This window comes from Folsomia candida, unplaced genomic scaffold (genome assembly GCF_002217175.1).
Source record: "Folsomia candida strain VU population unplaced genomic scaffold, ASM221717v1 Fcan01_Sc001, whole genome shotgun sequence".
Classification (NCBI taxonomy): Eukaryota; Metazoa; Arthropoda; class Collembola; order Entomobryomorpha; family Isotomidae; genus Folsomia; species Folsomia candida.
The window spans coordinates 9,816,833-9,879,229 of record NW_019091193.1 but is presented as its reverse complement, the minus strand read 5'-3'; the positions used below and the strand labels follow the sequence as shown (position 1 = coordinate 9,879,229).

Sequence of the window (62,397 nt, the reverse complement as noted above, 5' to 3'; positions counted from 1 at the left end):
AGGAAATATAGGTCAATTTAATTCTTGACGCCAATTCGCTCCTTGTCTAATGATTTGAAAAGTTGACAAAAAATCATTGCAATTCTACATCGCACGAGGAGAATGATGAATTGCACTTTTATTTCTTCTCACTCATCCCACAATCGCACTTGGTGGGCATTAAGACGAGAGATTCACCAAAAGCCGAGGAGGAGGAGGTCCAAACTACAAATGTTTTTCCAAACGTAAACTTTATCGTCGTGATTTAAAAGACACAATTCTATTGCAGTTCCATTGTGCGTGAGACAGCTTTCTATAGTTTACTTTCAGTTTTCTCATGCATCTGCCTCATCCCATTAAAGCGAGTTCTTTCAGTCATGAGTAAACTATAATTATGTGTGTAGCTCTATCTCTCGCTATAAACAAACACAAAATATCCATCCCAAATTTGCTGTACTTTCTTCCTTCTCAAAGAAAATATATCTTTAAATTATTTTTGGTCTCGTATTACCACAATTCACAAATATTCCCAGAACAATCAAATTAGATGCAGTTAATAAGTTGATTCGATTTAATGTTATTTACATCGACTCTTGTCAAGCGTTGCTGCTGTGAGTCGTAGCACTTTGTTGGATAGAGCCATTTTGTTGGATGGCAAAAATGAAAAATGTGTAATATATGTACGTAATTATGTTTACCAAGATAATTGAAAAAGTAATACTGACTTTAAGACTCCCTTCAGGACTTTTTTAAACTTTTTAAGTGGTCAGACAGTAATTAAGGGTAATTAAAGTGGTTGGTTGACGGTACATGGCAGAAGAACAAAGATAGGCTTTATGGCATACTTTGGTTTGTTCATTTTCATCATGAAAGTAATGAGAGAGAAATTGGAACTCATAAAAACGCAGGATCACCTGTGCTTTATCGGACTACGTCTTGAGCGATTATCAGAGCGTAAAATGGACTAAGGAGGATGAACAAAGTGTAAGTCGATGTATTTATACACACATACGTACAATCTGTCAGGCCTCATTACCGAGGACGACCGACAGTAGCAACACGTGCATAACTAGATTATTATAGAATTTTGTAGAAAAATAATATGCGAACTGATATTATTACTACGTGATTATTGGAATCCAATGTGAAAAAAATTGTCACGTGTCAGCTGAGCTACTTTACAATGTTTGATACTATCACCACAATTTCTGAACATATCGACAAGCAAAATACAATATATTTATTTGCGCACATTTGCATTATTTGCGCATATATGCATTATTTGCAAATGATACAAACATTTTATGATTGTCGGAAAACGTGATTAGTTGTAATACTTGCATTTTATAATTAGTTTATTATAATTGTTTATACATAATTGCCGGCCGAAAGGAAGAGAAACCCACAAGAAATCAAGTAATTTAAGTAATTTGCCTATCGATCCCTTCCTTAATTTAGTCCTCATATGAAAATCCTTAAAACTACACGTGGCATTGCAAACTAATTATGTTTTCTAAAGAAGTCATAAATCTTGAAGGCATACAATATCGTGTCTGGTATTTCAGATTCTGGTTTTTGCGAATCAAATGAAAATGAGAGACAATTTAGTCATGAGTGGAGAGGTGTCATAGCAAAATGTAGCTAAGTCTGCTAAGTAGTAGCAAATATTCGAATATCTACGAACTAACCACAAAAACATATTTATACAATCAACGGCTCATCATCAGTTACCTTGTTTCACTCCACACTTATCATTTACAGCAGAAGTAAATGTATTTATTTACAAGTAAACATACAGACCTACATACACATAGCAAATACATGCACTTATAGATAATACGTATGCTTTTAGAGTCACTTGAAAACTTAATTGACTGAGTTTCAATCTAATATCCTCTCATCTCCGTCATGTTAACTACAACATGGGACTTATGTATGGGCCTAGCCCTAATATAATACATATGTAAGACTACGATGCAATTTTTGCTAAAGATTGCCGATATAATCAATGAAAGATTTTTATCTCTGGAATGAGTGGCGACTTGTGTCAAATGCTTAAAAAGCCATAATTTATTTCGATGAATAAGTCAGTTTTCCTACTCCCACAATCAACAACGTTTGTCTTTTGTCTTAGGACTTGCTTGCATTCCGCTCTGCCTGCCCTGGGAGAAAAGGTAGTCATTTCATGATCATGTACAAGACAAATAGTGGCACTTGAACCTTCTCTTTTGTTAAATTTTTGAAAACAGCAAGACAGGTAGGCAAGACACTACCTATTGCGCAATGATGCCTTTGCTGGTTAATTGCAATCTGAAGTGTGGAGATGGGAGAGGAAGGTAATAGCAATAAATAATGCTTCCATTGTGAATTAGATTGGAATTCCAATTACGCTGCCATCAATACAGTAATTAGCCTAAAGGTTGAACTGTATGTGCATAATACTCGCACAATGGGATTATAATTTTGTAATGTGTAATAATATTTGCTACTACGTGGCTTCCTTCCTTCCTTCCTTCCTCAAAATGCTTTTGAAACTTGAAAGAAAATATAAAGCAGGCAATAATAATGGACGTTTGTTGCCATTGTGGATACTCTATAGCGTGGCGACTATATAGCCGGTGACTTTGCAATTCACAGCATTTTTAGGCATTGGGGTTTTTGGTATACCTTGCAGTGTCCATGTACTTCCACTTCTGAAAGCGATTGATCAAATGAAATGCCACCGCATTCAGAATTATTGAATACCACACTCGGAGAGAAATACATATTTCATGTTCTTGTAGCCACATTTCATTTCAACTACGACTGCTCAGTAAGTGACCTTAAAATCATTATATGAAAAATGAAAAAAGGCATGAATCATCGTCCATCACATCATTGCTCTTCCTTTGTGGCAGAAGGTAGGACAACGGCCAAGTACAATTGATAAGAAAAGAAAATAATTACATGCACAAAGGCAAAAGATTATTTAATTTGGAGCCAAAATGACAACTTCTTCTATTTCCGGCTAATCAACTTGTAAACGATATTCTTGTTGTTATTATTATTGAGAGCTGTATGGGCAATAATGAACGCAACGATGCATTGTTTTCTAGATTTATGTGTGTACATCAATTTAACACCGACCATTTGACGGTCAAAATTTGATGGTCAAAATAAGAATAATAATAATAGTTGTGGGTTGGTGTGGTCGATGGCTCTGATTAAAAAGTCGTTCACTGATCTAACTGTCTCATCCATGTCAAGTCATCTCTATTTATTTCATGAGACAACGTTAAAATGTCAGCATTAGATTCATTTTGTAAGGAAATCTCATTTATTGCTGACACTTTATTCGAGACACAGAGCAAGGCCGCAAGACTTAAGTATATTGAATGGCAATCACTCGGTCGTCTTGTTTGCCAAATGCAAATCGTCTTCATCGTCTTCTTGGACTTTAATTTGCAAATTCATTCGAGATTCTGTTACTGATCCTCACTCCTTTTCCGCTCTCCCCATTGTTCGTCAATAAAGTAAAGTTGAGCTCAAATCAAAAATCTCCACTCGAAGGCTCATCATTCCTTGTGCTTTGATGGAACAAGATTTTGTTTTTGTTCGCTCATGCTTAAATTAGGAATTGGTATTGAATTTAAATTAGCAATTGAACCATTGGACCAAGACTGTGACATGTTCTCTACTTTGCTGAGGAGATACGTACAAGCAGCAAAATTATATATGAACCTGACCTTCGTCCCAAACTGTGAATAAAAATGAACCTTTCGGAAGTAAATGAAAATCCAGACACTATTTGGGCTACATATGCACAATACATGTGACAGGAAAAATTGTAATAATGGGTTGAGACTTTTTACAATTGTCAAATCTGTAAGATCTGTGATCGCATGTGACAATCTATATTCACTCACAAAAAGTGAACGACAAATTAATATTAAGCGCATATCACTTACTAGAACCTTTCCTAAAGGATAAAGGCTACACAGTTTAAGCTATTATGTGCATTTATAAATGATTTTATTAAGCAATAGTTAAATTTTGACTGCTCTTTCTCGTTAAAAATAAAACAATCATCATATAATGTACATAATGCATATGTAAAGTTTTAAGATGTATGATGGAGTTCATATTACAACTACAACGATGTTGGCGTCGGCATAAATTGTTTGTCAAACTCTGATTATGCAAAGCTGTATTACGTACAGGAGCAAATACGTAATTGCAGGAATAAATTCTAAACAGGATCATTTCAAATAGATTAAGTGTCAATATTCGCATCAAATTACAGGCTCTTGAAGATTTTAATGCTAAGAAAATCTTTATAAACACTAAATGTATAGTTAAATAAGAAAATCATTGTTGCGTATTTATTAGCAAACTATTGATGAGTTGTCGAATTAAATACTTTAATAAAGTCAAATCAAGATTATTATTAATAATGCTGCATAAGTAATTTCATTGCCGATTTCAATGAAAATTCTGACTTGCAGGTTTGAGCAAGTCGTATATGTATTAATCTAGCAACTTGTGCACGTCATGATTTAATACATATTGCTCGTGTCATGCATATTTTGGATTGTTTAATAAATGTAAAATGTGCCGTTGCGGGCATTTCTTCAACTGAATGTATTACACATTCCGCCATATTTGTAATTTAAACCTTGAAGATCGAGGTACATTTAATAAATGTTGCATGCATGTATCTACGTATACAAGATGAAATCCTGTTTTTGGTACCAGTGTTAATTAATGGCTGGATGAGACTTCCTATACACACATACTCTTACCAAAATATGTGAATACATGAATATGCGTAGGAACATTTTATAGGTATAATTTCAGAAGATTCCAATAAGTATCGTGAAAATGATTTACGACACTTGCCAAATAACATGAATTGATCAAATTGATAAACAAATTCATTTGATGGAAGTATGCATTTCCATTTTCCTAGTTCCCACTAAAATGGTTTACTATTGTTCGATTGGAAAAAAGATAGAATGTGTCCGTCTAATACAAAAGTAAAAAATTTACATGTATGTTGATAGTCATTGTAATGCCAAAATACAATTGCTTGCACTTCCTCGCTCGTCGCTGGTCGTTGTGTACACGTAGAAAAGAAAAATGCATTGCTACAACATTGAACTCAAACTCATCTCACACATCAACTTCAGATTAAATTAAGTTATGAATCACTAGACACAGGAACGGCTTTATGTGCAAAAACTCAATTGTTGGATTTGGAACATGACATTTATGGCAGAGTTGATAAATGCTTGGCTTGGCGGAATTTGACGTTCCCTTCAATATTTGAAAAACCTTGAACATGAATGATCAATTAAGAACACACACTTTTGGCAAAAGATGCTTCCATTTTCCGATAACTACCTCAACTATTTCACCTTTATTATTTTGTCATAAAGGTCATAAAAATTGGCGGAAGTCAACTTTTGCCAAGTTATTTTTTGGTGCCCTCCAGTCTTTGATGAAGTATTAATTATTGTTTTGACGATTCTCAATTACACGCAACGTCGGACTTACATCCATCCATCCTCCTCCTCTGTCCTACCCAAATCTGAATCTGTGTGGTCTTTCTTGCCTGACTGACTTTGGCTTTTAAGTATATTTAATAATGCTTACAGCCATAATTACGATGATGTGTGCACTTGTCGCCAACACATACTCCTTAGTTTCATTTTTTAGTATGAAAAATGACTCCAAATGATGGTGATAAGGTTTATGGGTCCTGTTTTCATTGAACTGCTGGCATGCATATTTTCATAATGACTTAATCGGTGATGGTCAGGTTTTATGATTGACATGATAGCATAGGGCTAATAGCCATCACATCTACTCTTGGTACGCTTGTTTGAAACTTTGAAGTTCAAATGAAATGCTTAATCCTGTACAGAGAACCTTGTCAGAAAATGTTTATTAAAACGTGCAGTTTAATTGGGTCTCGCGTCAATACTTTTAAATCAGAAATAAAATCTAATCCAATCTATCGCTTACGCACAAAAGATACAAAACATGATACGAAAGTGTTACACTTGATCTCGGCAATGACTTTATCAACACTTGTCATTTGTGGAGTTGCGTAATTAGCCATTGTTGTAAAATCGACGCACAATGTTGTAATCGATTGATCAGATTTAATGGAAAGTGTTGAACGCGTCAAACGATATGTATAACCTTATTTGAGCTTGTAAATTGTATTCATTTTGTCAGACTTTTCAGCAATTTTACTAAAAGATAAGCTAGCTGAGCATCCATGAGATAGAAGAGTTCATATACGTAAGTGTAACCAACTAGGTTTTTTATGTACTAAATGCTCAAGAATATTTGTGTTTGGTTGTGTTTCTTAACTTAATCCCGGTTATATAACATGCAGAGACTGTAATTATCCAAGTAAGTTGAAGTGTTTGACAAATATATTTATTTGCACGATTCGGTTTATCCATTTTGGTAAAAAGGTACTCATAGTTAATCTTAAGTTATGTAAATTGAGTACATATAATACGTACATATAATATATTTTTATTTGTGAAAGCATTATGTACTTTGTATGCATATAAAATCTTCACTCTATATAAAGTTAGTCATATATTACAGGTTAAAGCACTGAACCGATTAATTGATATGGCTATGGCCATTTCTTAGAATTATATAATAAGGTCTTACATACATACGTATTACACTCAAGATTTCATAGAATTATGTGTCTATTACATTATTCAATCATTCTGGATATCTTAAATTTTGTAACAATCTGGATTTATTAAATAGTTCAAATCAAGCAGTAGGTGCAAACTACTTTGTCATACACACATTCATTTAACTCATTCATTATGGTAAAATTTTAGGTTATGCTAAAATAACTTAGAATAGGAATCAGATCAAGAGTATACCAGAGACGTAATCTATGTAGATTCCAGCTCAATATAAAAATTGTAAATCAAGGAAATCGTTGACAAACATTACACTTCGTGACAAATTGGATCATACTGAATTAACGGTACACATACTTAACCTAATAAATCCTTCTTTTAAAAATTGGCAGATAAATTGGTGACATCCAACTTTGAAGTACTTGAGATTAGAAATCTTCGGAGGGGACAGGTCGTACGTGCTTGAACAACACGGTGTACAGGATTCCAGCAATGGCTGCCCCGAGGAAAGGACCTACGAAGTACACCTGAAAAACAAAACATATTTATCATAAATAATATGCATACGACTAAACTAATTTTTTCGTGTTTTCCAGAACTTGTATGCACCGGTCCTAACTAGATAAACCCCATTTCAGCCAGGAAAAAACGAAGTATTTACATATACGCATAATCGGTATTATTATAGGTGAAAGACAAAATGAAACCACATTATGGTTAATTGTGGGCTGAATATGGAACGTGATAACATTGAACATCAACCACTAAGAACGGCCGCTGGTCTGGATACAAATATAGAATGCTTACCCAAAGGTCGTCAAATTTTCCTGTCAAGATAGCGGGGCCTAAATATACAAATACAATAAATTATTATCCTTTAAAATAATTACAAATTAGATGAAAGCATAGTGGTAGTATATTTTTTACCCAATGTACGAGCAGGGTTTAGTCCAGCCCCAGTAAATCCAATTGAGAGCAAATGAGACAAAGTCACCTGTAATCAAAAATATTGCTGGATCAAACGAAATTTCAAAATGACTAAAATTCCTGAAAGAGCTTACGGTGAGACCAATCGCCAATGGGATGGAACCTTTCACGTCATCTCGACGGCTGTCGCAACATCCATAAACTACCAAAACCAAGATGAAGGTGACCATCGCCTCAACAATCATTCCTTGATAAGCTTGGACCTGTTTAAAGTGCCAGTTTTATCAAAATGAATGTCATGACATGTTAAAATGGCATGAAAAGTCGAATGTAAATGTCGTACCCCAGTTTGTAATCCATTAGCTCCCAAGTGGTTTTGTGGCCAGTCAGCAGCATCAGGAACAACGGCCTGTGTACAGCAACATCAAATCATTACATATTTATACTTAATTAGAAACGGCAGAAAACGGAAACGCTTAAAGCATTCGCATCTTGAAAACAATGATGATATTACTAATTGCGTGTTTCTTTCCTTTCAGCCTAAATAATTTACATGGGACTTTAAAACTACATAACTAAATATTTTCTTGAACACTTAGTCTCTTATGCCTTGGTCTCTACATAATTCAATATTACCTAAAAATAACAAATTTTGGTTATACATGGTTGTTTTTTGACACTCTACCTGATATGTGCATGTGTGTATATTATATGTGTGTATATGCATATTCTTGCGTTTTCCAGTTTTCGTTAATTCGAACCGTTATTTCGGGTTCATTAGATGACCACATCAACCATTAAGCCTCAAAAATAAATCTTTATGTAAAAAAATAATGTAGACTGAAAACGATGCCAAATAATTTAACATAACAATAGTACTGGTTAAAATGTTGTGTACATTTTTATGTTAAATGTCGCACGAGTTGCTTCAGAAATTTACATGGTCATCTGAACCACATCGACAAATTTTACTCTAAAATGCCTACAAACGCCTGAAATGTATTAAATTGGTGTTATTCTCCTCTTCCAAACAACTGCGACCACAAACGCCCCAACACGAATGTTAGGGCGCATTCATTCATGCGGTCATGGCAGGTTCACTAAATGAACGCCTACAGTACGATGACTGCATAACGCAGCAAGTACGGCACATTGCGTCCAATTTTGTATCCCTACCAGTTAATTTCTCAAATTGTTTGGGCAATTCTTGTTGCACACTAAATTGATAGGAAATTTTTAAAGTACAATACGTTTTCCATGTCTTTCTGTCAAAATCAATAGTTTTGTATGTAAACTGAATTATAAGAATGAAAGAGTCCCAAAAAAAGTCCATGCAAATCTGGTTCCGTTATGTGTAACTAACTCATGACAAGAGTTACATATTTAGACGCTCAAATTAATACATATGTGAGCTTTATAAAATCGGTCACCTTCAGCAAAGCCGCACCCACGATACCTGTTAAATGTAATAATTTATTTTAGTATGTGAAATGTCTTTATTCTGTGAGGCACAATTAAATATCCCCCAAAAAGACACTATACTTCGGGTAGATTATAAATTGGTTTTTACAATACCTCCGAGGAATTGAGCAATCTAAAATAGAAAACAAAAATGAAAACATGAGGGTGGTTTTTTTATCAATTATTTTATTTTATAAAAGCAATAGTTTACCATGTAAAGCACTCCTCGCAGTAAACTGAGTTTTCCAGAAACGAGTATCCCGAGAGTAACAGCAGGATTCTAAAATAGAAAAATGAAAAATGAGAGTGAATTTGTTTTCATTACTTATTTTATTTAAAAAAAAATAATAACTTACAATGTGACCCCCACTGATGTGTCCGATAGCCTATTGAAAGCATAAATGAAATTACAATTAGATATCATAATTCCAGTGCATGAAATCAGGATTCTGACAATCTCAACACAAATATGAGTTGGCATCACAAATGGGCTTCTTCAAAGAAAGCCTTAAAGCCTTAAGACTACCGGTCCAATGCCGGTATCCTCAGAAAAACAATGTGCATCTCATCCTGCAGCAATTAAAAGGTGCATGCATTTCATTAAGCGTCTCTCAACGCTCTGAAACCTCACGCATTTCCGGACTCGCGTTACTTTGAGATTTTTTATCACTTGATTAATCCTCTCGGGAACCCATTTCTATTTTTAGAACATCAGACTAGCACCCGGATATTTAACTTTTTCTATTCTATTTAATGTTCATTGCACTTTCCATGTCTTCCGTAAATGCGATTTGCACATGCTTCGGTAATAAAAATTACCTTAGCTGCCATCATTAAAGTTAACAAAATAAGGCAATTGAATTTCAAATGAGTTCATCTGCACAAAAATGAACGGAAAGTGCCATTACGTAACAATGCTCTCATTTTGAAAAAAATGAAAAACGAACGACTGGACCAGGAAATGAAAAATGAAGTGCAATTTATTCACGTTCTGTGTTAGTGTCTTAATGCACAATCGTCTTGACAGACATGTATCACAATTATTACAATTAACAACCATCCTGATCAACTTTTGGTCGTTTGGGAGTGTTTTAATAAGGTTCTCCGTGTGAATGAAAAAGGTTTTGTGTCCTGATGCTGTTAGCATTTAATAAATAAACGTGGCAAAATCGGCACACCCAATAATTCTCTTCACTGTCATTTATGGTGTTTTGGCACAAAATGTGTAGTGAATGATCTAATACACGAACACGTATAGCCACATTTGGTGAACCGTTTTGTTAGGATTTTACGAATAAAAAATCTATTGTTTCGTACTCAAAAACCCTCGAGGAACATAAGAGTGGTTACAAAATGACATGAGCTTCATCGTATTTCGTAATCAAGGATAATCTTGTTGCCATAAATGTTCATGAAAGTTGGCAGAATAAGAAGAGCTGAAAAAGTTCATATTTAAATTATATTCTAGCATGACTCGTGCTTTGCTAATTTGTCCATGTTTCCATCACCCACAACAGAGACAAATTTCTTGTACACAAAAAAATCAGAAGGTGAAAAGTGCTTATGATTAAGATCACTTTATTATTTTTTGCATGAGGTAAGCATTAAGATTTCTAATCAGAATCTTATCTGCAGAGTATCAAAGCAGCCAACACAAGGAATGCACATATTTTAACTAGCATTCGCTGTCTTACATATGTACATTATTTACCTCATCCGACTACCTGTTTAACCAACTCTATCATCCATAATGAGATTCTGGTTTCCAATCGATTCAATGCGTTCAATGTGCAAATTCTGCTGCATCATTCCCACTTCATCATCTCAGTGAATTGTAGGTACTTACTTAAAGGCTGCTTGAACAATCGAGGTCCAGAAAAATTCTTTTATTTCTTCTTCAACTGGTTAACAGAACTTGTTTTGGAGATTTAAAATGAAATGTTACAACAAAAATAGATGATCATTGGGTATTTCGGCTATGGAAAATTAATTATGTAAATTGATCTGGTTTGCTGGTCTCATCCCAAGTTATTTAAATATTTATTGTCACCTTGAAATATGTACATATGTTCTACTACAAATATGCATGTATTTCAATGAAACATTGTTCTTTCTTTAAATTTTTTGGACGACAAAAGAATGACACTCACAATAAATGATCGTAGAATTATCAAATTCCGATTTCGAGTCCAGCTTATGGAAATGAATAACATTGGTTTCACCATTCAGAAGAAGATCTGGGGAAATGAATACCCAATACAGACGCCATTTGTATATTGATCAGGACCCAAAAGATTCCAATGAGCTTGGAAATTAAAAATGACACAAGAAAATGCCTGGCTCGGGTTATATGTATCAAGTCTGAACTTTACGTTTTAGCTTTCTGATCAAATATTATCGAAACTGTAAATGCGTAGAAAAATCTGACATCATCCTTCCATTTTAGTCCATGTTAGGCCGTTATTGTCGTGATCTCAAGAATTGAACTCCATGTGCATAATACAGATATGCTATAATAGCGGACACCAGACAATTACAACACACCCCAAGAAAACGGTGATTCCTTTCTGGTTTTGTCTGTTCGTTAACCCACGACGACGCAACTTCACTCTCTGCCTGTTACAATGTACGACCATTATTATCAACCTACCATCTGAAAAAACGGCCATCAACAACCCGTAGATTTCCTACCCTTAAAATTTCTCTGTGCGAAGGAGGATTAAAACTTCAAATCTCAAATTAAATGCCGAAGGCAAAAGATGAAATAAAGAAGAAGAAGAAGACGAAGGAAGAGCATATCTCGTCTTTCACTCGAGAAAACACTGGTGCATTCATACTCTGCATTCTTCACCACAGTTGGAATTGAAACTTATGACCTAACCATGTAATTATGGTTCACGTACATATTTTTTATCCCAACACTAATGCATTACTACTTACACTACACACTATTTCGAACGGTGAAGATTAACAAACGACTCGAAATATGACTGTGGCAGTTTTTGGTTGTCCGTTAACATTTATATCCAAGCTCATGGAGTACGCTCGTATCCTTCAAGAGAACCTTTTTACTCGCGTCGTCTAGGGTTGGATACTTTTTTGTAGAGCGGCACATATTCATTCATATGCAATCCTCGAAAAAACTATTGTTATGAAGCATGAAGTGTTGCACTTTGTCAGTTTAACATACTGCAGTATGCGTGATGCGAATGTACATAACTTTTACTATGGGAAGTGAAGATGTTACACACAAATCTAATTATAATATGGTTTGCAAATCCATCGAATAGCCAAAAATAATAACAATTTGAGATGCAATAAGGAATGTTTTTAGATTATTATTTCGCAAACAAATGAAATTGAAATGAACTCTGCAAGCATTATTTCAAAAGGAAGACTATCCTAATTTTGTAACAAAGTATTTTATTGTTGAACATTCCTGCGACTTACTTATTTTTTTTGCAGAGTTCATAAACAATTCTTGAAATTATAGTAAGGCTTATTGTCTGTTAAAACATGAACAACAAACTGAGAACTGTCTCGAATTTCCGCTGTTGACTTAGTCAGTGTGCGTGATTTCAATAAGACGGTAAGTATTGCTGACTATGTACTAAATTGTAACATTGAATGAATCAGTTAAAATATATAACGGACATTAATGAATTGAGTTCACAAAGTAGAGCAAAATTCAGGGACTAACCAACCAGGGACTAAATATACGTACATATGCATGCTCACATTAAATATATATAACGATGCTGAGAATTTACACATGTCATCAAAAAGATTAAATTACGGTGCTGATCGGATGTATTTATCTGGGCGCTGACAAATTCAATGAGGTCCAATCTGTGTTTTACATGTAAATATGTGTGGGAAAGTTATGACCGGATGCAGATCCAATTTCGGTTTTTAGTATTTATTGACTTGTTTATGTAAAAGTTTTATCGTTTACCATGAAGATCGCTGGCGACACTTGCATAATTACTTTTCTGTCTTAACTGGACAAAATGGTTCTTAGTATTGAGAAAATCGTACAAATGTCAACAATTTACATCTCCGCTTACTACTTGTAAACGAGTTCATGCTAAATGGATTTTTGTCTAATCTGTCAGCGAAACAGAATTAATGAAGAGGCGTCACTAACTTGACAGTTGGTGGTTAATTTTCTGACAAGGGACACTCACGACCTGTCGTTTGAGTCCAGGGTACCCACTATGTTTTTTAGAATCTACTAGGACCCCAGATGAAGGATTCATTCTTATTTCCGTGTAAAACTCATATTTGGCGCCATGGCGTGGCGCCAAATTCGCCAAATTTGATGGTTTTTCATTTTAAAACCGCCATAACTTTTGAAATCCTGGACGGATTTTCAAAATTTTTGGCAAAAATCATGACAAGGAGTTCAACTTTGGTATTCTATGAAATTTTTTCCAAAATTATCACTTTTAACTTTTCACAAAATTTCGAAATTTCGGGTTCGTCGAAAAAATGCTAAAATTATCTCAAAAATTAGAAATTTTGTATTTTTATTTTTTTCTCAAAAATTTCGACTTTTCTGATCATTTTAAGCTTAAAACTTGAAAATCCGACATAAACTGCAAAAGTTATGGGGGTTTGAAATTGGTCGAAAATGCAAATTTTGAAGTTTGGCGCCACGCCATTGGGCCAAATATGAGTTTTACACGGAAATAAGAATGAATCCTTCATCAAGGGTCCCAGTAGATTCTAAAAAACATAGTGGGTACCCTGGACTCAAACGACAGGTCGTGAGTGTCCCTTGTGAGTCACACATAATAATTTGTAACTCAATACCAGAAAACCAGCTTCTCCAAGTCCCTTTCTCCATACCCTAAAGAGGTATTTCATAAATTTGTACATGACGCCATAATATGAGTCTTGTCAGACTGCGACAAATAACGGTTATCTTAAATTGGCAATCATTTGATTATGTATAAAAACTAGACGAAAAACTATTTCCTTTTTGAAAATGCCGTTCCTTTCTCAAGCGCAGAATGTTAATGAAAATAAAAATTTGGGAAACAAAGTTTCACATCCGTTGCGATATTTGAATGTACGAATGCCCAGAATCGCCTCTGGTAGTACGATTCCCATTGTTTGGTTACGAGTTGAATAATTATGTACGATGGTGTTAAACAAGTCGTTAAACATGGCAGGATGGCACATTCACAAGATTGTTTATCACTCATATTTTTCATTTAACAAGACAATTTTACACATGTTCATCCTCCTCGCTAAGCAAACTAAGCAAACATTGATTCATGCACTAAAATCCACCATCATAACGATTACACGGCCTTGCAATGGTTTATTTAAGTATTTAAAATAAAATGGATATATTCAGCCATAAATTATACATAATACTTATTTGTTATATTCATGTACTCACTCGTCTTCTGCGTCACTTGCAGGTACATACTTATTTATGTACTAACAAGTGCATATGAATATCAGATTAACTATGAGCCTGATCAAATGAATGTTCCAAAGTTGTCATAAAGACATTAACTCTACCACTAAAATACCCATGTAGTAGCCTATCTGTTGCACCTCAGTTGTTCTTTTGTAACACCAGATTCCTGAAGCAAAGTTAGTTCAGATGGTAAAAAATGAAATATTGTTATATATGTCCTGTTCTGAACATGCACATGCTTATCCTCCTTTCTACATCGTACCACACAAATGACTGGGTTATTAAATTACACTCTACTACAAACATTCTATTTTACACTGTCAAGTCAAATATTTGACTTGATTTTCATATTTGGACGTGAACGAATGAGGATTCTCATGTGGTTGTGTTGTCGCGTGAAAGACATTGAGATTTGAAACGTTTTAATTTCATAAAGCATGCCAAGACAAACCGTAATATTTATTTTGCGATTTATGGGAAAAGACCTTGACAAGGAGGAAGGAATGCGTGTTTTGGTTTATAACTTTTGTCTTAGCGTGATGGATAAGCCCCTCCTTTAGTGACAAGGATCAACCATGGTTAGGTCCTTTATGATCAAAAATTATGAGAACATAAAGTAAAATTGTGCATGCAATTGGGCTTAAACTTATTTAATGAGAAATGCCTAAAGTTGACGAGTGAGACTGACTATGTAATTCGATACCCGGGTGTTGAGATTCTCATTTTCGCTTTTATAATACAATTTCCGTAAAGCATAAAAATAAGGTTTCTTACCTGAGCAGTGCCAGCAATAGTCAGTCCTAAGAAAGCATAAAAACAATTATAGAAAAACCTAATAGCATAGCTTGTAAAGCAGCCCATGATTTTTAACCTTGGTAAATTTCAGTAAAAATTAATACTTCACTCACCGAAAGCGAGGGAGACACAGGTGATAAAATCGGGTGGGAGTGGTCGTCCGTCAATTAATCCTCTTGCACAAGCGTTTGCCGTACCACATCCAAAAAATACCAGAAGCACCAGTCCTAAGAACTCGGCTACCAATGCCTGGAATAAATAAGTAAATATATATTTTAGAATAAGAATATATGCATCATCATCAATTATTCTAAAATACTTCGATTGAAAAGCAAGTACTAATTGTTTGTCCAAAAACTTTTCTACATTAAAAAATACGCAGATTAAAAAAAACGATAATTCTTAATTCGTCCCTATTTCATGGAATGAATCTCATCACAAGTTAATCGTATGATAAGTTGTATGATATGATGCACTCACCTTAAACAAAGGCATCCTTTGTTCCCTCACTTCCTGCAACCCGAAGACTTCGTCCATTTTCTTGGGCATTTTGACTCTTTCAATTTATCACCACCACTCACTATAAACCACCGGTAGCTTTGAGACGGGGGTTGTTCGGATGATCTCTTTCTGGCGTTGAGAGAGAATTGAGACTGGGGTCCAACCCAAGCCAAGCACTCGCATTTATTTACTTGTGGTTCCGACTTCTTCCAGATACTTGCTTGCCTAGCGGTATGCGTGTAGCTGTGAGACTGGCGTTCTTCTTTCTTCCCTTGCGTAATAGGAGGTTGCACTAGCGTCACTCTCCACTCTCAGGCTTTTAGTTGGATTCACAACAATAATACTACAAAATAATGTTCAAAAGGATTTCAACGACCCAACGAATCTGGTAGGCTGGCTGACTTTACAACTGGTTAGCTCATCATCATCATATGTATCATAGCATTGCATGATAACGCCGTATTTATGTTCAAGGCACTACAAACACGAGAAACGGACAGTCCGTCGTCAGTTTGTTACCCAGTTCAGGGTTTACAAACAAAATCGTAAAGATGTGCATACGTGTGAGCTTTCTTCTTATTGGACCATTTCAATTTTAACCTCAATATATATTCATCTCTCTTGAATATTTACTGGCTTGCTAATGATGATTTCGATTCAATATCCTGGACGGACACTAATAAATATTTAATACGTCGAAGAAACGCGACTTAACATGACGCAAAAGTTCTCATGACCGAATAACTTTGAATATTTTTTTTTCAGCATAAATAATTTTAAAGCTCATGTTTAGCTCTTATTCCCATGATTCCATTTGCTGATTGCATCGTTATTTTCAATGCAGCGTGAAATGCCCCATTTGTTAATGTAGGGTGTGGGCTTAATCACATCTGCTCGTGATTGAGTATAGAATAAATGTAACGAATGCCGCAATAATTCAACAGGTATCAATTAAACCGACGATTTGATACCGGATCTCAGCATTTACCGGATAAGGTCACCCTAGGCAAGTTTCATTTTGCTGGCATGAAATTTTTGGTGGCTGTCGTGTCACATCCTTCCGCAAGCACAAACGCACTACGCATTATTAATTGTGGCAAACACGAGGCGTTGCCCGTTGGCTTTATTTTGAATATGTAGGCATTATTTTCATGTGTGAGTCGGAAAATCGTATATATTTCTGTGTGATAAAGATATACTGCATGACTTTCATTTTCATTACTCAGCCCTAAGGAAATTATTTTAATGATAATCATCTAGACGAACAAAACCAGCACCGATCCTGCGTTTTTATTCGATTGTATGTGATTCGCACGCCACAATTTCTGAATTTTTCGTCAACATAAATAAATATGTTTTGTTCCAAAACATATTTATTTATGGCTCTGTATCGATAAAACTTTTGTCGATACATGGCCCTAAGAATTTGTCTAAAATATGCAAAGTTCCAAATTCCTTACCTAACTGCGCCTATTTTTCATGCAAACCTACCAGTCAATAAAGTTACTCATCCCAAAGTGTATTTACGGGAAATTCAGAAGGCCAAACCTCAACTGACTAAGGTGTCGATGTTGACTTTGTAGTAGAAAAACAATTCACGGAATTAACGAACTCTCCCAAATATTAGTCAGTAATCAATCTACAATTACAATAATGTTTTACAACTGTGTTTTGCAATTTTTTGCAAATGAGAATATCTTACAATTGGGATTCCACCTTAGACATCAATGAACATAGTTCTTAAAACATTGAAATCCTTCATTGAAATTCTGGTTTTACATGCACACATCCTCAAATTCAGTGTGTGTACTGCATACGTACATTCATAAAGTAGAAGCTAAACCATATTCAACTCAGACCTTTTTGAGACCAACTTATTTACTTTTCATAAGAAACAATTAGTGCACCACTTGGACCAAGTGCCAAAGAGTACACATAGGGTGGCTCAAAAATATCGAGTTGAACATGGCTTGCGCTCCCATTGATAGTTAGTTGGAACCGCATGATAAATGGTACTTCGCATAATACATGTGTATAATCAAATGAGTAACACACTGACCAAACCGGGTCAGGTGACCTGACTCAGGTCTGATGAATATTCGTATTTAATTGGAAATAGTTTTAGGTGACGTCACATTGACCACTTTCATTGTTTCTGAGAGTATTTCTTATTAGAAAATATAGTAAAATAGCTAGAGGGTCAATTCCTCGTATTAATTAATTAATTATTTAATACTTGGTCAATGAAGCTGTGAAATTTGCAAGGCTAATAAATTATTTTGCGGTTGTACGATGATGTTACATGGTTAAATTAATACACAAAGGAAAATTCGATCAAATTTTGCTTTCGTATTATTACTTTCTATGTACTTCCTTTTATGCGAAAACAAAGATGGTAAAGTGCGAAAGTCTGAGACACATGTAAAGAAAATATGGTGAATTTGCATAGAATGATCACGTAGCCTCTAGCTCTTTATCGATGTGAAAAATATTTTTGATAACATTTTTATTTAAATATGTAATCTGTCATGATTCAGTTTAATCGCTGGTTGACTTTTCATACTGCCGAACAACAACCAAGAAATTTCTTGTGCCTTAATTGCAGTCATCATTGACTCACAATTAAATCTGCATACATTAGGTACGACTGACCGTCGATCATTTTCATACAAGTTATTAACCTGCTGTTTTCATATGTATGTAGTTCAGGCCAAAGTTTTGTGGTCATGTGTATTATAACATTGACAGGATTGATACGATAGTTGGATAATCATTTTTAAGAAACCATTATCTAGTTCAACTTCTTATGTATAACATATTACTTTAATTTGCATTGCATATGTTTAAGTTCAAATTGAAAACAGCACAATGCAAACGAAGTACATGATACGAAGTAGCCAATGTTTTGGGACATCGTGCAATTTGTTCCATCCACTTTTATGAATTTTTAATCACTCGAAACGATAAGAAGATTATTGCAGTTTCTGAATTAAAAAAGGCCTTAATCGTACGTGCATTCCTGTTCACGATGCGAATGCATTTCTCATTTCGTGCTAAAGAAGTCAAGTGTTGTCTGTGATCATGAAAATATCTAGTTCGATGGTGGGTACTAAATATACTTGGCATTGACTGCGGTATATGTATTTGTACATAAATAAGTACATACAAATCCGGATGGTTAATTAATAAAGCAGATAATAAATTGTGATTGAGTTAACCGATCGAATGTTACACTTTTATTGACAGTAAAGTAACTCTTATTAGTCCTAAATAAATTGGCGTTTGTCTTGTCCACTGCATATTTAGTTTGCACATTTAATTTCAAATAACAAGAATATAATAATATATTTGATAAATATTAATTTTTTTGTTGGTGTGTAGTAAGTTGAAGGCATCTGTAGCTGAAATTCCAAAAGTTTTATCATTTTTCGGGGCGTTCCTTGAAACTAATTTGATAAATGAATCCAGCAAAAAATCCCCCCAACAATGGGCCTGCCCAGTACACCTGAAATTAAATAATATTCTTTACAATGCATCTTAAATTTCCAAGAAATCTAGTCGTAAATTCGTGATTGACAAGAGGAGAGGACAGTTTGAATTGTAACTACATAATAAATTTCGTTTAATATAACGAAATTTGGCTGCATATGTAAAGTATTATGTCGTCTCGATCAGCTTCTTAAATTGATAAGTTATGTTCTGATAACCTTTCCAGACTCATTTTGGATTTGTTCACTTAATCTCATCATTCATTTTATGTTTCCTCAGATGTCTCACTGCTGGTCTACAGAATAAGCTGGCATAATCATCCATCAAAACACGCTACATAATCATCTACACAGAATAAACTTATCATTGCTATAGGGCAAGTGAGTACAAAAATGGTGCAGCTTGTGAGTGGATAGCTTTTTACTTGTTCAGCCCATTACATGAGCACTTTGGATTATCGGCAGTCTTCAAAATGAACTAGTGAATATGTACGTGCAACCCAAAATATTCTTGTTAACGTGGTGTAACTAATTGAAAGTATAGTATAAAGAAATGTATACATAGATATATACATATGTACATACGTATAGTAATCATTATAAGTGTGTATTTATTTTGGGAACTATATAAGATCTCAAGTTTTATCTTCTTGTTCCGTAACAAAATGTCAAGCATAACAAATCTCTAATGTGTAGGGCTCGAATGATTGTGCTTCCAACAGTAAGCAAAACTCAATCACGTCAAAACATTATCGATTGGGGGCTGAAAGCTTGTCGACAATCTCCGCATTTTCCTCCCTCCTGATGCCAACATAAAAGTCTAATTCAATTAACAAGCGAAACTAATGGTGCAGTAACTCACCCAATGAAATGTCCAAATATTACTCAAAATAGCAGGGCCTATATATACGAAATACAATAATTATCTGGTAAAATAATTACAAATTCAATAAAAAATATAATGCCATTAAAACAATACCCAATGTACGCGCCGGATTCATGCTAAATTTTACCAATCACATATCGTTAAGGGCGATCTTGAAACTAAATATTTACGCACATATTTAAATCCATGCTTACCTACTACCCGTGTACTGGATCTGTAAAAGGAAGTTTTATTGAATTATTTAAATAATCGCATAAAAATATCGTCATTTGTAGCATTCATATGATCGTAAAATTTTTAATTTTGGAGAATTTGAAAGAGGTTTGCAATGTAATTAGGCTTGTATGTATGCAACATGTCCTCTACTAATAAGTAAGTATCAAATGACTTACAAAAGTTTAGGGAAGTCCCAAGTTAATATTATTTTATATTTTAATACGTAAGAACTGACACACTCATAAATACCACATCCGCTTCCGTTAAGATATGAATTCCAAATTTGGATTTGTTTTATTTTCTGTCATTATGAGCAAGCCAATACATTGCGTATTATGCAAAAGCTCAAACGACGGAGCATCAATCCTCATTCAAAGTTATACTTTTTTACTGGACAAATATTTTCAGGTCCTTATGTAAGGTAACGATGGCACTATATCATTCTCACCGCCATAAGATGACATGCAGTAATTGAGAGTCCAATCGCCAAAGGTGCAGAGCCCTTGATGTCCTTCCTCAGGTCGTCACATACAGCGCATACAGTTAAAACCAGGACGAAAGTAATAATTGCTTCGAGTAAGAGTCCTTGTAAAGGTGAAAGTTTAGAGCTGACCAATGTTAATCCCAAATTTCCTTGAATTTCGGCAGGAGTCACGGTCTATTTTTACACAATTTGCGACAATTTTAAAGACATGCTGATCATCAAAATGAATATTAAAGTCAACAAAAGCAACGTCTCTGCATGATACTTTTTCATAATGAAGAAAAGTCGTTGAACTATTTACCAAGGTACATAATACATTTTTGTGCAGCATACCATCATCAGTGTGTTAATATATATTTCATATACGGGAATCGAATAACAGATTACAGGTGTACATATTATCCGTCAAAATTAATTATACGCCACAATGATGTACCGTTTTGATCATGACATCATCAGACGTTGAAGATAAAATTTGGTAACAAAGTACACATGATCTAATATTTGCAAACATTTTTAAATATTAAAATGTTTTTAAATTCTGGGCTCTAATTAACTATCATCCTTCCAAATTTATTTGCGAAATAGTGGTTTTAAGGTCAGCAATTTTCAATGTCAAGAGTTTGACCTCGAGACAGATACCTGTTAATATAAATAATAATGACGGGGTTGATGGTGGTCACTACTAGTTTGTCTACCAAACCGAGGGTAACCAGCTCATTAATCAAGCATGGAAACCAATGCAAACTATCATTTGGTAAACAACCCCAGTATTGGGAACCCATTAAGGTATTTTTAGCACATGCATATTCATACATATTTCTTATTGCGTCCAACTAACCTTTAAAATTGCGGATCCGCAAACTCCTCCCATACATTGCGAAATTATGTAGAGAATTGCTTTTAGGATGCTACACTGTCCGGACGCTACCAGGCCTACAGTGACTGCGGGGTTACTATAAATTTTAATAACATTTCAATAAGTATTCTGCAGATCTTCGTAGTATCTAAATATAATATGATTAGATATATTTAAAAATTACATGTGACAGCCACTAACATGCCCAAGTGCCTGAAATTTCAAACATGTTGTAAACGATTCAGATATTAATTAGCTCATCATTGTAATCTGATTCACAACTGAAGAGCCTACACTAGACAAATATACATATGTATTAAAGTTCAACGGTCTTGTAATTTGAACTATAGCCAAACTTTTGGCATTGACATTGTTATAAACTACAACAAATTATATAAAAGACATGTTAAGGACAAATTATTCAATTTGACTCGCCCCTGATTTGAAAAGAGACTGAAACAGGAACATGTATTGTATGCATATACGTATAAGTATGTGTAGCAGTATAGTCAAGAATTGGCACTGACAAATATTGGCAACAGGAGCCAATTTATGTTAAATACAATTTGTTTTGCATTAAACCATAGCTCACTCAGATTAAGATTTACAAACAAGGTCGATAAGTAAATAAAATTGAAGAAGACCTTTAGTACATTTAAACGGGATATAAATAAGTACAAATTTATTTATTATATTGTAATTCATTAAGAAAATGTGTTAAAAATTGTAATTAGTGAATTAGCAGGTGTGGAAAGAGTAGACAATACATCATTCTATTTGATAAGTCTTCTATTTACAAATTCAATTGCCGACCCATCTTTCAGAAACGACAAAGCTTTGCAGACTGGAGTAGCATTATAAAACTTTTTACTTGCCAATAACCGATTTCGATGCCCTTTTGATAAGTTGTAACATCCCATGAGTGTACTAAAACCCTGACGCGGTTTGACTCCATGACCCCGTTTGTGCCCATTCAAAGGGGCGAAAACAAGAAAAAAGTTCGCCTGTTTTCGCTCATTAAATCCTTCGAGAATAATCCGATTTTGCTCGGATTTTTTAAATTCTTGCACTGTTGTGTCCCAGATATGTAGTTGCTGTACCATATCGATATCAAGCTCAACTTTTGAAACTTTGACTTTTTCGTAGACACATGTGTACCTCGGGAAATTTTCAAAAATACTCAAAAATTAAGAACAAAATTGAAATTTAGGACTTGTATCAAATATTAGAAAACTCCCTCGGACGACATGCATACAATGGTGCAAGTATTTTAAGAATCAGACAAAAATTGACTTTTAACAATACAATTTTGAAATACTACAACATTTGCGAAGGAAATCAAAATCGGTTATTGGCAAACAGTGGAGTTTCCTCCTAAGTATACATATAAAATCTATACTATGGAGTATATAACAAATTGAAGGTTAAATTATTTAACTGATTATGAAGAGGTTGGAAATGCATGGCATGTTTTTACTGCGAAGATGCAATTTTCAATAAGGAGTTTGGATAAAAACTGATTTACATTCGATGTAAGCATCCACACAAAAATCTAGATGGATGATTTATTTTTATTTTCGCTGCATGAAAGATACAGATGACATGCATAAGTTCGCAGTACGTACGTATGTATGTAGGTGTTAGCAGATTGTGTAGCATGATTAATCAGAATTTTATCATACCTGAAATCGTTCTGCTCAATCAGTCTCAAAATCCGTGTTATATATTGTGTAAAGACAAAAAAAACAGTTAAATATGATGAAATACCTGCGCAAGTGTTGCAACTATCAATCCGAACGATAATGCAATTTGGACCATGCTGGGGGAATATTCTGCAGTCCAACTAGAAATGCAGGTCCCACATCCCAAAAAAACAAGAAGTAGCGTTCCTATGAATTCCGCAATCAGCATCCTCCATAATCCTTTATTTCCGCAAACATCCTTAACTCCGATAATTTCCTCCAAGGAAATATTGCCCCCTTTTCTCCCATCGTTGACGATGTTCCAGGAAGAATTATTTTTGGCATAAATAGCTCGATCTACATTTGGATGATGATAAATGTCGCTGTCTCCGTACTCCGAAATTGGGCGTGGAAGAGCTGGAATCCCCATGGACGACTCCAGAGTGCCGCCGCTCTTGTTGTTTCGTCCCGTCGTCGCCATTATTGGCAATGGTACGTTCTCCATGTCACTCAAATCCATCTTGGGCTGTTTCCCCATCGCATTCTGTTGCTGGTTAAATGACAAGGCTCCGGTGTTGTTGTTTCGATTAAACTCTGAGAGAGTGTCATGCTGATGATGCTGGGCTTTGAGATGGGTTTGGTTCCGGGATCTTGTATTTCCGTCCATGTCGAAATCAAAGGTGGATGTTGCCATTATCGTCTTAAAGTATTTCCCCAAGCTTTTACTCAAAAACTATTTTTACCCTGTCCGTGTTTCGCACGTATGCACAATGGGACATTTACAAAAAGTGAGAAAAAACTGTATATGACTGTCTATAGACAAGTGACAAGAGTGTTGGATGGATGTTAGTACCTATGCATATGAAAAGGTTCTGCGTTCTTGAATTGCAAAATTCAGGAAAGAATGTTCGTTCGTATCTGGTGTTTGTGTCACACGTTCAGTGAAAATTTAAATGAAATAAAATCCTGAATTATTTTACGATTGTTCTTGCAGATGTGTCACACAAGGCAAGGTTTTTAGTACTCGGCTGAATTATACGCTAAGGATCAATACAGCACCTGCAATTCTCATGGTTTTCCTCGTATCTATTAATTATTTAAAATATAAAATTGTTCATTCCGACAACAATGCAATGTTATATTTGACATAAATAATTATGATAATTTAATGATTGTATATACACTGCTTTGCTCTAGTGAGACCCACGCTGTTTCAATGCTATTGTTGCGTTCAATTTTTAAAAAATTTGATTGACCAGTTGGAGAAATTCTCAAATTTTGATTTAGTAACAATGCAAACTATTCCTCGATGGTCTGGAGAATTTGCATGCACTGGAACCACCTTGCGTTTGTACTAAAATGAGCTTTACCCTTTGCAATGCGACTGGGAAAATCTTTGTTGAAACCATTAATTTAATACAAACGTCACCTTACTACTTACATAATCGTATAATTAAATTATGAATGAAACTGAAAGTAGATCGCAAATCGTAACTTGTTAATGACGAAATAAACAACTTTAAAAGGATCCGGCTCGTACAAATATTAAATTCATGCGCTAATACCGCAATTTTATTCTCAGTCAATATACATATATTTATTAGTAACATGTGCAAACATTATGCCCTTATCCTAGTGAATCGTATTATCCTTGCAGACTTAAATATAGATACTGTCGTCTCATTAAGGATTTACGAGTTTCAGAATTTCCAGATTTTACATTCCTCCATTTGTTTGCAAATTGTAGAATTTAACGTTGTGTATTCCTGTTTAATAGTATCATATATTTAATTATGCAGGTTTAACAATGACCTCCAACAGTTAATTATGGATACATCACATCAGTATTCAAATCTCTCAGCAATTTTAATTCCCGGATCTGCTGCAAGTCAATAATTTCTGCCAGTTTGTAGCGAGCAGCAATAATGATTATTGCATGATAATTAAGTAATGGATATTGGAATACTTACTATTTTACATTTTACATGACATTGATTTTTAGTAGAAGTAAACAAGAAGTAGTCTTAACAAGTGAAATATTGCAATATTGTCTCAATTAAACAGTTGAACATTGGGTTCTTGAATACACTCAAATGTTTACGTAAGATCTACGATTAACCATGTTGAAAGCACATGTGTGTGGATACATTATTCCAGCCATGCACTTTTCTGACAAGGAGTCGAGTTTGCTATTGGTATAAAATTATATTAAAAATAATTTACAATAAAAAATAAGTGAAGAAAAAAAGCAATCTCACCTGAAACATGGCGACAGGACGCTGAGAATCGTGTAAAGAATAAAGCATAGCATTGCCAGCCACCAAGAAATCAGTATCAAAACCAAAAACCAGAAGATGCCGTCCAAAATTCCTCCAAGTCTGCTCCCCAGTTTCCCTCCCATGGTTTTCAGATGGGGTGTACCGTTTGTAGAGTTCCTGAGCAGAAAGAGTATCGAGAACTAATTAACCACGGCACACGAAAATGTACAAATGTATTATTTTACCTAAATTCAAGATGAAATGCTGAAAAGTGGTAAATAAGTTATGTCTTCTTGGCCCCAACTTGACAAAAGTGAGGAACAAAAAAATGGTGGAATGTTAAAGCTAAATAATAACTGGAACAGATAAACACAATTATTTAGATGCATGTGACTTTCATATGATATGGAATATGAGTCATTGTCATCGGCAAGTCTTTATCTGCAGATTAGCTTCTGGATAAATACGTAAAAACATATGCAGTGTTACTGGTCTGTCAATGCATATGCACAGTAGAATGTTTGTTAAGGTATCTTCGTTGTGTCAGGTAATATACACGCACAAGTTAGTTTACTTAAAGATATTACATGGTGTATATATATACGTTTTATTAACTCTAATAATTTGAATATGTATGACACACCCAAAACTTGAACATTACTGATAAAGTTACAACCTTTCTTCCACATGTTATATGTACTAAGGATAATCAAATGACTAGTCTACGTGTCTTTGGTATCAACCTCGGTCGTATCGGAACACAGAGAGTCCTCAAGAGTTTTGGGATCCATTTTTAATATCTCTGATGGATACCCATTTTTAGGGTTGATTACAGCTTCGTAAACCTTCCGATAAATTGCAGCAAGGATACGAAAACTTTGTTGCTGAACATATTTTCTCGTTCCTGTATCAGACAAGTGATAAATTTGTGGAAGCAGGACGGATTCAGGGTCATTGATTACACTATCCAGTTTATTCTGGAAAATAAATTTTATTGTTGTTTTATTTAATTGCGTTATGCTTATCGAAGCACAAATATTTTCTGTGTGTGTACTTACGACAAATATTTTGAGAGACGCAGAATCCATTCCGGGCACTGTGGACAGAGGAGTTTCGACTTTATCGTTCAAAATGGTGTACATGTGGCTAATACCAAGCTGAGCTATCAACCAACTGCTTTGTTCCGAGGATAACCTATCCATCTGGGAGTCAATCTGACTTTTCAACGTATTGCTGATTGTCTTTGTAATTGGATATATTTCCAGAAATATATTGATTTGGTTCAAGCAATTGCAAAGATACACTCCCATATCTGGAGATCCCAATCTGTTTGCAACATCATTAATTTGAGACACAACGGGTGAAGTTACCAATTGAATCAGAATTTCAGCTTGTTCAGGTGAAGAAGGCAACGTGTCTTTCAACAAGTCACCAAGTAAACTTAACAAGGCTTGAATGATTGGAGATGGAGTTAGATCTGGACCAGGAGGTCGATATTCTCCAACTTCTGCTTGGACCTAATTTAGTAAATAATTAAAACAATGAAATAATGTACAATAAAATTAGACTATTTAAAAAAATTAATTTTCCATACTTGGCATCGAAGCTGGTTTATGAATGTTTGATGGCATAAAGAATAAAGTTCTGTTAACGTCGCTAGCAAGTTGCTTACCGGCAGAATCTGTAAATTGGCGTAAATGTCAATATACTTATCTAAAGGTCATCTATGCAAGATTAGTAGAATACGCATACGGATTAAATCGAATACCTGTTCGATGGTTTCGACATAAAATTTTATGCACATGTCTATCTTATTCATAACAGGACAATCCAAACCGGACAATATTGTTTGTTCCAATCGTACGTTGAGCGGGCGACAAACTCCATCCATTATAGTTGACATGCAAGTAACTATCTTGTCGTTCAAGTCTATTAAAAAATCGTATAATTCATCAAGGTGGAACAAAAGATTTAGTACAAATTTTGACAATTGCAAATACCAATTTTGTTGCAATGCTTCAACAGAATTGTCAAATTCTCCTTTTCATTAGGAATAGATTGATGAATAAAAGCTAGCATATCTCCAATATATCTTGCAGGGTCGGCACCTCCTACAAAACATATATGTATTCATAATTAAGTATCAAACTTAATAGTTTTATCATGATCGTACACACCTATTAACTCAATTCCTTTGATATTTCCAGCACCAGTCAACGCATCTATATAACTTCGCACAAAAAGGGAACGTCGGTGTGTACAATATTCGTCCAACACATATCTAACAAAAATAAAAACGACAAAAAATCGCAAGTGCCGGGAATTAGTTAAGACATAGCATGTTTTACTATATATTCTGTATTTATGTATAATTACTTTAGAAGCATTGGTCTGATTTGAAGATAAGAGAGGGACTTTGCTAAAACATCCGACAATTCTGGGTTTTCCACATGCTTTACACGGGACTGAGCCCATCGGTATATTTTTTCCAGTGCGGTTTCCTAATTTACCAGAAAAATTATCTTTATTTATTTCAACCGTCAAATACTATAAATACATTAAAAAAGAATACGTGTAATAATCCCATTTGATCCATGATTTCTACCGCTGTAGCTTGATGTCCAACTTTCAGTAAAATTGCAACATTGGTCTGTATTTGTTGAATTCTTTCAAAAACCTTAAAAAAGTCTTCATTCAGAATGGCTGTCGAGCTATCTGTCGTCCGTAAAATTTTTAGATCTTCGCCACTCAATTGAAACGCATTTAAATACGCCTGTGCCAAATTTTTCTCCACCATTAACTTTTTTCTTTCTGACTCCAATTTTGATATTTCATCAATAAGATTTCGAGAGCTCTGCTTACTAGCTCGTAAATTTGTCGACATTGATTCGCAGATTTCATTAAGGTCACTTAAGTTTGAGTGGAGATGTTCTACTCCATCGCGAATTTCAGTTATGGAGCCAAGGAACTGCTTGTAGTACAAGATTTGTTGATTTTCAATCAAAGTCTTCAAGTCCGGTCGACGTTTCTTGCGACTAATTGGACTAAGGTGAAGGTCTTCTTTGCTAGCACAATTAGATAATTGCGACAATCCATCCAGCAGTTTCTGTCAATCAAGCAGAGCACGCAATTAAAATATGCAATATGGAGAAATAGACATTTTTAATAACTGTATCCACAAAATTACCTGATCAGTTGTAATTCGTAAATTGGAAATACCATTGACGGCAGTTTGCAAATCCGGTTCCAAACTCATCCTTAACAGTGTTTATTTAACAAATTTATTCTGTGTTTATCTATCCACTTGGTTAGAAAACTACAAAGATTATTTTACTAACTCGACAAGAACAAATTTTTTAACTCTAATGTTGCGAAAAAATCTTACAAATTCAAACAACAATTAAAATTTGGAATTAAAAACAATATTGACTACAGATGACAGACAGCTGCTATTCCTAAACACGGATATTTACCAGCCGGTGAGTTGTCAAATGCCCAGAACTCCACGTCTCAAACTGCCTCTGTCGTCTCATTATGTTCACAATCTCTTACTCTATTCTTACCTTTTATTATTTTTATGCAATTTTTATTCAAAAAATTTTAATAGAGCTCAGCCTTTGTGGACTAAATGGATGTTGAACATTATGCGACTGTTTCTGCTTGAATACGACGATGACCGACGGTGTTTACACACAATGCAGGTCCAAGTGCATAGTTTGCGACAATAGAAAGTTCATTATTTTAATTCGTAGACCGAATTAGCCATGCGATTTTCATATGAAATTTTTATTGTTGAAGTATATATGTTTATTAAATGGCAAGTAGTAACATAATACATAAATTGGGCAATACAGAGTTCACGAATATTTAATTGTCTTTAAATTGGAATATATGTATATGTATGTATGTAATGTAATCAAATATCGCATGGTTCGAAATGAGTGGGCTTAAATATTCCAACAAATTATCACATATACTGAATCTCCGGTCATTTTAGAAGTACATATTACAGCTAGACGGGGATACCATAAAATTTGATATTTACTGGAATTTATTAATGCAGGTAAGTATATCTTAAATCCGTGTGTGATATTGTACATATTCCTACAAATATTATTTAGTACAATTTGTTGAGATTTTGTGATGAATTTGAGCGGGTGTCGATTCTTACGCTATAATATTTATTAGTTGAAGTAATTAATCTTTTGTAGGTAATACTTGTCATTGAACGTCTGGACAAAAAATAATTAAATATTTGAAAATAAAAATAATCATCGACCAGGCCGGTGTGGCGTAATTATAACATTTGTGTATATGTATAATTCATCACTTTACTAGATTTCGTCCACTTGATCCCAACCTTTCTGTCGTTATTTCTGTAATCGTGTATTGTAACTTCTTCGTTATTAGCATGCATGGGAGAGAAAAGGATATGGTGATTTATATCGTAGTATATTGAAATTGAATGGGTAGGAATTTTCGTTTTCAATTGGTACATATACACATATGTAGTTATATGAAAGCTGATTTTCAGAAGATATCATTGTCTTGCATCTTACAGAGTATTTTCATCTTGCTGAAGGTCCACACATGTTCCCTGAAACGATAAATCATAAAGTATTTCAGTACTTCAGATCTTTTCCATAATCGTGTAATACATACCTCACACATCCCGTTTCGCGTACCAGAAGTTGTCTCGGCAGGCACGACAGTGGTCAGTTCTTGATCATCGACAAAGACTTTTGGTTCCCCACTGTCTTCGACTTGGGTGTCGACACTGAGAAAGTTGGTTGGAGAAAAATCTACGGCCTCTGGTATGGGAATGACCAACCGGTCCAAGGATTTTACATTTTTCTCCTCATCACTTATCAATCTTTTTTTGGATGGAATTGAGCTAAAAAGGTGTTGGATAAAAAATGATATACTTGTAATTTTTCATCCTCTCTCTGGCACAAGGAAGGAAAATTTGATTTATTTCTTGCCTAAGAGTGACTCTTTTTCTCATTCTGGAGTATTCATTTTCGTCCGGATATGTGATGCTATGCGACAACCTTATCACAGGGCTACTGGGTTCACTAAACTGCACAAATAACACATAAATCAACTATCCACCCATTAAGTTAATTCAAATCTATTCAGGTGGTAAAATATTGGCACCCATTGTAATAGGATTTTATTGGCAGCGCAAATAGTACAATACAAATTGTTGCTTCCAAAAGATTGACTTGACACAAAGCAACATATTCTCTGATGGACAATTCACAAAAGAAAGCCAGCAGTCTCCCTCTGTGACTTGGGGCATTGTTCACCTGTTTTCCTAAGAGTATAGGCCGAGGTTTGTGACGATGGTGGGAAGAAGAGGCAGCCGGAGGTGCGGGTGGGCTGGGCGGTGGACCACTGTTGTTTCCGCTTGAAGGTGGCGAAGCATTTGGAGGTGACGGTGGCGAGGGGAGAATTGCCAATAAACGCTTCCTATCCTCCAAATACAGCTCTAAAAGCTGTTCGACTTTCCCTTCGATGTCCTCCACCTGGATGAGTCAAAGGTAGCCGATTTTACTCAATTTCCCTTGAGCCAGCCAAGCCAAACTCCACAATCAGCCACAATGCAGTAATCACATCAAAAGGACTTGTGTTTAATCAAAAACGGAAACATCTTGTCATTCCATAACAAAGGAACCAGTTGTGTACCTGTCTTTCCACTTTCACGATTCTAGCAGCCAAACATATTTTTGAGTCATAAACATCACGAGCTTTCGATCCTTGTCGTCCCAGAATTTGATCCAGTCTGTGAAAGCAATATGTTGAATGTTTTTATTTCTGCACTACATCTTTAGTAGCAGTAAATTGAGAACCACACTGAATATCCCACACCACGCTGCGATTACTTTTTACATGACCATGATTAAACACTCAAAATATTTGCACATTAACATCAATATGAACTGCATCCATTATACAAGATTAGGTAAACGTGCAGGCAAGTGGAGAAAGTGTTCATCAGGATATTCAGCTCTTGGCTTGTCTGTTGCAAGTTATCAGCGATGCTTTCTTGCCAAGTTGTTTCTAATTTATTTCATGACATGTCTCGGATCGCACGGGGTTCAAGATAAAAGTAAATAAGTCTTTTTAGACATACATACCGTGCCTGAACGCCTTTAACTCTGCCAAGTAAGTCAACATGACCTGCAGAATACTGAGAAGAAATTTATTTTAGGCCATGTTCAGAAATTCGTGACCAAACCGTACACATAGACTTAATACCTGTTCTATCACGTCTTTTACGTCGTAAGGCTGAAAATTGAGAAAAAAAACGGCAAAAGATTAATGGAGTTAACCAGCAAACAGGGATAGGTTAACTCTGTAAAGAAATACGTAGGTTATGTTTGTAGGTTAACTCTTTTTCAGTTGTGAGTAGTTGATATAAAGACTTTGATAATGGCAAAATTGACTAATATAACTAATTCTGTAAAGGTAGGCTAAAGTTTTTAACTCCAAGTGCAACTTACCTTGAGAGCTTCTCGGAACTTTCTCCTTGAAACGAGATACTTCATCTAGCAAGAGGGAGAGGGAAAAATTAAGTCAAGTGCAAATTTTATTTTGTATATCTGTACATAAATAGTACAAGTTCGAAATTATGTGCGAAATAAGCGGTAAATTGTTCATGCAAAAATGATGTACCAATGAAATGATGTAGATTTTTAAAGAAAATTATACGAGAAGGAAAATTTGCAAACCGATAAATTATAGTAAATAAATGGTCACTAACTTTTCTAATCGCCCGTACAGCGCTCTTGTGTCTTGCGGTGAGCTCATGCCAACGCCCATCTTCGTCTTCGCACAGGAGGTCATGGACTGAATTTTCCTCCCTCCCCACAGAATCCTGACTCGTGCTTGCATGGAGGCGCGGAGGGGGGGCCGAGCTGCCAGATGGAGGACATTTTGCGGAAGTTGGGTCCAAATCCCCTCCTCCAGGAGCACCACATTTGGGACCACTGCGCCCATCTCTGGCTTGGAGCGAGGGCGACGGAGAGGGTGGACGCAACGACTTGTTTCTTCTAATCGTTGGCCAATTACGACCGATGAATGAAGCGTTGTGTTTGAAACTTCTGTTAACAATAGTAAACACAATAGTTTACGTAGAATTGGCATCTTCTATACGTGGCTTGGTAATTTCATGCATCACAAAAAAACTAAGGGGCTAGGGCATGGCTGATTCCTGACGTTTTTATGGTTTAAAAATTTTGAAGGTTATGATAAGTAGAGAATAAATCAGCGAATATGGTAAAGTTAAAAAACGTACTCCCAATCACTTTTGCAGACCCAAAACTTTCAAGGTGTCCCTATTTAAACATTTAAGGGAAAACATCTCACCGCAAGTACAGCTGTAAATTGCTGAATACCAATAAATACTATGGACTACTCGTAAACTGCAGCATTTTTTTCCAAAACTACAGTAAAGGTTCGGAAACTCAAAGAAATTTCCAGTTTTTAAACTGAAAAAGTGGCTAGGAGTATTTTTCAAAAACGGATTTAGATATTCTAAACATGTGATGATTTTCAAAATTGATTCGTAAAAATGACCTGGTACACTTGATTTACTTGATTTACTTGATATACCATAATTTAGTTGTTCAATTTATGAGATTTAAAACAGGGGAAAATTGCTCGACTTTTACGATGCATTAAATTATGTTCAGACCTAAGCATACGTAGGATAACTACGTAGATTTTTTTTAGCTTTGGTTAGTCATTAGTAAATATTATTTTTCAGTTTGAGACGAGTAAATGTACGTATTATACATACATGTAAATGTACATGTAAGTAGAAACACAAAAAATTATTAGTGTTATGCTGTTGGAGTTAATAGGCAAAGGCATTTAGTATGCAGTACAAGAAGTTATTTAATTGCGATAGTACGCAATTTGGTATTAGATAGAAGCATTGCAGCGATAGAGAAAGTGTGGTTACTTCAAAGAATCTGTTGTATCGTGGACATGAAGACCTTTGTTCAGTGAGGGAGCCCTAAGCCTGAAAAAAGTAATTGAAGAGTGGAAAGCAAAAATTAGATAAACTTAAAATAAATTGCGATTTCATTTTGTAAAAACAATTTTACATTTTGTGTAGCATTTTTGGGTAACAAATAAATTTAGAAACTAAACAATCTAAACAACACTTCTACAGATTATGATTTAAAATAATGATTTTACACTACGGGGTATTAATTTCATGTATATGTAACTACAGGTCGTGTAAGTTTAATCGAATTTTAAAAACATTTTGGAAAAATTCGTAATTTAATTCTGTCAAGAGTGAAAATAAATGAATTGTTGAATGAATATTACATGTGTGGATTTATGGACAGTTTTTGCTCCACAATAAATCTGACCACATTGATTCAGACTCAACTTTTATGCAAATGCTTATCATAGGTGAAGTATGACTGAAATTATGATAAGCTTTAAAAATACGTAATGTTTATTTATCGCACTTTAAACCATTGAAATTATTGACGTCACTTTTTTAACATCAAATTAATACTCCAAGCAATCTATAAGTGCAAAATTGGTTTACAAAGTTCAATTCAATTGCGTCACTTCAAATTCTGCTGAATGCTCATAATTGATTCAGTTTATACAGCAATACACGCGCTCCCCGTAATCCTCACAGGTCAGATGTATCATCAAGCCATCAAGACAAATAAATTCAGAGTTCAATGTGTACATGTGTCGAGCAGGAACGATATAGTGGAATTAGGTGTGAGAGTGAATTAACTTTGGCAGCATGTGGTTTGTCTTTTTCAAAACTTAACCCGTTAGGGACCAACTACACATATTTGTGTAGTTTTTTGCTTTCCCTTGGGGACCAAGTACACAAATATGTGTACTTTTTTGCTTTCCGTTAAGGACCAAGTACACACATTTGTGTACTATTTTGTAGTTACGTTGGGGACCAACTACACATATTTGTGTAGTTTTTTTCTTTCCGTAGAGGACCAAGTACACATATTTGTGTACTATTTCCCCGTTACGTTGGGGACCAACTACACACATTTGTGTACTGCGGAAAAATTTTCAAGACCAAATACACACATGCATACAAGTCAAAATTTTATTTTACAAAATTTTAACACGAACCATTTATTTATGCACATTACCAAAAACTATATATCTGCAAAAACTACAACTGTAGTTCGCTGCAATGCATTGTAAAGTATGGTTTATGCTTAACGTCCTCGTTACATAACGTCGCCATAGCGTTAGCGTTCCTTCCTTCATAACGGGTTTACACTTTCTGTAGTTTTTACGATCGCTTTCTCTCAACGCTCGTTTTTGCTATCGGTCATCGAAAGGAAAGTAAAAATCCGTAAAAATCATAGTCATTTCATAATCTCATTAAAATCATTATGCCGGCCCCCGATCGACGTTTAATTGCCAAAATCATGATCCTCCGGAAACTTCGACGAAAACTGAAGCGAAAGGTGCGAGGTGCTGCAATTCGGCCAATGTTCTGGAATCGAGTGGACCAGGGGGACAGCGTTCTGATGAAAGAATTGCGTGAAGATCCTCATTATCATCACTGTTATTTTCGGTAAAATGATCATGCATAGCTATTCTTCTCAATATATCAAACTTGCAATATATTTTACAGGATGAATATGGAAAACTTTGACCAGATTTTGATGCTGATTAGTGGGGAAATTACAGGGAAAATGACCCATAGCCGACCAATTTCTGTCGAAGAAAAGCTTGAGATAACTTTAAGGTAATTAGTCATAATTAAATATAATTCAGTGGTACGTGAAAATGACTTCTCTTTCTACTAGATTTCTTGCTACAGGAGCTTCCCAAATATCTCTCTCCTTCAGTTATAGAATCTCGCCTTCCTCAGTTTCGAAGATTCTACGCGAAGTTTTGAAAGCAATTGTGAAAATCTTCGGGCCCATTCACCTACCACCACCAACAACAGATCAATGGATAAACAATGAGATTGGCTTCCGAACTCGGTGGAATTTTCCTAATTGTGTGGGCGCTGTGGACGGGAAGCATTGCAGAATCCAAGCCCCAAATTTTACAGGGTCCACATACCACAACTATAAAGGATTTTTCTCAATTGTGCTCATGGCTGTCGTCGACCACCAATACAAATTTTCTGCAGTGGATATTGGAGCATCGGGTTCGCAGTCAGATGGAGGCGTTTTTGGAAGGTCCGAAATTGGGAGGAGACTTGAAAATGGAAAGCTGGGGCTACCAGAGGCAAAGATAGTTGGACCTCACCTCCAGCCTCATGTTATCGTCGCTGATGATGCGTTTGCCTTGAAACCGTACATGATGAAGCCATTCCCAGGAAAATTTCTCACTCTGGAGCGCCGGATTTACAATTACCGACCCTCTCGAGCAAGAAATGTGTCGGAGAATGCGTTCGGGATGTTAGCTGCAAGATGGAGAATCTTTCATACGCCAATAGTTGCATCACTTGATTTAACCAGGCTCGTAATTCAAGCCGCTGTAATTCTCCATAATTTCCTCATCGATAAGCAGGACATGAATACGATCACCGCGGATTCAGATGATGGGAACACCACGGGAAACTGGAGGGAGACTACCACTGGGGACACGGGAATGATCTCTTTGCGACAACAGGGCAGCAATAACCGGCGTCAAGAAGCAGTAGTTGTACGGGACAGATTTTTAGAATACTTTAATAGTAATGAGGGAAGTGTTTCATGGCAAATGTCAAGAATTTCGTAATTTATCTGTAAAAGTGCATCATTTGATATACTTTGCCTTTGTTAATCAATTCTCATTTGTAATTATTTGTCATCATTCTCAAAGTAAAATTTTTATTATTGCAACCGTTAAATAAACAACAAGCCGACATTTTTAAAATTTTAAGATTACGCGAAAGATGAATAATTAAGCAAGAATTTCTATCTCTGCATCAAGCACTGCATCATTAATTTTACGCTGAAGATTGAGAAATACTTTTCTGTCCAATTCTGCAATTCTCCGCAGCTTAGGGGCCAGCATTTTTCCAAAGCTGTCGTGCTCATCGTCGTTTGATTTGAGCAAATCCAACATCTCCTTGTCAAATGCATCCAATTTTCGTTTCTGCAAATTAAAACAAAACAATAAATATTACATATGAATGTCCTCTAAATAAAAAGATTCTTGTTGCCCTAATACCTTCGAAGCTAGAGCTGGTTGTGACCGTGGTACAAGTGCAGAGGTTGTCGTTGTCAGCTCTTCACTTCAGTTGATAGTGGATCAAAATCGTCGGGGAGTTTGTCCACGTCAACCACTTCAATCTGGATCTCTGACCCCGGTCCACACATTTCCACAAAAGATGAATCATCTTCGTTCACAAGGTTGGAGACAGTACTATTTATAATGATGGTTTTATAAGTAAAAATTATTTAAGCTACTCATCAATCAATGCAAAAGCACCTATATACACTATTATTACCTTTCATCCGGGTCAACAGTGTCACGGATGAACCGCATTGATCCCTCGTGCCGGAAAAAAGGACGCGGCTTGTCTTCCATTCCACTTGGATTGCGCAATTTTCGTAGGAATCCGCTGAATTGGCTGCGCAATTTTGTCCAAAGTTGCTGACACTCAGTTTCTGAAAAATTAAATGTTTAGAGCTCATGGAAGTGAGAATTTTGACTTTGCAGTAAACTGACCTGTCTTTAGAAGGATTTTTCCAATTTCCTCCCACATCAATGCACGAGTGTTTCTGTTTTTGTATGCATGATCCTTTTTGTCGTACAGTGCAGGACGTTGCTGAACCAGAAGAATTAACTTTTCTTCCAAATCCAGTGGAGATTTGGGCGCAGATATCACTTTTGTGGTCATTTTGTAAAATTTTGACTCAAAAATCGTAAATATTTATAAAATTATCGTGATTTCTAAAAATTTCCTCTCTCCTTCGTGCGTGCAAAAGTTGAAAAGAGTTCAACTTTCATGGTGATCGTGAAGGTGCCGTGAAATGAAGGAGGAAATAATGCATAAACCCGCATGGCGAATTGCATAGCGAACGCTATGGCGACGCGAATGTAACGCGGACGGGAACTAAAAACCCGTCGGTTATCAATTCTCTTAGAGATCGCTACAATTAATCAGAAAGCATAAACGCACCTTAAGACTAATTTTAAATTGTTCACGCTCAGAAATAAGCGTATTTTGGAGTTTTCCAGAATAGACATGTTTTCGCCCGTGGCGGAATTTAAAATAAACTTAATTTTTAAAGAAGCAAAAAACGATAATTTTTTGAAAATTAAAAGTTTTTTTAAATTGATTTTTTATCCCGAGTCAGGGCTTATGTACCCGTCATGTCCGTCTGTCTGTCCGTCTGTCTGTCTGTCTGGTTTGCGATAACTGCCGTAAAACTAATCCTATCGACTTGAAATTTTGCACACATATAGTATGGGTCAAATGAGGAGTTGAGTTCGAAGATGGGTGAAATAGGTCAAGTGGTTGACCGGTGGGGGTCATCGGAGTGGGTGGGGTATTACGCACCAAAATTTCAAAATTGTGTTAGAAAGCTGAAATTTGGCATAGAGGTTGCTAATGGTTTATAATGAAGGAATACAAAGTAAAATTTCAAAAATTTTCGTCTGGAGGGACCCGAGGGGGTGACCCATACCGATTTTTAAAATTCATCAAATCGAGCTGAAGTTTGGTAGAAAAGTTGGTAATAGAAGAATATTAATTAAAATAAGAACAATTTTCCCATAGAGAGACCCTATTGGGTAACCCATACTTTTTTTTGTAATCTTCGGAAGCTGAAATTTGTTACACAGGATGGTAATTGTTACTAATAGAAGAATATGAATTTAATTTAATTTTTTAATTTATTGATATGCATTTGCGATAAAATTTCATGCAAAAAGTCGGATTGAGTGATAAGCACAACTTGGCCTGACTCGGGCTATATCAAGTCTGCACTGTAGGTTTTATATTTTCAGGGTAGTAATTCTGAGCAAAAATTGTGTTTAATTTTTGAAATCGGATTAAAATTCGAAAGGTTACAGCGTTTTAAAAATCCTGACTTTGGCGGATTTTTTAAATTCCACCACGGGCGAAAACATGTCCATTTTAGAAAACGAAAAAATACGGGTCCGCTTATTTCTGAGCATGAACTAACTAACTCCGGTCAAGATCAGTGAAAACCACTTGGACCTTGCTAAACTATAAAAATGTATGAATCAATAACTTAATATTATTGTAATGAACTGCAGATAATTTTTACTAATATGCATAAATAAATGCTTAATGTTAAATAAAATCATCAAAAGTTGCCGAAATAAATTCGGTCCTTTATGGTTTGCACACCCACTGTGAAATCGGTGACGTAACTACGCTTACTTTAAAATCATTTTGGTGACGTAGCTACACTATTGGTAAAATTAAATTGGTTATGTAGCAACAACTAACTGATAAAATTCTGGTCCCCAAAGGAAAGCAAATTTCAATTATTTCGGTCACAAAGGGGTTAAGTACGATAAACAGAAGTCCATGTGGTTGTGACCAGAACCAAACTTTCATGTGGCAGCAGTGGCAACGTCACTTTTTATTAACAACCACTAGCATTTCCGCAAGTGAAAGTGAATATCTCGACTAACGCACCAGCTAAAACCTAACCAAAAACACGTATCCCTATTTTTTATGCTTTCATGGAGAGCATGGTACGGCTATTTCGTGCAACATTTCACCCTGCTCATGGTGGCGAAGATGAAATGGTTCATCGTGTACATCGCTTACTGGTCACATTCGGTTGGTTCTCATAACAGTAATGTCCTCCTATGTGTAAATGAGTTTAACAGGGAGAAATTGTAATAAATTTCAGTTGAAATATATTGCTTTGAAACAGTTCAGTTTCCCAAAATCAATTTGGAGCAAGCCGTTATCGGGCAAATACTCACTGCGCAATGTTGGGTGGAACCCAAATGATAAAAGCATAGCAGAAAAGTCAAGAGTTCTTTGCAGGTGAGCAGAGTTTATGGCCCGCACGAGGGAGAAAGCCACTAAATTCATGAAGACCTACAGGAAATAAATGAAGATGCATCATTGGATTGGATTCAGAGTCTGAGAAACATCAAGATCTTCCATGGAATCCTCTCTTCATTCCTTCCTCCCTCGGCAGGGCAGGTGTTTATACAGCTTCTGGCTAGTTGTAGATTGTGACTGCCGGGGGATAAACCGGATTGGAAAATCATTCGGAAGGATTTTTAGTCGTTTCGTAAACTTTTGGACCAAACTGAACCAAACGCTTCTCCAGCTTTCTTAGTGGAGCAAAATATGCATAACATACGCTTTATGAATGATCTCAAGCAAATCTTACGTAATGTACATACGTATGAGTTTTTAGTTGCTACACTTTTTAGGTTTTGCAGAAATTAAGTCATGTTTTGAAAATTGGAAAAATTTAGTAAATAGTGAAGCATAGTTAAGACCTTGAAGAGAAGAAATGAGGTGAAAGTAGACATATGTACTTATTTGTGAGGAATTGCATGCACAGAAAGTAAAAATGTTTATGTTTGCATACATACATGTGTACTTAAATTAATATGATTACATTTTTATAAAATCGTGATTGAGTGGAAGTTTGGGTGAACAGAGGCAGACCTTGTTAGATAAAAGAGAAAGCAATTGATTCGAAGGATGGAGAACGTACGTGGGAGGAGAGGGCAGCGGCGTGAGATGGATTTTCCATGTGGCCACGGAACAAGAATTTTCGTCCTGAATGAGTCATATATAGAAATACATATGTGCAAATACATATATCATATTTGAATTAATTATTAGTTATTGATTTTGCGTATAGTCTTGTAACTTAATTATTTTTTACCGCTGCGTAACATCTCCAGAGGCACTGAATTAGAGTTGCAGCAGGTTGACGCCGTCTGATCATGTGCTTTTGTCTTTGTTGCTGTTGAACTTTAAGAGCAAAACCCGACCCCAATATACCCTGAAATAATAAGAAAAATAAAAAAATCTCACAAATAATGATAATACGTCAATCAAGTAGCCACCTAAAATCAAGTCACATTTTGGATTTCAATTCATCATCTACATATAGACTGATTTATTAGAGTAAAATGCATATGTACATATGTATGTACATAGGTGCATATTAAGGATCCTAAGTTTGGAGCACTGCATAAAACCGAATAAAGTAGGCCAAGTTGCAGGCTGCTTTCAAGTGTAAAAATATTTTTCTTCTATTCATGATTCACAATCAAACCTAGAACCGTGATATGCAATCATCCAATTCAATCTGAGGTAGTCAAAATATCTACATACTTAGAAAGATCTTATTAGTTGGTCAATAAGGCAAAAAACTCTTGGAACAAGTTGGGTTATATATGTATACATATACGTATATATGTACCCGGCAAACGGAGAGTATACTAAATTTTCTAACGAAGCCTGTAATCTGGCCGATGTTAATTTTATTAGTTGTGGACGGAACACTGATGCAGGAGTCAGATTAACACTTCGTAAACTTCAGTCATGGAACATTATGTGTGGCCTAATAATGCGTGACTTTCTCCCGTGCAAACTTTCTATTCCAACCCTGCTGTAGTCAGACACAAATGCTATCATCACATCACACTATCGTAACCCATTGATGGCTCAGAATGTCTCGCTATGACCCTTTGTGAAAGTCGGGAATATGACCTATACACCGATAAGTTGGAATCTACAAGAAAGATTAAATGCCAGCCAAAGTAGTGTCCATTCCTTCAAACTGCGGTTATGACCATTTTTATTGCGCTCAACGACACGCAAGTGTACGCAATAATGCAATATGACGAAGCCTACCCATTGAAGTCGAGTCTCTGAGACTCTGTCCGAGAGATCAAATAAAAATAAGTGCGAGTTTGCTCGTGGTCTGAAAATCTTATTTGTTCGATTCCTTCACTCATTCACTCACCAATGTATGTGCACAAAAGAGGCTTAGGATTGCTTAGCTTTACGATGAGGTCCTATGCTCTCAAATGACAAATGCAATTAACCCAAATCAATTTACATTGGGCCAATAATAATTACAATGCTTTTCGCACGAGAACTTTGCATTAATCAAGGTTTTCCTTATCCCCGCTGAACAAGTATCAAAACCTTGGGCAAAGTCTGTTTTGCAGAATCGTACGGTGAAGAGTGAAAGTTTACTGGCCGACCTCTCATTAGCTGATTTCTGTAATGATTGAGTAGATGAATAAAAGAAGTTGGAATAAAAGTTAGAACGTACATATGTATAATGTAATTCATATCAAAAACCCAGAAACCGTATTAGACGTGGAATATATATATATACGTGTAATACGCCATTTATCGAAGAAAATACTGAGTAATACAACAACCATTTAATCAAGGAAACTCCAAACTTTGATAATTAGTAACAATTGGCACTATGTAGCAGAGAATTGTAGGCTTGACTGATTTTTAGGGGAAATCCCTTGATTGCAACTATAATCAGTTCCGACTAACCAAGCACAGCGGGAGTGATTAATAGCAAGGGTTGCAGATGACCGCATGATAAATTCAGCAGTGAAATTCGAGGCAATGAGATTTTACGATGCACATGGGAAAGTGAAATAGACATGTTACCGAATTATTTTATAGTTATACATAGATCAAGTCGAGCCAGGCACTGAAGTGCGTTATGTACATACGTATATCCGGGAATTAATTATGCACGAGGTCGCATCATCTTTCTTTATGATCCAACCCAGTTCAAGATGTGACGGTTACATATACATTCTACCAAAAACTTTGCAAACTTTTGTGCAATATATCTCCGGAGCCACTCATTCTCATGCCTCAAACAAGTCGTCTAATAGCACGAATTGCGATGGTTTGGGGCTTTGACGAATGAACTTTCATACATCACCCAAGATGAAATATCGTCACCAAAGACGTAATACTTGTCGGACCATACACAACTTTTGTATCAATGACGAGTATAAATAGATTATGGATACAATTAAATAGGTAAAAATTTCCGTTGTATGTAAGTATTAACTAATGGGCAAATGGTTGTTGACACTTACCGCTGGAAGAGCAAAGAAGGATATGCTAATTAGGAAAAAAATAAGTGAAATTAGGAATTTAATTTCATGTCCAACAATCGCCTTCTAAGCCAAACTTACCCCATAAGTGCACAGAAAGAAGCAATCAGTTTCCCGATCCAAGTTTCGGGGAAAATGTCCTGCAAATGATTCATGTGTCATATTGAAATATTATGCATATCCATGAATCATTACTTAAATTTAGAAAATACTTATCTTCAGACTTACCCCATAACCTACTGTCGTCAGTGTCGTCTTATCAAATCAAAACACATTTAATTAGCTTAGACATACATATATTTACATATGTAAGTATAGTCTACAGTAATAAATAAGCATCAGGAACAAAAGTAATGATGCAATTCACATCTTATATCTCGTATATTTGTTGAGATTTGATAATTTGAAACTTTGTAGGATGATAATCAGAAACATTTGTTTTGAGGTGCCGGGCCAATTTTGAAAAAAATACTTCGAGATATTAGGATATGATAATCAGCTAACTTTACAATTTTTTTTACTTGATGGTTTTATTTTTTAATTGATAGCGTAACTCTTCCTGAGCCGCTTAAAGTCTTGCGTGTGTCTGTACGATTTATTTGACCAGAGCACTGATTTTTAAAAATACCGTGTCGGAATTAATACAAGATACAGGATGTCATTACTTTTGTTCCATACTGCATCTCTTGACTCAATAAGTAATTTCAAACAGAGACTGATAATGTAACCGCTCTGTTTGTTCTATTTATCCTCATATGCACTCACAATTAAATGGCATTTTCCACTTTTTCTACTAACAACTAAGAGTTTAATTGATTGTCAAATTAACAAATTCTGTGACAAATGCAACTTTCTAGTTATGAGCAGTTTTGTTATTAAACTTCGTTTCCGTTAGAGAAACGGAATGAAACGCTAATAAAACACTTATGCACGTATTTTTGGAATAGTGAGGAATGCTTTGAAACAAAGTGACTTTTAACCCCTTAAATGCTCCAGTAGTACAGCTAAATTGGAAAACGTTTGATGGATGCAAATTAAAAACAATTCCGTTTGAGAAGCATACGGATGGTATATGCAAGTCAAAGGAAAAGAAAGTCATATTTCTAAAGAAGAAGCTTCTTCCGTTTCTAAATTTAAGAAACTACTTTCGTATGGATGCATCAACCAAAACTTTGTTTCGCAATTCTTTGTTCTTAAATTTGTATATACTTTGGAATAATTTAGATTAATTACGTTGGAAGAGGGTATCGTAAAATAATTTTCTCAGCTATGTGTATCTTTATATATGTAAAATTAGTATAATCTACAAGGAACAGTCTCGTACTACTGAGACAAAATAATCGAAGAATGAAAATTTATCCACCCGTGCCCATGCCATCGACATATTTCTGAAAAACAAGAACTATGAGTTTCACAAGACCGTTTAGCTATTTGGCATTAACAGACCTGCTTCTGAAAAACGTATGTAGTTGGCTGGCTCTAGTGGCCGGCCGCTTCCTTAATTTCTGGCAGATGGTAGACGGAAGAATGATGAATGGGTGTGGGAGAAAGTGAAATATTAACCTCGGAGCTTGTTTCTGCCAATCTGAATTCTTTAGTGTGGAAAATAGCTGCTGTATAAACTGAATATTTTTCATGCAACTGACACGGGTGAAAGTTTCCACAAAAATTTCCAACTCTTGCCTTATTCCATCCAACATGGCAAACGAGAAGGAAAGCATAAAACTCAAGCGATAAAATTTGGTTCAGAAAATATTGCCGTCCTTTCCAAAGAAAGTAAAGGATGTGCTGTAAAATAGCACTCATGCATAGAGAATCATGGCATGATGCATGTACAACAGGAATTCCTAGAGTCTGTATACAGTGGCTCATTATAAATCTCTAATACGTGTATTGCTAATATTTGTGGTACAGAACCGTTAAATCTGTGTTCCCTTCTGGTCTCATTTTGCTTTAACGTGACTTTACTTTTACCACGTTTGCGATTTAAAAATCTGACCAAAAAGAACACTTTGTGTAAGTAGGGAGGGATTGTTATATTGCCAAATGCCACGCCATTCTAGTAAACAGAAAACGATGATAAGAATAATTACCACTGCGGTGCCAAACTATCTATTTCTCGCAGTTATTAAGTGAAGCCAGTTGTATTCTTTTGCCTTTGCGTCATGGGACCATCCAACTACTTCAAAATCAAAGAAGCATCACACTAATAATTGGAGCGGAAAGTATTTTCTTTTCTGAAATAAAGCGCCTGCTTTGAGCAATACGGATAATGGCAACAACAGAAGAACTGGGAAGCGAAACATAAATGACAATCAGGCTCTGAAATAACTAGAGCAAAATAATTAAGACCTCCTTGGAAGAATCAGGACTTTGGAAAATCCTTGTAAATAAATGAACTCTTCAATTTTTCTAACATCTTTTCCCTCCGAAACGCTTGGTCTAGAAAGCAGCTTAGTTCAGAGGAAGTTGCCGTGTCTGTGTACGGCTGGAGAAGAAAACAAGGAAGAAACTCGCTTATTTCCAACGTGTGGGTTTGGCAATAAATGGTCAACTAAATAATTGACGACCTTAGGTTTACTGCTTTCACATTGACTGAATTACATTTATTAAGGGATCGTAAAACAGCATTACATTACACACTTACCAACACTGCACTAGTTGACTGTTGTGTCTTGCTTATGCAACAAGGGGAACAAGGTGCCGGAGAAAGTAAGACCAACCTCGTCAATACCAACAAGCATCGAATTAAGAATACTTTCCAAGACGTAGAATGCAGAGTAGCAACAAACAAATACACATGTACATTGTGCTTGTGCAGTCATCTCAATTCTGGTTGGTGTTTGCTTACACCACTCGCTCGAGGGAATCGGCATCCTCTTATGAAAAGCACACCACAGAAGCAATTCAATTTATGCTTTATTAATAAGGATCAAGCCAGACCTATACGAATCAACTGCGTTTGTTCCTTTTCATACTAGCGCTAAAATAAAACATGAACACAAAAAAGCTCTTTGCGAAATTTTATTTTGGACTGAAAGCGTTTTGAAGTCGAAATATGCAATTGTCGATTGGGAACTATCGCAATAAATAGGTTTTCTATATACGGAATTATTTTCCTCTATCCAACCCAACATCTCATCCAGTGGGAGCATTCTTGTGGTGGTAGGAAAGTAAAATTCAAGTGTCCTTTTGTATGTAACTAAGCCATTGAATTGGAAAGAGTGTATGCGACTGGTGCAAATAAAGAAAAGTAAGTAAGCAGTTACTTGAACACTATATTCGGAAACATTTCTTGGTATAGCAAGCAAACTTCCATATCTTTGTACAACTTATCGAGTTAGAAAGAGAGCTTATGGGCATTAGAGCATGAGTGGCAGTTTCTACTTCATGCATTCGAGTCTGTCATGTTCGGAGGCTACGTCTACAAAGAGTAAGATCCTTCTAATCCAATTCGAACAATAAAAAGTTCTGGTGTTGTTTAAACACTTCCTTCAAAAGGAAGAGACAACAGAATCCTTGATGTATTCTTCAGTACAAAACTACAAGTTGAGACCTCTTCCAAACACAATGGCAAAAGTCTCGTCCGCACAATACGCTGCTTTGGGAAAATAATGCGAACAATCTTTCCCCACCGGTCTTTGCAACTCCTACTCAATTCCATGCAAAGTATCAACTCTGCTGTTCAATTGCCCTACTTTCTTAATTGCTAAATAATACGTACTTATATAGACGCCATATTTGCAACATTGAAAGTATCCTGTGGCACGGTAAAAAAAAGTATCGGACCGTTTGTAGTGAGAAAATAATAAGCGTAATTATTAGGCCACATTGGGTTGGTCATTTGGTCTCCAATAACATTCGAGCTACTCATTAATTATGTACTTGAATCCAGGAGCGCATAATGGAATTTTTAAGAATTGTGAGTGCTTGAGGATATATGTAAGTACATACGTGAAGGTATGGAAAAAAGTTCTGGGTGGAAAGTTAATTTTTTGGTAGTGCATAACCCATCATAGATTATTTCTATAAAACAATAATGTGCGACAATTTGGAAATAATCTATGCCAAAAATGTCAAAAAATGAACTTTTCACCCTCAGTATGTATGTATATTATTAAGAGATAAAAACGTCACTCAACTACACCCCACCACAGCGCCTGTAATTAAAAAATGTCAGTTAAAAATAATTATCAAATTAACCAACGCATTTTGTTTCATGTTTTTTTTGCCTCAGCATAGTTAGTAAACTTCGTATGGGGTTGATCCTTCTCTGCTAAAAACACCAGGAATGAGGAAAGAATGAGTCCGAGGAAACCTACGAATGACGAATAATTCGATTTCAATCGTTGAAAATGGAAGAAAGCGTTCATGAAATAAATGGCTTTGAATAAGCAATACCTATGTAAAGCGTAGTAATGAGTTCTTGTCGATGAGCCCAAACCTGAAAAAATAAATAAATGGTATAAAATGAACGTAAAATTTATTTAGAATCAGTTGCGTGCGAACGAAAGTTTATAAAACTTCAGTGGTTTATTTTGTACTCATATTTCACAAAGAACAAAAACAGGGGCTTACGACGGAGCCGAGTAATTTCCATGTGCCACCACGTCGATCAACGCGTACCATCCGAAGGATTTGGAAAAATCGAAGACTTCGGAGTGCAGAGGCTGCGAATACTTTTCCGCTCGACCCCTCAGCAATTACTATTAAGAATGATTGTACTAATAGTAATCAATAATATTAATTACTAATATATTTCATAATTATTACCAATTAAGGAGGCTACGATTGTAATTACATCTGAAAATAAAAATGTAGATCGATAAAGCAGAGAAATTGAGTGAAAAGATCCTATTAATTACCTACACATAACTTTAAGATGCCATATGCTCATTTAAGCCCTACATATGCATTAATGAATTTTATACATGTGCACACACATACTTATGATAATATGTGTGTATTTGTAATATGCATATCATGCATGTATGTAAACGAATTAATTATTGATGTCTTGGACAAATTTTAACGTACAATTACTCGCATGATAAAAACTCAAAGTCAGTATTCTTTACAGCAATGAGATATTTAAAAAATAGATTATACTTAATTGTAATACGTAAGACTACTACTGTGTTATATAAATCCGTGGATTTGAAAATTGAGATCAGAAATTGTATCTTATGTAATAGTGTTTTGTTTTATGAATGTCAATATCATATGAGATTGGAAATGTTTGTCAAATTTTTACTTCATATGAGAAAACAATGTGAAGAATGCATTTTTACTATTTTTTCTATATTTATGTTGTGATTGACCATTTTTTGTGGTTATTGATTATTCGTTTTCACAATATTTTCTAAGCCATCTCTAGATTGGAAGTCGGTGTCTGTCAAACACTGCTGTCAGCCATACTCTAATATAACACATATGTATGTATGCATTATGTAATCCACGGATATTGTATTATTTATTTGAAAGTTCGTGTGCGTCATTGACGAAATTCAATCCTATGAGCACATTGATGGGTTGTTTTCTCCTGTGTAAAAGAAAGGAAATGGTTTCCATGTTTTAGTCCAGAGTTGACGAAAAACATGAGACCCCATGTCAGCATGGGCAGACAGGAGCCAGATATTTTGATGTACACTTTGAGTGCATCATGATGCTCTATGAAAAGTGGTTGGAGAAAGTGAAAACCTTGAGTGAAAACGGGATAAAATGACGGAAGGTGTGTCTTGTTGAATAGAAATGAGAAGAAAACCAGTAATGCAAATGGAAAAATTACCAATGATACAAAACGGACGTCGTAGGAACAGAAGTCGACCCATGGCTCCGATATATCGAGATCGACACCCAGCAGCCCACAATCGAAGGGCGAATTCCGTCGTAAAGCAGGTCACAACAACAATCTCCATATAAAATAAGGCCACTATTGAAAAAATACAGATAATCAGAATTAACGTTGGTAATTCAACTGTTGTTAAACAGAATTATGCAAGTTCCAACAAAATGAAAATGCGAAAAAAGATTGGAAGTTGTGCTGAATGGTTGTTCTTGACAAAGGATTTTAGTCTATGTATAAATGTACGTTTTACTTACCGGTTGCATCCTTCTCATACATCTCGATGGTTGAAAATACGCTCAGCGCAAAACAGCCGAAAACTAGACAAAATCTGTTTAAGAAAAGAAAGTTATACAATTTACTTATATGTATCTGTCGTAATTACAAGTATGTACGTATACAAAAGTCCAATTTCATACATCGTACATACCCAAATCATAGGTATCATGTATTTTTTTAGATCGTTTTTTGAAGGCCACACCTAACTGGTCGAAAGCTTAGTTACATTGAATTTGTATTCCAAACTCGAAAAGCTGAAGAATTGTGAGTAGACCACTGGTTACTATTTGCTAAATCTGCTGTAATTCGCAGTCGTAATCAGGAATTTCAGATCATTATAAATCAGACCATTGTGTAATAAGTCCGTTTACTTAATTTATATTCTAACGGCATTCACATTTCCGTGTCGATTACTTGTACCCAGTTTACTTCCCTGTTATCATCTTCCTTAGACCCAAGATTGAGAAAACAACTGCATTATAAGCGCACTGAAGCATTAATCTTTCCTGGGGATTTGGGATTGTAGCCACGTACAGCAAAAATTACTATTTATCCAGATGCATGGTAAACTATGTACTTGGAGTGGATAGAAAAGAGTTTTAGAGGGGCCATGCAGAATTTCAAGTAATTGTCTAACCAAATCGTTCTATAAGGAATTAGAATCGTTTTATAGGGGAAATAGTGAACCAATAGAATTTGTGAGAATTTTAAAACTTATTTAGTATCTAGGTTTTTCAATGTCCTTGATATTCTATCGTTGTGAAATCTTGATAGTAATGCCAATGGTCAAAAATATTCTAGAATATATTCCTTTATATTTTGTAAAATATATAGCAGTACTAATAATATTACTCAACCGTCAAAGTGGAGAAAGTCGAGCAGATTTCTTTAACCCTATCGTCGCGTATTTGTCGTCATGTTTTATCAAACATTTTACAATCAAAAGTTACTCGATAGTTAAACAATCTGGCGGATTAAAATGTTCATTTGTAACGTCATTAATCCCGTCTAGACTAAATATTGTTAGATGGACCTTTCCGGTGTTATATTTAGAGTCAACGACGCCTTGCATCCTGGCGCGATTGTCCAGGAGGCCAATAAAATGCATGTGTTGCTTGGAAAATTGTCTACAACCTTGCACATTGTTAGTACAAATATTTCCAAGTGCTCTGTACCTTTCTAGTAGTATTCTGGCACCCTGAAATACACAACTTTGTCTAACTTCTTTTTTCTTTTGCCAAAAATTGTTTGTCGTCTTAAACGGTATCATTCTAGGGAGTTTAATTACTTGCATCGTAAATTGTCATCAAATACTATGTAACAATGCACTCTAACAGAATAATGAAATTAATCGCAAGCTATAAAACTTAAGCCAACTAACTCCAAACTATACTTCAACATCAAATTATTTGGGTAGGATAGATAGAAAGCTCTCGCTGAGGCAAGGCAGCAAAACATAAAGTAAGTACATAAATATATGCATCTGCATTTCAACCTCAAATATTTGTATTGCAGATTTGGAAAGTATATATGTATTTGTAGGAAAATTTGCAGATGGATGGAGCAGGTTAACAGCAGCACTTGGAACTGGAATAATTGCTTTCTCCACGCTCTCCTTTCTGTCGACACCGACGCCCGTGTGATAATTAGCGTGCATGGGGAAGTATCAATATTTAATGATTTCAAGAACATTCATATTTAGTCATTATGCATCCTTGTAAAAACACAAGAAACACGGAGTTACAAAACCAAATGCACTTTCTTATTGCATAATACTTTAAATCGGTTTCCCATAAATCTGTGCATCCTCACTAGTAATGATACTCTCATAACGACATTTCTCAGCATTTATTCCACTGGGAGCAATGCAAATGGATCAATGAGGGGATTAGCAATAACATGATAAAAGATGTACTATGATGCTAATGGTTGCATTGTGCTCAAACTGGTGGTCCGTTTACTTGGTTAACACGGACCAATCAATATTATTGATTGTTAAAATAAATGGACATTTTCATACAAGTTTTTAGCTAACGCTGTTTATGGTGTTTAGGGCGAAAACTTTGCTAGCTTTAGCAGACAACCACTTTCACTAGCATTTTACTATAATAAATGACTTTTGTCATAAGCACTGCACTGTATTCGGCACTCGCACCATTCGTCGTCTGGCCTGTCAGGCCTGTGTCAGCCTCAACTACGGACGATTTCCGTGTTTGTCATACTTCTTATGACGCTTTTCATGCAGTTTTATTTTGTGAACATGTTGCACGACACATAATATTCAGCAATTTAGAACCACGCGAAATATACTGTTCACCTCGGTTCACGCGAAATATACTGTTCACCTCGGTATTAAATTCGCTTGCTAATTACAATAAAACATATGTTAACTAGGGAATCAATATTTATGCATTCGCAATATTGGTCGTTAAGTATCAAAATGAACTAATTGTGGGCAAGTAAGATAGACTTGTACAGTAACTATTAATGCCAAGTACTAAATTTAATGTCGTCAGACTGTCTGGCCTGTTATACGTTACTGGGTTCACCAATAAATATATTACTTTGCCAGTCTTGTAAAATTAACTATTTATATATATCCATTCATTTATCACTTTCATAAACCCTGGTATTAAACAAATATGCCTTTCATTGACATCGTGTTAACAATTGTGCACAGTAGTAAACAAACAATATATATAGTATATCAGTATAGTATATGTATCCTGAAATTCTGTTGATGGAAACATGGGTAGATATTTAGATAGATAAAGTGAAAATCTGTATTTTTAAATGCAAGTAAGACTGGTATCAACAAACGCATTCCCTAAAGTACAGGTAAAATGACAGTGAAATTATCATCTTTATTTACATTTAATATTCACTGTTAGTACTACATCTGATGATTTCCTATGTTTATGTATGTACAATTCATTGCGTTTCCGATGTTTTTTTACATACTTAAGAAAAGTAGTGACCTTATTTTGTACATGAGAATATCTACGCACTTTACTACGTTAAAAACTGCTGAATGGAAGGAGAACTAAAAGAAGATTCTCTCCCTGTCTATATCTGCTCCTGACTCGCTATTTGCACTCAACCAGCCAGCTCTATTCTGAAATTGGCGTGGGGATATTTATTTATTGCTTCTCTTGGACTCGACTCGACTAGTCACGGAATGTTGAATGTGGATTTTCAAATAATGGATGTTGAATGATCCATCCAATGCATCGCTACTAATCTGGGTGACCACCCGACTGAATGAGACTGAAATACTTGCGTTGATCCTTTCAGTGTCTCAACCTTTTAAGAGAAAAGACTGCCTGGCGTTGTTACCAAACTCGTGATTCGTTCCAGACTATCGTTACACACAGCACAAAACTTTTTGTTGTGACGTATTTAGTTCACTGACGGGCGAACATTGGGCGTCTACGCAACCACCACAGACGCGACCACTGTGCGACTTTCACTTTTTGCTCAAGAAAGGTTTCCTCGTCACATGTCTCTGATAATAATTAGATCTGCGTCCTGTTATTAGGCCAGTCTTGTATGAAAGTGAGGTATTACGTGAGAAAATGACGGTTAGCGTAAGAAACAATGTTCATACATAAATACGTATACGCTGAAGGCATGCATTTACTATACTGATCAACACACATCCGGCCGGACAGATCTTTTGTCATGACTTTTGTACTTTCGCATTAACTCCACATCTCGACTTCACACATTCCTCTTGAAAGAAATACCACTGGAAATGCCATATTGTATTATCACACTCGGCCAACTCTTGACACCCAAAGGCTCAGAGCCAAATCTTGTCCGTATACTCCTTCACTTGGAGAAAACAAAAGGGCTGTTCCCCAATCCGCACAACTAAGCTGATGCCAAGTGGAGGCAGCTTTAATTAAATTCCTCCTAATAATCTGAGGATTGACTCGTCTGCTAAATAGTTAAGTCAATTCGTCTTGTTGTACTGAAAGACATATTTATGTGTCCTCCGCAATAGATTCATCTTGTATCGCGTCACTGCAGCGTCATTAATATGAACCAGAGTTAAAGATAGAAGCACCGCAAGAAGGGTAAAAAATATTCCAGGATTTTCCTCTCAGCTACAGGAAAGTAATAGTATGCTTTCTCCTGCCGTGTTGCATGTTGCCCTGCTTGGTGGCTTTTACTTATCCTTAGAATACGGAATAATGGACGAATGGACGGACAGCAGATACGTACACTTTCTTTCGAAGGAATGCTTAAATGCACGAATTTCTTCCATTCGGAACAGACGGTGGCTCCTGCTACTCAAGGTCCGCCGTTTTAATTGAAGCTATAAAGAGAAAGGAAAGCGAGGTTGGATTTATGCCTTGCTTTCATCTGCCAGTAGACGATGAAACAATTTACCTTTCAAGGTAAAATCTTTTACATTCCTTCTCAGGACAGCGATTCTTTCTTCTTAATTAATCACTCAGATATTCGTAATCACAGAGAGCGCCTAGCAAATGTTGACATGATGGATGGATGATAATATCTCCAAACCTAATGAGCAAACAATTCGCTAAATTACTTTACTTCAGTGAAATTTCATGTAATCAATTTCCCTAAAATTTTGGTTGGTATCAACCAAATGTAGCTAATTGAGTTCAGTTCACGAATTAACCAGAAAAATGTGCATCCTAGATTTTCTTTATTTCAATCATCCTTATAAAACTAAATATATCAGAATCACAGAGCAAGCAGACTGCACTTTGACATATTAGTTAGAACTTTCACTTTGATGAGCTAAATATTCCAGTTCACTATATTTAGTATTGACAAATTTGCGCATAACCAGGACATTAAAATACAAGGCTTTTTTCAAACAGTAGCTACATAAACGAAGTAAAATGTATATTTAGTCAGCAGGCGATTTGCCATTATTCGCAGAATAATTGCAATTCTCATGTGCATGTCAACTCATCTCATGTCGGAATATAATTTGGTCGTCTGGCATGATTATGTTTATCTGAGCTATAAAAACTGCCATGCATAGTGCCAAATATATGTATGTATGTATATCGGCTTTGTTATGGTAAGTAAATTACCAAAAGTATGAACTATTGACATACTTATCCTTTTTGCATTAAACCGAGTTCAAAATCCTTAATGAAGTTTGATGTCGACGTCATTACCAGAGTTAATTAGACGACATTTGCCTTGTGTAGTGAACCTTGTATAACCCTTCGTTTTTGAAATATTTATAAAAATGAAAAATGATTCAGTCTAGAAGAAGCTTCGTAGAAATGAACCTCGTTAATTTGGGCATGATTTTGGATGGGAGTATTGGTACATTCTCATCATCGGAGTTCGTCACTGTAGCTTCTGGAAATTTTATGACGCCCAAGCTGACGACGATTGCTTTAACCTGAGCACTACAAATTTTAATGCATCGACATCGTCATTGTCTAAGCGGATATAAATATGTACGAGCTTGCACGAGTATGACTTGTCAGGCTGCTGTTTTACAATTTACGAGCTAAAAAACGCTATAGTATAGAATTGCACTGCCAAGACGGCTGTTCAATAGCTTAGTGTTTGTGTCTATTACTTTAACTTGTGTAAGTTATTGACGTAAAAGCAGCGAAATATTTTTAGCCAAAGCCAAAATGATCCTCCATCAGCCATTTGGTACAAGTATTCGTAATCTCATTATGTTTACATTTCAGGTACGAAGTAGTCTGTTTCGTTGTCATTTTGCACACATGTGCCTTTGTAATTTTGCTTTCGTTTCGACCACCTATTTCTGCTTTTTGTTTGTGTGCAGAGCAGATGATGCGATTACGTACGTATATCGAGTTTTCGCTCTTGCTGCAATTGCCTAGTTCGTATTAGACAGTGTTGGATTACTTTCTTAAAATGCTCACTTTTTCCTAGATTTTGAACATTCAGATTTAGTCAGAATCTACCGTGATTCAACTGATATGCATACTTACATAACTTGGAATAATAACACGTGGTCTCTTTGTTTTTCAGACTGTTACGCTTTCTAAAATTTATTACAGGTTTCAATGTCTTATTAGAAATTACGTAAAATAATTTTCGTAAATTTGAAGTAACTTCATATATATTCGACTCTTTTATAAATCTTTGGCCTAAAAAACCACAGCTCTGTGTGCAATTGCAAACAATAGTTCTCTAACCAAATTGACTCCTCTGTAATTCCATTACATTTCAGAATAAGAAATCAGATTTTAGAGATGTGTTTTTCCAACTTCCATTTCATCTTTCTTGAATATAAATTACGTTTCAATTCAGCTTTCCTCCCTGGTCTTACTGTGGCCTTCAAACTGGGTCAATGTTGCTTGCGTGGGTTAGAATAATGGAATTTAAATTATACGCCGTGCTTCATTTGAAAAGAAAATGAAAAACATTTGATTGAAGTCGGAAAAATTACAAACAAAGATTTTTGGTGCTATTTGTAAAATTAGCATAAGAATGACGGAATTTGTGGAAAAGCGAAAGGAAATTCGCATTCTGGAGGAACATGCATACGTATAAATGGGTACATACATAAGCACAGTGATTCGTAATATATTGAAAGTACAGTTCTCCACTCTCTCACAACTCAACTCTTTCTGAGACTCGTGCATGTGCTGGAGTTGCTGGCTGATGATGACAGCATTCTTTCATTTTAATGCATGGACATCTTGAGAAACTCATTTCTGAGATTTCCCTTCGGTCTGTACAGATTTAAAACATCCGAGGTTTCATTCATATTTAATGGACCATGTTCCGCCAACTCACGGACATTCGCAGTTGAAAAAATTTGGTGAAAAGTCAGATCGTTTAAGTGACGTGTTCTTGCTTAATTTAAGTAGCCTTCAATCTCAAAAGTAACGGGAAAGCTACATGAAAGGAAAAAATAAGGGATTACAGTATCCTTTCCTAACTTGTGAACTAAATGCGGCCTCTTTCACATGAGAATGATGAACTACTTACGGATAGATGGAATAGTTTTCAGGTTGTGAAATAGCCAAATTGATATTACTATTTTTGAGGATCAGGTATTTCAGTTCAAAATAATAATAAGTGGATGGTTCAAATGGGTTGCATAGCTGGTTCTTTATATGTTTTTACTACTTTTTACCCGAGCAACGAAAAACTAACTTAACGGGTCGAGTTAATTTTTTTGCACACTTGATATGATCAAAAAGAAGTATAATCAAACCCTGGCTCGGGCTCTATCAATATTATAGGTTTAGGTTCCAAAGAATCAATAAACCACAGTTCGAAAGAATATTTATATATAAATTATACAACGCGCACATGAAACACACATTTTTTCTTCAAGATTATTGGAAAATGTGAAAGTACTTACATGAGTATGTGGTAGAGCACAGCCTTTGGACCTCTAGGCCTCTCCAGGAAATTGTATAATTTGCACTGCAGCTTTCTGTATCTGGTGTCTTTTCTGCTACTCCTGCCCAAACACATAGACGGACTATAATCTAGGGTTCCACCATTCAATCCTGAGAAGTCCTTTCGACGAGAGGGACTAACGCCATCGCTGATTTATTCGTGTATTGTTGTTGTAGTCGCAGTTTATGTGATCGCATTTGGAATTGTTTGTAGCCAATGTTCCATGTGTATGATTTCACGAGCGGCACGGAATTTACAGTTTGGAATGAAATTTACATTTTAAATCTTATCACAGGCCTCATTGTAGCATAAGAAGGATAGAAAAAGTGCTAACGTGTCGTGCTTTCAGCTTACTTAGACCAAGCTAGTTTAGAATTGAATTAGTGCTACTACTGATCAGTTATCTGCATGTATCAAGTTTCTACGAGATTGCATAATTAATAATTTGCCCTATGTTTATGGACGATAGTTTATGTAATCGTAAAAAAATGTAATCGTTAAGTGCTTCTGGATTTTAATTTTCTAGTTGAGAAAATCTTCTAAAATGTAGATATATACAAGCGTGGTTAAAGATTGGGCTAAATTATTGATAGAATTTTGACGTGGTGAAAGTCTTCGAATTTCCAAAGTTGAAGATGGACCTTCTACTGATAGTGAGCTAAAAATTCGATGTGTTTGTGAGTACAGTTGCAGTTTTTTTTTGCATGGCAATAGATATGTAGAACAACTGTTGACGAATCTATTGAAGGATTGTAAACCTAATAGTTTACACGTCCCACTATTTGAGCTGGCATGTGAGTATGTGTGATAAGCGTGTGTGATAAGCGTGAGTGGTGGTGGACGAATAAAAGTGAGTATCTAATTTGAAATCAAGTGTGGTGGTTTAATTGAAAATCGGCGAAGAAAGAAGATAAAATAGTTAAACGTTCCTCAACGAGGAGATTATTAGTAACGAGTAAGCTAAAAAAACAAATGTGTCCAACCTGAATCCTAGAGGCCTTCCAAGGAGACTTTTCCTTTGTTGGGTCAAGGAGCGAAAATTCGGGTCCTCTCGAATTGTGACACCAACGGACGAATGTTCCTTCTCCGGAGGGCTGGCTCAACGAGAAACAAAAAGAGAAACTCACATGAGTTTATTGAATTGCAAAACAATCTATTTCTGACAAGGAGAGCCACACACGGGCACGAGCAGCAAAGTACTTAACCTAAGACGGATAATAAAAACCAATGCTTTTCATCTTCCTGTTGAGGAGAATAAATTTCTATTCGCTCCAGGATCTAAAGCTTTACTTTGGTTAGCTCCAAATCTCTGCTCTTGTGATGGCTCCGATGTGTAACAGTCGAGTTGCACGTTGTTTTATGTGGTAAAATGCTATAGGTAAATCACCACCTTCCTCGGTAGTAAGGCAAACAGCATGATCTCGTTTGATTTACTGCCCTGCCGGTCACATTTTTGCAAAGTAGTAATAAAGCAAAAAGGTTTTGGGATGTTGTTCTTATTCCATATCATGCATCGTCCATCGGAATCTGCCCGTTTCCCTGATCGCAAATGGCAGGGACTTTACCCTTGCTCTCTCCGCTTTCACTGCGAGTGTTTGTTCACTCCACAATAAAAAGCGGTTCCACAGTATCTGTGTTTTGCTTCAAGTCAAAATGGTAAGTTATGCTTAAGTACGGCATTAACGTACAACATTGGCTTTTACGACTTTTTCGCTACAGCAGAACTAATTATTGCATGACCTACAAGACCCGAGAGTTTTGCTGCAATGAAATAAATAGTAAAGTTGCACATTCAAGTGGATTGTTTAGAGGATTATTACGTACAGGTCACTGGAACAGGAGAAATTTGGTCACACCAAAATTGTGCTAATAATTATATACCTACATATGTACAAAGAATATGACAAGGTGCACTGTAAAATATGCCCAAGCAAAATCAGTTTGGAGAAAGCTTTCTTCGCTTTACCCAACGATAAGAAGGCTTATACAACTTTTAGGCCGGGGCACGATAACCCTATTCACTCTCTTGAGTTGGATAATCTGACGAAATGCAATTATGATATGACACACTGGTTCGGCCTCAATTAGCGTTGAGGTAGAGGTTTGTACGTAAATTATTAATAGAAAAATGTACACATCCAAATACAGTAGCAGCATATTGGGTATTTTGATAAAGTTGTGTGAACTTGCAGTGATGATTGGCAGGTGTTTTAAATTGTTACGATTAAAACTTCCTAAATTACATGTTGACTTTTTACATTTTGACAATAAATAAATAAATGAATAGTCTTATCTAATTCTTCGTGTATTTATCATGTAAATTCAATGAATGTATTGTGATAATTGCGATTTTAATGTTATGTCTTCTTTACTAATTCATACTAGAGATAACATTATTTAGTTTGACATTTTATACAACCATATCCAGACTGGTACAAGACTGCAATATTAAGTATGCACTTCTCATTGAAATATATCCTTGAATTGTAATTTAGGAGCATCCAGTTCTTGAGAGTCTGCCTAGAATGTATTTGCCGGCAGCATTTTCCGTGACTCAAGGAAAACAAAATCCCAAGCTCTCGCCCGTCTTTAAATCTCATTAATCTTTGATTTCAATTGGGGATTTGTAAACCAACAAAGCGAATCTAGGTTGGGAAATGTATTCCCGTATTGCACGGCAAGTGTAACTTTTCACTCTGGGTTCACCTTTAGTTAAGACATTGCATGAAGAGTTGTAAAATGAAGACTGTCGGATGGGTTAGGTAAACTAAACAAGCGTGTGTAGCTTGTTTAGAGTAAAACGGACGCAAGAATAGAATAGGCCACACAAGCACTGAATTAACAAATGAAACTTATTCCCAGAGCATGGATTCCCTTGAGAATGAAACTTGTATGTACCATTTGTGAGTATGATTATCAATTCTTTGTTCCATGATCCCTCTTGTCTTAAGAAAATGGCCAGCAAGCAACAACGGGTTTTCAAGGAGCCTGCAACTGAATTGTTCTTTCAGAAAAAATATGAAGATAACCTGACAGCGAAAGCTCTACAAAAATGCCGTGATTTGAAGGGCGTGCTGTGATACCGACGGGGTTGTAGATTTGCCTGAATCTGGTCACTTATTTTTTCGGCAGTCTGCTAAGGACTTGCAGACCAGATTATCGCTTGTTGTCACTGATTTTGAAATCTAACGTTGAAAGTAGGTTGAGGAGGACGCAGTCAAAGCAGACGATAAAATGTGTGTGTTTTATTGACCAATAAATTGTCTGTTGTTGTGTATTTCAAGTCGCTTAGATTTCAAACCATTATTATATATTTAACTATAATAATGGCGATCCATGATATTGTCTTTTAAGCTTCACGTCAAACTCCTTGTGCAAGAAATAAAGTTTAGTGTTACTCGAACCAACACGTTATGACCCTAGAGGATCGCATTACATTATAAATAAGGAGAATGCATTTAGCCAAGAATGTCATTGATGGATGCGGTTATTAACAAGAGACTAAACATTTGCGAATGTAACATGATACCTTCTTGGAAAACATACCTAAATAAAACAAATCCTGTCACGCCAAAACATGAAATCTCTAATGTACGTGCTCATGTACGTTCACTAGGAATGGGAGGAAATTATTAATAGATTTTTTAGGGAAGGACGGATCATGAATGAGTCAACACAGATTGAAATGTGGTGGAACATGATGCCAAAGATGATCGTCTGACACATATATTTGACAGAAAATGAGGCAATATTTTGGAGCAGATTTTTATATATTTTTCTCACCATTCTGGGTCATTGTCAGTCATCTTGGAAGCGAATCTTGCACTTAACAAACACGCCGTGACTTTTGGTACAGATTTTGTGGGATAAAACACCCAATCAATGTAATTTGCTTTCTCCTGCACAGCCTGTCTTGTCTTTCTAAAATTTGGAGCAGTCACAAAGTCTTGCAGTCATTTTCCAAAGAGGTCGGAGAGATGAGAGATTTGTTAAAAACTGGAAATGAATTTGTCTCCACACTTTCAGAAGGATCAAGCTGGGAAAGGTGGATGGATGGATTGGGGTTGAGACTGGATTTTGTCAAGCCGAGATTTACCGTCAGCTTTACGACACCACAAACTTTTGACTCCACTTTCCAACCAAAGCACTCACTCTCCGTTTCCGTTTTCTTTCTTGAGCACAATTTTCCAGGTCAAATGAACTGTTGTCCCAGGCCCCGGCCAGGAGAAATATCCTCACTTTTGGGCAGTCTCATTTTTACGCGTCTCTGTCATACGTAGGATCAGATTTCATCTCATGACGTGTCCTTTGCGGGCCCAAATTCAGTATGTTTATGTATTGTAGAAATCGGTGAGGAAGGAAACCAAGCCGTAAAACGAGCCTGATGGTGACCATATCTGACTGAAAATATGAAAAGGCAGTATTACGCGAGATCATATGCTGCACTTTATGTCGAATAAAATGTGCACTATCCGTCGTATCTGGTGGCGACACACTTTTCCTATCGTGCCCCACGAAGCACAAAAATATGGAACAGCATACTCTCGCACGATGGTAAAACTTTTATACAATTAAATAATAACGTGCAATTTTTATGAATCCAGAGCACTTTTCTTTTTTACGCAATTAGGTGTTATCACAAATCGTTTCCTGGAATAAACTAATTTCACACATTGACATTAATTATCCTTTCCGTTATAGCAAAAACAATTCAATTTCTTGAAATATTTTGTGTGGGGGAATCTGGGGACTAAATAATTTAACCTTTATTCACTCATCTAACAATAAGTACATTTTTTATGGAAAATCAAATCGCTTGGGAAATGAAATGGAATCTATTATCGTACTTGTGAATAGTAAGAAATGTGCCAAAGGTTAACTACTTACCTAAATATTTGACGGAATATAATTTAAGTATAGGGTAGCTACAAAAGTTTTACTACATGTACTGGATCGGGGTGCTTGTTACAGATTTTGAAGTTACATTTCACATACTGAAATGAGTGGAAAGCAATAATCATGCATCCACTGACACCTCTTTGATCATTTGAAATGAGAGATTCGCTGAGGGGAGATCTGTACAAAGACTGACAACGAACATTCTCGACATAACCTGGTTTGCATTACCAATTAACTTACCAAACACCAATCTTCTCATTGCTCACTTCATTTCTGCTTTAATGATTTCCACATATCTCACTGTTATCTACTCACGTAACAATTTATTTGATACTTTGTTCCCAAAAAAACACATACAAAGTCAAAGTAAGTTAGAGTTACAAATAGCGGGATGGAATTAGCAAATTAATATGGGCCGATTTTGCAATATAACATGGAATGTGCTAGTGCTTTGCGCTTGTATGATGTAACTGTTCACTTTTTCCTCATGCTTCCGTCCACTCGAGGCACGTCTGTACTATGAACTGAAGTTTCTCCCATGAAATGCCGGGTAGTCTTCTTGGAGAAACGCTCCAATGCATTTCGCCAATTCCAATCCATTCCAATGAAACAAGAGCTCGGCGAAAGGCAGGAGTTCGCAGCAGAGGGGCAACTTGGGTGCTATTCTATTCTGAATACATGGCAGCCAGCGCTTGCGTTACTTCTTGCCACAACGTTTGTTGATGTCTTTCTGGTACATGATTTAACGATGGATGCCTGTTTTTCATTATTAACTGCATACTTGATGCGTAATACAACTTACTTATTGCACCGAAACCTTTACGGCGGTATAGTAGACCAAGGAAAGGTATGGAACATGATACAAGGCGGAAATATACCAGGAGAACGGTGTGTATGGGTTGTGAACATAAAATTTAACGCCAATTAGATATTCGCAGAGCATGGTGGGGCGCCTTACAATAATTTTTATGCTTTATTAGTGCGCATGTATTTATTCCTTATCTCTATTATTTATATACACAATCTTGTTACGAGTTGACACCTTTATTTTTATAAATGGAGGTAGAGTTTAGAATATCCGGGGTAGTAATTAGAACTTATTCGTGCAAAATACAATATCCAACTGGATTATAAAAATTCGGAATTCGTTATGTATTCAGTTGTGAGGGTTTACCTTAAAGAAAAACGACAAGTATAAAGTTTCATGTTTGAGTCGGGAAAAGTTGACTAGAAATTATAAACAACCCAATATGCTTAAGCTACTCCGACCGAATACT

The 62,397-nt window shown here is 35.8% G+C and overlaps 4 protein-coding genes and 1 long non-coding RNA gene across 10 annotated transcripts; all 5 read right to left on the bottom strand.

Annotated features, from left to right (window-relative positions):
* Positions 1–6,386: 6,386 nt before the first annotated feature.
* LOC110862223 (aquaporin AQPAn.G) lies at positions 6,387–16,002 on the bottom strand. Its single transcript, XM_022111409.2, has 12 exons — positions 15,739–16,002; positions 15,372–15,507; positions 15,238–15,263; positions 9,386–9,415; positions 9,241–9,309; positions 9,144–9,162; positions 8,999–9,024; positions 7,912–7,977; positions 7,703–7,831; positions 7,569–7,635; positions 7,449–7,486; positions 6,387–7,168 (listed from the first exon to the last, which is right to left on the bottom strand). The coding sequence occupies exons 1-12, from the start codon at positions 15,805–15,807 to the stop codon at positions 7,070–7,072; spliced, it is 774 nt and encodes a 257-aa protein (XP_021967101.1). The 5' UTR covers positions 15,808–16,002; the 3' UTR covers positions 6,387–7,069.
* A 2,965-nt stretch (positions 16,003–18,967) lies between these two features.
* Positions 18,968–24,759, bottom strand: LOC110862205 (aquaporin AQPAe.a). 3 transcript variants are annotated; one of them, XM_035846031.1, is made up of 9 exons: positions 24,228–24,757; positions 23,460–24,118; positions 21,877–21,905; positions 21,675–21,789; positions 20,798–21,007; positions 20,328–20,347; positions 20,227–20,249; positions 20,110–20,147; positions 18,968–19,264 (listed from the first exon to the last, which is right to left on the bottom strand). In XM_035846031.1, exons 2-9 carry the CDS (start codon positions 24,066–24,068, stop codon positions 19,181–19,183), a joined length of 1,128 nt encoding a protein of 375 aa, XP_035701924.1. In that variant the 5' UTR covers positions 24,069–24,118; positions 24,228–24,757; the 3' UTR covers positions 18,968–19,180. The 3 variants fall into 3 exon arrangements, with proteins under 3 accessions (XP_035701924.1, XP_035701923.1, XP_035701925.1); XM_035846030.1 differs by having other exon boundaries at positions 23,460–24,460; positions 24,557–24,756; XM_035846032.1 differs by lacking the exon at positions 20,227–20,249 and having other exon boundaries at positions 23,460–24,759.
* A 152-nt stretch (positions 24,760–24,911) lies between these two features.
* On the bottom strand, positions 24,912–29,105 carry LOC110852720 (conserved oligomeric Golgi complex subunit 6). The gene is made up of 11 exons (XM_022100835.2): positions 28,820–29,105; positions 28,205–28,738; positions 28,009–28,133; positions 27,810–27,913; positions 27,633–27,743; positions 27,401–27,561; positions 27,227–27,313; positions 26,691–27,149; positions 25,878–26,609; positions 25,633–25,809; positions 24,912–25,563 (listed from the first exon to the last, which is right to left on the bottom strand). The coding sequence occupies exons 1-9, from the start codon at positions 28,886–28,888 to the stop codon at positions 26,355–26,357; spliced, it is 1,905 nt and encodes a 634-aa protein (XP_021956527.1). The 5' UTR covers positions 28,889–29,105; the 3' UTR covers positions 24,912–25,563; positions 25,633–25,809; positions 25,878–26,354.
* Positions 29,106–29,415: 310 nt separating this feature from the next.
* LOC110842055 (potassium voltage-gated channel subfamily KQT member 1) lies at positions 29,416–61,738 on the bottom strand. 4 transcript variants are annotated; one of them, XM_035855920.1, is made up of 26 exons: positions 61,361–61,712; positions 60,005–60,622; positions 57,205–57,315; positions 56,181–56,369; positions 48,811–48,884; positions 48,497–48,640; positions 47,482–47,511; positions 47,287–47,414; positions 47,110–47,152; positions 46,941–47,026; positions 46,851–46,868; positions 42,937–42,963; positions 42,790–42,848; positions 42,691–42,715; positions 40,485–40,604; positions 40,311–40,375; positions 33,602–33,661; positions 32,399–32,738; positions 32,139–32,183; positions 31,894–31,923; positions 31,773–31,825; positions 31,321–31,417; positions 30,942–31,160; positions 30,615–30,712; positions 30,295–30,526; positions 29,416–30,229 (listed from the first exon to the last, which is right to left on the bottom strand). In XM_035855920.1, exons 2-26 carry the CDS (start codon positions 60,025–60,027, stop codon positions 30,188–30,190), a joined length of 2,358 nt encoding a protein of 785 aa, XP_035711813.1. In that variant the 5' UTR covers positions 60,028–60,622; positions 61,361–61,712; the 3' UTR covers positions 29,416–30,187. The 4 variants fall into 4 exon arrangements, with proteins under 4 accessions (XP_035711813.1, XP_035711823.1, XP_035711818.1 ...); XM_035855930.1 differs by having other exon boundaries at positions 56,181–56,282; positions 61,361–61,710; XM_035855925.1 differs by lacking the exon at positions 33,602–33,661 and having other exon boundaries at positions 61,361–61,710.
* Positions 34,693–37,914, bottom strand: LOC118437133. Its single transcript, XR_004835887.1, has 3 exons — positions 37,097–37,914; positions 36,817–37,011; positions 34,693–36,741 (listed from the first exon to the last, which is right to left on the bottom strand). It is a non-coding gene; the product is annotated as an uncharacterized LOC118437133 (long non-coding RNA).
* Positions 61,739–62,397: the final 659 nt, after the last annotated feature.

Excerpts from the sequence above, each read along its gene's own strand:
- LOC110862223 (XM_022111409.2), bottom strand. The coding sequence starts at position 15,807 with ATGCCCAAGAAAATGGACGAAGTCTTCGGGTTGCAGGAAGTGAGGGAA. Across the intron at positions 7,832-7,911 it reads CTAATGGATTACAAACTGGG|GTCCAAGCTTATCAAGGAAT; the intron begins GTACGACATTTA and ends CACTTTAAACAG. Across the intron at positions 7,487-7,568 it reads AAACCCTGCTCGTACATTGG|GCCCCGCTATCTTGACAGGA; the intron begins GTAAAAAATATA and ends TTGTATATTTAG.
- LOC110862205 (XM_035846031.1), bottom strand. The coding sequence starts at position 24,068 with ATGGCAACATCCACCTTTGATTTCGACATGGACGGAAATACAAGATCC. Across the intron at positions 21,906-23,459 it reads TAGTTGCAACACTTGCGCAG|GCACTTGGGCATGTTAGTGG; the intron begins GTATTTCATCAT and ends TTGAAATTTCAG. Across the intron at positions 21,008-21,674 it reads GCGGATCCGCAATTTTAAAG|ACCGTGACTCCTGCCGAAAT; the intron begins GTTAGTTGGACG and ends GTGTAAAAATAG.
- LOC110852720 (XM_022100835.2), bottom strand. The coding sequence starts at position 28,888 with ATGAGTTTGGAACCGGATTTGCAAACTGCCGTCAATGGTATTTCCAAT. Across the intron at positions 27,914-28,008 it reads ATCAGACCAATGCTTCTAAA|ATATGTGTTGGACGAATATT; the intron begins GTAATTATACAT and ends TATTTTTGTTAG. Across the intron at positions 27,150-27,226 it reads TAAACCAGCTTCGATGCCAA|GTCCAAGCAGAAGTTGGAGA; the intron begins GTATGGAAAATT and ends TTACTAAATTAG.
- LOC110842055 (XM_035855920.1), bottom strand. The coding sequence starts at position 60,027 with ATGACTGACAATGACCCAGAATG. Across the intron at positions 42,716-42,789 it reads TCTTTCTGTGCACTTATGGG|CATATCCTTCTTTGCTCTTC; the intron begins GTAAGTTTGGCT and ends TTTCCTAATTAG. Across the intron at positions 40,605-42,690 it reads CCTTCTTTGCTCTTCCAGCG|GGTATATTGGGGTCGGGTTT; the intron begins GTAAGTGTCAAC and ends TTATTATTTCAG.